This window comes from Drosophila takahashii, chromosome 3L (assembly GCF_030179915.1).
Source record: "Drosophila takahashii strain IR98-3 E-12201 chromosome 3L, DtakHiC1v2, whole genome shotgun sequence".
Lineage (NCBI taxonomy): Eukaryota > Metazoa > Arthropoda > Insecta > Diptera > Drosophilidae > Drosophila > Drosophila takahashii.
The window spans coordinates 7,096,579-7,168,667 of NC_091680.1; the positions used below are offsets into that span (position 1 = coordinate 7,096,579).

Here is a 72,089-nt window from a genome sequence, read left to right on the forward strand (position 1 = left end):
ATTAAAATGATTTTACAAATTGATTCGCAGCCCAAAACACCAAAGTGTATTGCCCTTTCTTGATACTACATACATCACCTTGTCAGTTTTAATGGCGAAACTTTTTCACTTAACCGTAAGCCATGAATTGATTTCGTTTCATTTTTATTCTGTGTGCTTTTAACGACTTTGCACTTGCAGCTGGAGAAACTTCCTCCTACTGAGTAATGACTTCACATGCGTGTCAAACACGAGCGTTTGTATGTATGAATATCCTTCGCATGTCAGGCTAAGCTGGTGTCATAAACTTCTCATAAGTTTGCTGTCTGTCCCGCTGGCTGGCTGACTGGTGTATTTGAAAGTCAAGAGTCTTACTGACAAATTATGTAATATGTTGGCTATATTAAAGTTAAACAAAGTTTGCCCATAAAGGGGAAATTAACTTTACAAGAAGGATAACTTTGCAGGGGATTTTGCATACCGCAATTTAATGGTTTTTGGGTTTAATCGGGTTTATTGCTACACGAATAAAGTTTTATATCTTAAATATGGGTAAGCTATTAAAACTGTTACTAATTTTATTTATAATACATTTTTTAATGGGATCATTTTTTGACAAGGCCTTATTTAACATGAATATTTTTATGCATTCTTTTTTTCAATAAAATTGTATTTTTTTAAGGGTCCTCGGTTCATAGTTCTCCAGTGATTTTGTCGAAGAAAATTGAAATTTTGATTAAATTTTAATCTCCTTTAACACCATTTCAAAATTTAAGTTCATGATTCAGCTTAATATCAATTAAATTCACGCCCATTTAGCCCGTAAATCATCGAAACTCCATTCGAAGCCGTGAATATTACGTTTCAGCAGCGCGATAATCGATATCTTCCATCAGGCAATTAATTACCAGCTCTTTGCCTAATGCAGAATAGGAGAATACCCACCCATACCTTTCAATTAATCTGTGCTTCAGGTGCTCAGGAGGCCTTCAACGTATCGGGAATAATGAAAAATGAAAATTCGAGTTAAGTAAGTAAGTTCTGTTTATGTTGTTCTTCACTCCAGCTTCCTTTTGCATACATCAATAAACAATAACAGCAAGAACATCAATTTACATGTGCATGTCAGTACAGGATACAGGATGCAGGGCAGAAAAGGAGCCAGGTACTTCGGCAATCATTCATTTTGTTAATGAATTGCCTCAACTTCAGCAAAAGAAAAAAAAGGGAGAGAAAAGGTGGAAAAGGGAAGACAAATTAAAATGAGAAAGGCGTAAGGTTGAAGCCATATTTCATTGTAAAATGTAAGCCATAATACTAAAGGGAAGAGGAGATGATCACTTAAGCAGACTATGAGATACCCATTAAAATGCATTATATCTTAAACAATTTTAAAAGCTCTACACCAGAAATTATATTTAAAGATTTTTTTATTGGCTTAAAGTGTGAAGATTGTAAAAACTAAATCAACAAATTAAAAAAATTGCAATACAAACAAAATACTTTTAAAATAAGATTTCTTTAAAAGGAAATAAAAGAAATAGAATAAAGAAATACAAAAAATATTTTTTGTTTTAAAAGAAATAAATTTGAAATATATAGGTACTTTATCAAAATTAATATCCTTTAAAAATGTAAAATACCCTTTATAGTAGCAATTACGACGAGGAGAAAATACAAGGAGGATGCCAGTACAACAAGTATAATTAATATTGCTCATACGCAGCGTCTGACCCACGGAAATTGCCATTTACACACACAATACGCCCCCAAGTCAAGCCTCCTCCTTTTTTTATTGTGTCGAATGGACATCTGGATATTTTCCTGGACACGCGATAAATCTTCTTCTGCGCTGATTTCACATGTGCGAACCTTTGGGCAAATTTAGATTTATTTCAATGCGTATGCAAATACATTTTGGACCGCCAGTGCCGCAAAACTTTTGACATATTTCACTTGGCCGCAAGACAAATGCCTTTTTAATGTCCATAAATTATGCGCTTCCCGTTATCGATGACCGCATCCTATTTGAGCAAACAGAGCCAGCCAAAATTGTACTCCAAAACTCGTGCATAAACATGAAGTTTCAATGGTATTTCTTCTCCTGCAGTATGAAAATATCCTCCTGCATTTTATTTGTGAAAAGAAAGAGGCTAAACCACATATGTTGGGGGTTTTCATCGTTGGAATATCCTCCTCTTTCTGCCCCTATAAATCTCCTTGTTTAGCTCTTGTGGGGCAGACCAAACAATGAAATTAAAAACATATTTTCTGCTCATTCTGGTCGGGCACAGAGGGGATTTAGATTCAATTAAACTGTCAACGGGACAGGGAATCACAAGGACCACAAACTCCTTGGCTCCTTCCTGCTCACCTGTCGCCATTCACCTGGCAGACAGGACACTTGCCATGTTTGTCATGTCGAGCAGAGGCATTAAATTCGAATTAGCAGGCGAAACAGGTCCCCCGTTTCTGCTAAGAACTTTGTGAAAAATTGATTTCTAACACCACTAAAGATTTATAGGTATCAATAAAGGAGGAGAGAGGACCTCTCAACGGGTCCGAAGTCAAACCAAAAACCACAAAGGTCGGAGACTTTCTGTGGCCTCCCATCGAAGGACAACAGAGTGGAAATTAGGCCGCGAGGGTTCCGCAGATGGCGACCGCAATGTCTGTCAAGGGGAAGGACATCCGAGGACAGCGATTTTCAAAGGGATTCGAGGGACGAAGAACTTGGACACCTGTGGCTTTTGGCGCGGCAATAAATCAATTTGCTTTGACGTCTTGACATTGTGTCTAATGGGAGGAGGTTGAGGGGAAAGATGGGATATTTGTACCACCGAACTTCACCTAGTTCGTGATGTTTGTCCTGGGAATTTGGTTTGACTCTTCTCTGTTTGCCCAACATTTGCATTGGGGTTTCCGTAAATATGGATAAAGGTTTCCATTTCACTTTCAGTTTGTCATAGAGAACTGACTGCCAAGGTTCCATCATATGAAGCGCCCCTCTGAAATCCCTCTAGAACTCAAAAAACTGAACCACTGAAAAAGAGAGTCCTCGTTTCGGTCAAAAGCTGTCAATTTCAATGAACTTTCCCCTCTCTTTTCATACCCACACTGTCTGTATCCCATTTCGGTTTCGGGTAAACGGAAAATCTTCAACCAGAGACAGAATCGCTTATACTCACCAAAGTCAGACAAAGTTCGAATGGGGAACTTGGCCTCCGACTGACCTCTTCCACATTAACAAAGGGCTTTAAAGTCATCCCACTTTCTGCGATTTGCGATTTGCATTTGAGTCTCCGGGGGGACAAATCCGACGATCCGATGCCAATGAATGCCAACGGCAGGCAGAATGAAGTACACACTCCGGCATTAGCCGCTCTCGATTTATGAGCCCCACTTGACCATCCTGACCAGTCAGTCTGCATGTGTTCTCCATTCCCCTTACATCATCCGATATCCCCCGATATTCCCCCGAAATGTTTGCACTGGCGAGTCCTTTGTCCGCAGTTCGCCAGCTGAATCATCCTGAATCATCCCGACCATCCTCCTCCTGGTCGGCAGTGCATTTCGGACATGTAATGAGCCGCAGCGGGTCTTGAACTTTGAATAGGCCCCGCTTCATCATCTCCCTTCTCATCTCATCTCAATGCGGATTCAGATTCAGAATGAGCTCCTGCAATTGACATTTATCGCTGCTGGCTGAGCACCAGACAATGCCGGGGGTTAAGGTGGGTCCATGAGGAGTTAAAGGGGTTAATCGGGTGGGTGGACTCTTTCGGGGAACTTAACAACTCATTAACACGCTCCCGGACAACAATTGCTGTCACTGCCATTGGCAATTGGAGCGCTTAAATCGCTGTAATTCACTTGTATCGCACAATTATTCGCTCATTTGTTGGATAACGAAAACCGGATGAAGGTAAAAGTACGACCCGTGTCAGTTGAATTTAATCGGAAGTGCGGATGGTAATGAGTCCAGTGAGTGAGGGGCAGGTAATCCTTATCAAATGCCAGAAGGCATGCCCAATAAGCCCAGAACAAGAGGTAATCGCTCCATTGTCTTGGCCATTCAATTGATTGGGGGAGAAATAATAGAACATTTGAGTCATTAGAGGAACCAAAACCTCTTCTCTAAAACCACAGCCAACTGGAACTAAACAGAGATTAAATCATTAGGGGAAACACAATTGAATTGGAATTCAGTCTTCCTCTATAAGCTCTTAAAGGGATCCCAAACATAACCACCAAATGCTGCAAACTGAAAACAGAAATTTCCCTTAAAGGTCAGGTCATAATTTCTGCCCCTTGTCATTCTGTTCTTCACAAGATCCACATGTGCACTTTGCTCCTGGCCCAGGACAACCCAATCCGCTCTGACACGACTCCAGTTGGGCTCCACCTCGGAAACTCACTCTCCTCTAGCCTCCACAATTTTTGAATAACTAATGAAGGTGCCAGTTAAACGAGGAGCGAGGAAAAGGAACGAAGAGCCTCAGCAGGATGGCAACAATAAAACAATAACTGGCAAAACACGAAAACGCGTCACTGTTGAGGGTCAGAATCAGAATCCTGGCCTGAATATGAAATTCGGATTCGGATTTCATCCGACTGTCGACATTCATCTTGCCAACTGTCTGTCTGGCATTAGGAGTCCTGAGTCCAGTGTCCTTAGTCCTCTGTCCGCCGTCCAGGACTTATGCATCATTGTCAAAATATTAACAGCTGGCACAATCCAAGGATGCGGCCCCTCTCCTTTTCCCTCCGCCCATGCGAGCTCTTAAGCTTCAGATGATGATGAAAAATAGAAATGGAATTTAAGTATTGCGAGATACATTTTACTGGCCAGATGGACAACGGACAAATGGGTCAAATCCTTTCTGATTCGGACTCGCTTTCGTCTTGGAGGCGTCAAGAAGTTTGCCTTCCTCTTAGAACCTCTGCTTGTCCTGCATCTGGAGTACATAAATCTACTGAAAAGGATGTTTACCCATTTGCATGGGCATGTGGAAAGCTGCTTAACTGAGGGCTTAAATAATAACAGATATTTATAAATCAACACTGAAAGGATTTCTGGAAACTCATTAGAAGGAGAGTTTCCTCAGAGAGACAAAAGAGAGAGAGATATCTTCCGACTTCTCCTTCTGATTTGAGTTGAATGCATTGCCGTGTCAGTGGCAGGAATCCCTCTGAATATCGATTTCCATCAGTGGAGTGCAGCAGACAGGAGTAAAATGGGATTTAATGGGTGGCAAAAGGGGAACTGAATGACTGTCGTCTGGATTCTCATGTGAGACGGGCAGTGCTAAGCAAATTTGCTTGCTAGGAAATTAAAAACAAACAACAAAATCAAACATTAATGTTCTGTAACGCGTTTCAACGATATTCAATCGGATCAGTATCAAAATAGAAGGAAAAAGTGCAGAGCAAACAGAGCAATTTAGAAAAATCATTCAGAACTTTGGTTCAGTTGGTTTGTTTTCTGTCTGCGCGTGGAAACAAATGCGAAAAAAGTGTCACTTATTCACTCCGCTTTAGAAAAATACCTCCAAATAGAGTCGTCTACATTTCCATTTCACTTCGCTTTTCCCCAACCTTTTTACTCCTCTTCATTCTTGTTAGTCTGCGACGAGGCTGGAAATAAAAACCTTTCTGGCATTCAAATGTTATTTTTGGCGCAACATTTGTGGAATTCTACCCACTTTTTTCCCTTGGAAACTTCAAGCCGGGGAAAAGCGTGTGAAATGCGGAAGTATTTGTTGCTTGTTGTCACTGAATTTTGGGAAAGGGAAACCGCAGCCACAAAAAACGACTTCAAACTTTTCCCTTTTTTCAGATGAAGATTCCTTGCCCTTAAAATCCGGGTTAAATTGCCCCTCGGCTTTGGAGGCCACTTGAGTGCTTCCTTGATTGATGGAAGTCCTTGGGAGTGGGGTAAGTACCTTTTTCCAGGTTGCAGCTCCTAATTTCATTGTTCATTGATGAGCACCTGCACCTGATGATCAAATATATACACTCTGGGATCGGGCATAATGCGGCGATTTCTGGCGCAGAGACCCCAACAATAATTTCGATTACGGAATTTGTGGCCCTAAATTCGGGCAGCAGATGCAATTAAATGTTAATCGATTGAGTTTGTGTTTTGTGGGAGGAAGGTGACCTATGCCACGCCCCTTCACAACTGCATACTTGAGTGGGTGGGATAATTGAAGAGGGGAGGAGGACATTGACCCTTTGCCTCTCAAAGGGACGAAGGGTGTTTCCATGTCAGAGGCGTAATTAATTGTAAATAATTGTGCATGTGTCAACTGCAATTTATTTATTTGCCAAAGACATCCGCCAACAACAAAAGGATAATGGGAAATAGAAGGAAATAAAGTTTAGATTGATCTTTACTTGGGTCAGTTTAAAGTTGCCCAAATCATTGGTATGCAGAACATTCTCCAGAATGGTCAATATTAGGGACATCTTAGCCTGACCCTCATCTAGAGTTTCCTTTCCCGGCTATAAAAATAACTTATGGGTAGCATATTGCGCATACGCCGCGTTGTCTTAGTGCTCTTAGTAATTGCCATACAGCAGAAGCGGTATCAACTTGTTTCCCGATATTTGCATGTCAAACGCGTGCTAATTTCAAATTACTGCGACACTTCAACTTCGTGTTCTCCCCCGTTTCGCATCTTACCTTTTTATACCCCGTTTCCACCAGCTCGAACGCATTATTTATGACTTGTACGCTTTCTGCGTCATTTTATAAACATTTTCCGAACATGCTCACCGACCTCGGGAACTCGGAAAAGTTCTCGGAGGCTGCAGCAGCATATAAAATGTATAAAAATAAAAAGCGGGCGACTTTATGTTTTATTTATGAGCCTCGCACACACAAAAAGTTCGCACGGACTCCAGACTCCACAATGCGTGTAGCCTTTTAATGTGACCAGATCAGGGGAAGTGGCAGAAGTAAAGACGCTACAAAGTGTTTGGATTAGTATCGATTCTCCGGTATGCAGATGCCTCATTATCCCTCAAGTGCCTGCCATATGTTCGTGATAAAGGGGTCAAGGGTTAAGTCGAGTTCCCCGAGCAACTTTGGCTAACCGCAAACCACAAATCGCCGTTTAAATATTAATACATCAATCCACTTAATATGCGAGTTTGTGCCATCGAATGATGTAATAAATATAAAAGGAGCAGCCCGCCGACACTCGGATAAAGATGATGCCCATATGCGGATGCTGTAAATCCTTCTCCAGCTCCATCTGCAATGTCTGTGGGAATGGGAATGGCCAGAGTCTCTCATCCACTTCACTTTATGATGAGTTTTTCCCCGGCTGGGTGATGGATGCACAAGTACACACACCATAAAGGGACCACAAAGAGATTCTCCATTAAAGTTACAGCCAGACTTCAAGGGATTTTCATATTTTTCGGGCTCTTGGTTTCGGGCCATGGCCTTTTCCTTTATTGCAGCTGGCAAAAGTCAACCGCAATATGCCAGAAAAAGCAAACAAGATAGTAGTAATACGGCGAAGACAAAACAAATTTCTGGCATAAGCGCGCACTTCCTGAAAATCCCCCTCAGCCTCAACAGAAACTGGCCTTCGCTGCGGTGGCATAAAGGAAGTGGGATCCTTGTTTACCCGAAGAACTTATAAAGAAAACATCAACTTGGATTTCCGACACAACTGGCAAAGGGAATGGGAACAACAATACCAGGAAAGCAACGAAAATCAACAACATCCTAACCCTCGAAACAAGCAGATATCAAAGCGAAATTTTGCATTAAAACTTAAGAACAGGATCCGAGATATAGGGGGGAATATGTACAATATTCTTCTTGGCCAGAGATTTCGTAACATTCTGAGTGAGTGCGTATTTGTGGGTGCGCTTGTGCGTTATGATTGCACGAGCAAAACCAAAACCAAATACAAATCTTGTTGTCGTAGGCGGTAGTCGTTGATAAAAAGTCAAAAAACGAAAAGGAAGAAATAATGGTTTAGAAATATTGAAAAGCACATTAAATAAAATTGTTTGAATTGTTATAAAAAATTCACGAAAATATTTCCAAAACACATAATTAACAGTGAATAATGTTTTTTATACGGTGTGTTTGATTTATGTTATTTGTATGTTATTTATGTTATTTATGTCAACATTTTTTATTCAATACTGTAAATATCGGGTCACTTAAAACAAGTAAATTAAAACGTAATTTATTGTTTATTTGAATCAAATATTTAACTTCACTAAATTAAGAAATATATTTTAAATGTAGATATTATTGCTGAAGAAGTACTCAACCGTATAAAATAAATCTATATGGGTTACGCTTTAAATTCCGAATAAATATTTGCTGCGCCTTCCAACCACCGCAGTTACGTTTGCTCACCTTCGGCCGGCTAAAAGCAATCTCAATCCCCACATAAATCCCCATTCAAGTTCAAGTCAACCCTTATGGAGGCCTAAAACCGCAGCGTAAACCAAACGAGGGAACAGCATTTGCCGGTTCGCTCGTTGGAATTAATTTTGGCTTTCACATTCTTGGCCAATGAGATTTATGCGTTGCTTACAAGTTGTTGTTCCAGTTGTTGTACTTTTGGCTTTTTTTACGCTCTTTTCACCCACATTTTTGTCCCAAAGAGCCAAAGTTCGAGGGATATACAAAGGAAAAAAAAGGGCGCAAAATGTTGTTTTGATTTGGGTTCCGTTTTCTACTCGAATTTCTTTCTCAGCGGAAAGCCGAGCACGTGTTTCGTTCGAAAACGAATGACGCCTGCGCTAAAAACCTTTTCGAAACCTAACGAATATACTCATGAACGAAGTCCAAAAACGAGTGAATACGATATAAGGACTTCGGATTTTGGGAACCCGAAGCTTTTTTCCCTCTGCCAATGAAGCGAACCATGTAGCTGCACGATTTGGAATCAGTTCGACTCGAACCTGCTCCGGAAGTGGAAGTCAGTCCGCGAGTTTCCATCGAAAGGGAAAATCCCAAATACCTCACAATAAATAAATCATCACACATCAAGGCATCAAAAAAAAGAGTTAATTACAAATTACTCACAAATAAAAATTACGTTTAGTGCTGGTACTAAAAAATACAAAAAGTAATTAAAATTCAATTAACCGCCAAAGTGTTTAACAATTAAAATAAATCGTGTGTGAGTGCGGTTGGCCATAAAAATAATTCGTGCCGCAACAGCAGGCGACAATAAATTTTGCGGTTGGATCGTTAAAATATATTTCGTTTTACCTGCAGAATGCAGCATTACACGGGGAAAAGGCGAATGAGAACGAGGAGTTCACTTCTTTTTTGTTTCCAGCAATTTGCATTTGGGGGGAAAATTCATTAAAAATACAGCTGAAGCTCAAGACGAGAGGCGAAAGACGAGGCAGCTCACTCAGCCCTGTGCCACATAAATTTCACGGCAATCAGCCGGCGCTGCAAGTCATCCAAACTTCATTTGTTGCTACTCGGGCTCGGTACTCGGTGTTCTGGGCTCTGGATACTCCTGCAGGATCCTGCAGAGCCCGGCTCCTGCAGCTGAAATATTGCTTCCATTATTTATGTTAAGTTTATGCAACATTCTCCCTGCTGCTTCCCAGCTGCAGCAGCACCAGTCCTTCCTCTCTTGTTTTTAATATCCTTCAGCTTGTAAAGGAATTACTCCTGCTCAAGCCGGCAACTAAGAGAAAACTCAAGTCTCACGGCATTCGGCACTCTGGCTCTGGCTTTTCCCCATTTTTATGGTAGTCTCCTTCTATTTTTGGTTCGTCTTTTCCATCATTTGCCTCGTTATTCAAACATCATCATCTTTCTGGTTCATTGCACTAGGCGTGGGGATAGCAGGGATAACAAGGAGCGCGGTGTTATTGCCATCGAGTGCATTAATAAATCAATTGTTTTTTCCTTTGCATCTCAAAGAGGTCGCTTTGCTCCGGGGATTGACAAGTTGGAAATCTGAAATGTAATCGCAGCCAGACGAAGCAATTTGCCAAAGAAATGAACTCTAATTGGGTTCACTTGGAAAGTTATAAAGGCAAAAGGATAAAGGCGGTGGAGAAATTGCAAATTTTCTACTTGAACACTTGAATAAATTAAAAACCCAGAACAAAACGCTTACAAAAGAAGCTTAGCAATTAATTTTAATTATAAATTACACGTAAAAAATTATTAGATGAAATATTTTTTAAATAATAATTTAAAATGACTATTAGTGAAAGTTGAAAAAAAAAACAGAAAAAAAGAGTTACAAAAATCATCTTTAAATATTTCTTTTTTTTTTCAAATTATTAATTAATTTATCATTTTCCATGTTATTATGGGAAATAGTATTTTAAATACCAATTCCCTCTAAGCTCACAGCAACCTACTTCCAATCATTTTTAATGAGGCAAAATATTTTCAAGTGAAAAAGCAACCTTCAAATTCGTGGAAACTAACCATAAGCTGTTCGGTTACCAAAATGGACCACAAGAAAATGTGTGACTGTGTGCTTTTGCCTCAAGCTCATTAACTGCTTGGGGCTCTCCTGCTAGATTGTTATTTTTCCCCCAGCGCGAACAAAGGATAATAGGGGGAAAACAAGAACATTTACTAATTAGCACTACCAGGCTGCACACAATGAATGTAAAATTATCAAATCGTTTTTCTGTGCTCCCTTTATTATTTGCTTGTGGTATTAATAAGGAAATAAAGGAAAGGATTCGTTGGTAGCCGTTGTCGAGGATGGGTATGACGTATTCATGGCAGCGAAAGAAAAACGAATTTCAATGCATTTTCTAGCTGCACTTTATGACATTTGTCTGTTTGCCCTACACTAATAAAATATTTATTTTATATAACAAAATAACAAGTCAATTTTGCAGTTTGAATGAAGAGTGCTCCCCAAATTATCTTGGATACAAACATTTTCCATAAAATAATAAAAAATAATAATAATTTTTGCACTCATATTTTCAAAATTTTGTCTGAACTTGCCCCGAAGTTCTGTTTTTAAAAATGTGTTTATCTTATAAGTCTTAACTCTATAAAATGTTTGTTTAAATTGAATTAAAAATGTTTTTTATATTTATTTAAAACTTTTTTTTTAGTTCAATACTTTTTTACCAAGTTGAAAGTGTAGTGTATTCAGATTCAGACATTTGCAAACAATTCCATTTGCGCTGGCTGTCAGATCTGCTGGAATTGCTCAGCTGCCTGGCCGACAATTCTCCTGTCGCCGAAAGAGAGACAGCCTCAGTGGCGAGAAGGAGACGGCTTCAGCGAGGAGAAGAAAGAGACGGATGGTGACGGGCTGAAGGAGATGACAGCCATGAATGCCATTTCTTCTGCTACCTCCGAGCATAATTTACATTGTATTCCAAGTTGAGTGTGCAGTTGAGGCTGTCTTTTATGGTTTGTCTTGGCTCGCTTCGTTTTGGTTTGGATTTCCTCGCTCTCAGCTTTTATCCTTTTCTTTTTCCCTTTTTTCTCCGGCGAACAGAAAATTCCACTTGTCACAATCCGAGGAATTTTGCGAGTGAAATGCTTTCTTCGAGTTTCGCGAACGGAAGCGATGGTTAGCTTCAATTTATACATGTCGGCTTGTTAAGTTGTGATTGCGAGCGCTGGCCTAAAAGTGGACTTCTGGCGTACTGATTGCATCATAATTACCCAACTGCCTCCGTCCCTGATTTTTCCCCCTAAGTGCTTTTTAACGAGCTCTCTGCGGTTGTTTGGCTGCTGCCGTTTGTTGTTCGTTTGGAAAAAGGGACGAAAATGGGAAAACAAAAAATTTCAAACATTTGTTTTTCCTATCCCACACCCCATCGCCGATTTTCCATCGTAATTTTCCCCCAGTGAACCAGTCATGGCCATTTCGCTTTCAGCCGCTTTCCAAATCCTGTCGTAATAATCTGCTACATGGACCCCATAATTTGTAATTTCAACCTAATTACTTCGAGCCCAGACGAAAGGGGGTTAGGCGGTTAGGATCGGCTAAACAATGTTGTCGGCAATAAAATGTCAAAAACCAAAGCAAGGCAACATAACGCCCATTTCGTCTGAATCATATGCACACCAGCACACACATGAAGACTGAAAGGACACGCCTCCTCACACGCACACAGTGCGTATGATTTTGGATTTGTGTCCTTTGCTGGTGACATATGTTAATGATCTGTCAGCGATTTCTAGGTCATTTCAATTGATTTTTACGCCTGTCGCGTTATTTTCGTTATTTAATTAAAAATAATGGAGAAATATAGGAATGTATAATTATTATAATGATATGGAAATTTATTTTCTAATTATTTACCTCATTTCTATATTTGTTAAAAGCATTAGCAAAATATAACCTGTATATATATACGGAAATGGATGGTTGTACCGTTGTTTCTTATTTGTAATTTAATTGGATTCCCAAAAATAAAAATAAAATTCCTTAAAAACAGCATTAAAAACATAGAGTTCTCAAATTTATAAAATCTATTTAAACACATCATACATAAATATGCGCTTAAAATTACTGTGGCCAAGCCAAATAAAATGTCATCAGACATTGTTGATTTGATTGAATTCCACTCTGTCATAAATCCAATAGTTTCATGCTTCAACGATTTTAATAAAAAATGCCATCTATTGACATTTCAATACATAAACTTTCATACGAATAGATATTACAAGTTTTCAAATAGTTTCACAATAAATAAATGTGTATAAAAAACCGAAATTAATAAATGCATGTGCATTAATATTTAAATCCTTTGTCAGACAGTGAACGATGAAACTAGCAAAAAACTTCGCAGCAGAAACATATTTATACCCGTTACTCGTAGAGTAAAAGGGTATATTAGATTCGTGCAAAAGTATGTAACAGGTAGAAGGAAGCGTTTCCGACCCCATAAAGTATATATATTCTTGATCAGGATCACTAGCCGAGTCGATCTAGCCATGTCCGTCTGTCCGTCTGTCCGTCTGTCCGTCTGTCCGTCTGTCCGTCTGTCCGTCTGTCTGTCCGTCTGTCTGTCTGTATGAACGCTGAGATCTCGGAAACTATAAAAGCTAGAAGATTGACATTTTGCATGAAGATTCTAGGAGTTCCTACGCAGCGCAAGTTTGTTTCAAAAGGGTGCCACGCCCCCTCTAACGCCCACAATCGCATATATACGATTTTAAAAATTTCATTATTTTGGAAAAGTAAAAATGCAGTTTTATTGTGTTTATCAATACCTATCGAAATGTAGAAGAAATTTTTTAAATCGGACCATTCGTTAAAAAGTTACGGCGGATCAAAGTTTTTCTCCATCTCCTTCGCACTCCCTTTAGCTGAGTAACGGGTATCTGATAGTCGGGGCACCCGACTATAGCGTTCTCTCTTGTTTGTTTTATTTTCGGCAGAATCAAATATTTATATATTGGAGCGCCAACTCAGTTGAATTGAGTAAGTGGATCAACTGAATCTCGGTCGCTGGAGAGGAATTGCGCGGATGGGCGGGAGGCGAAGTCAGGATGAGACTGGCAATGCAGGAAGCTGATATGGAATGTTCATTCATATTTCATTTCGCGAAATTGTTCGCGACCAAGTCAGAAGAGTGCAGAGAAATGTCAGCCTAACCAGTCAGTTGAAGGGGATTTCAATGAAAAATACAAGACACGAAAACAGATGGCTTGAGGAAGGACTTTTGGATATCCTAGGAAGTCCGAGAGATTTTGGGAAGTTGTATTCAGAAAAGAAAACATTAAATATGATTTGTTATAAATGTTGCATTGCAAAAGATTATAGTTATGATCAAGGGAAATACTATTTTTTTTATTTTAATAAAATTGCTTGAGCTTAAAGTATATAAATTGAAAGTACCTATATAACAAATCTTGCAAGAAAACACGAAATAAAATAACAATATTTTTCTTACAAAACAATTATATTACTTTAGTCCAATAAATGACAATAAACTTAACAAAAGTTTTCACACCCAAATTTCCTTGTACGAGAAAAGGGTAAAATATGCAACAAAGGCCACTGAAGTGCAATGAAATTGTCGTCATATAACGCTGGTAACAACAGTTACAACCGGAATCAGCGGTCACCATGACGTTAACCGTAAAAGTAACTGTTACAATGACACAGCCGTTACCGCCGGCCATCCATCGTCGAACAACGCATTTCTGGGGCCATAAAATAGTAACATCAATGGAACGCATTCATACGTGGCCATATTCGTGCATGAATGTCGACTGGCCGGAATAAAGTGCTATTAATAATAAATGTTGCATTGGCAGAGGTCGGAGGCAAAAGCGAGTGAGTTGGCCAAATGAACTTGGCAAACCGAGAGCCCGAAAACAACCAACGGCCAAACAACCAACAAACCGGTCATAACCCTTCCTCATAGCAGGGGATTCCCCGCCATGAAAACCGAGCTGCATTGCGTACGCCCATTGTTTTCATACCAGCAAAAGGGGGTACGGTACTATGATTGCAATTTGAAATATGCTACGATTCTTGGGAATGACTAGCAAAATTCCCCAGTGACAGATCATTACGGTTCTCAGGACAAAATAATAACACAGCCTAGAAAAATTACACTTTTAGCTTTCTAAAGAATTAATTGAGCTCACTAAAAATAAGATAGGTTTTCAGTTGCTAAATTTATATTTATTTTATAATTTTAATTAATAAAGATACAAGAATATCCCCATATTGCTTATTCTTGTTGTTCAAGAAAAAGCGCATAAGAAATTACACAAGTTCAAAAAGTTTTGGAACAAACATTTAGTTTATCAAAAGTATTTGTTGTATATTTTATTATGGTTTATAAATATTTTTGTGGTTTACAATTATTGAGAACAGCAAATTTCTTTTTTTAAAGATAGAAACTTGTAATTTATAATAAAAAAACATTTTTAGAAAAAAACATTTTAATTTACAAAAATACATCAAAATTATATTCTCTATGATGCTAGTTATTTTTAGTGTTATTCTTTTAAATACTTAATATATCATGTTAGTAGCTTAAGGGTATCCATAGTTTCAAACCCTTTTCATAGGCTTGTTGCTGGTGTAAATTGTAGTCAACATACAACATTGAAAAGCCCAGGCAACAACAGTAAAGGCAGGAGCACAATTCCGAATAGCAGGACGAGTGCCATAATAATAATAAATGCCATAATCCCCTGAAATCGGCGCTCCTCTGTGGCCATTTCGCCGGCCCTTTCTCCGCTTTCTCCATGTGTGTTGGCTGCATTTTTATTTTCATTTTCATTGTTTCGTCTGCAGAAACAACAACCGCGGCAACAATAACAACAGCAACAATGGGCAAATGCAATTCGACGCGTCAAGTGAATTAAGCGATTTTTAAAGCTTTACGCTAAATGAAATTTGAATTGCCAAAGTGTTCACTTGTGTGTGCAAATTAAATTACGCAAATCAAATAAATGTTTTAACGAAATAAAAACAATAAAGCCAAAAGAAAAAAGAGAAAAAATCAAATAAAAATGCTGTTCGAAAAGTACCAACTATATACAGTGTAAATAATTCAACGAATAACATTTAGCACCGGGCATAGATAAAATTAAACAGAGAAGAAAGCAAACAAACGGAACAACGAAAATAATAAAATGTTTATTTTAACGGTAATTAAATTGCTGCTGATAGCATTGAATATATTTCCCAGTCGCTTCACAAATCGACGGATTATGTTCCTCATCTACATGACAAATCTGGTGACGCATGGTAAGCATTTGAAAATTCATTGTTTTTATTTGTTTAATTTTTTGGTTGAGCCAGGAGAATTCAACTAAACTCATTTAAATTAAAATTCCAATAAATATATATTTTTCTGGGAACTAGCATTTGCTGAAAAAAATTAAGCTTGTTAATGCTGGGATTAGTTCGTGATAAGTCGATGATATCATTTCGCTTTCAAAATATTATCGTGGATTTTTATTGTTTGATGAATATGTGTTAAAATTTTATTTTTGTTTAAATGTCATCTCTATTTTTTAAAGATTTGTCTTGTGTGTTTAAATTCTAATGTTTTATAAACTTTTTTTAATACGCAATATCAAAATGAAATCTATATCACTTAGCAAACTGAGACGTGCTTTTAATATCACTAAGCTCTTCTTCTCCATATAAACTCTTCTCTTGGCCACATTTTCCGTGCGAAATCTTTAATAAGCATTTCCATACGCTCATATTTCCGCCACCGAATACGTGTTGTTTCCCATGTTGAAACTGTCAGATCTGGCCATAATTTAATTAAGAAAATGAGACCTCAAAACGTTGGCAACGCCGCTTGTCCTCGCTGCGAACCCAAAACTCCAACCCGAACGCAGGTGAAAGCCGTGAACCGTGAGACAGGTGCAATGCTGGTGCCTACCGGCCAAAAGGGGCGTACCAGGGAATATGGGACGGGGGGCGTGCCCCGACTGCATGACGCAGATAACACAGCAACACGGGCCCCCATCGCCTTGGCCAGGAGGTAGTCCATGTTTTTTATACCCGACACCCGGTAGTGTTCAAGGGTATATAGCATTTCCAATTGGGATTATTTTTAAAGATTTTAAGGGCATATTTTATTGGTATAGTTGCCTCAATAACCCTCCAATAAAAAATAAAATTATTTTTAGTAATAATAATTATATTATCTGGAAACCGATTCTTTAAAATGACGATTTAAAAAAAAACATTTTATGTATCCATATTTCATACATATCGTTTGTGAGTGTAATAAGTTTTTTGGATTGATCCTTCATTTTTTTCAGGACTAAAAAATTAAAGGACTAAACTAAAAGGATAATATAATTGGAGTAAAATGAATTTTTTTAAATAAAAAAAATATTCCATGTTGCTACAAGAAGTAGCAAATAGTTGCAACACAGAAAGCGTTATCCTGTTACCCATCAAGGGGAAGCCAGGTATCCCGCAGTCGTTGTTGAGAATGGTGTTTATATTATTTTCGCTTTTTGTGCCGCACTTCCGCGGCAAAGACAGCGGCACGAACACGAGCTGAATGCATAGAAAAGGAAAGCAGAGACAAAAGTTGCATCAGGCAGCCTCAACAGGCAGAAAGTACGTGCTGCCATTTCGCCCCACTTTCCACCCCTCATTTTCTGCTTTCCATCCCCCTCCCCTTCGAGATAAAAAATTGCTTTGTTTAATTATTTCATAATGACGCTGCGGTTGCCACTGTAGCTGCTGTTGATTATATTTGGCCAGTGGGTCAGGGATTTCCGGCAACAGCTGCTATTGCTCCTCCATCAACATTTGCACTTCTTTATTTTTATTACCCGGCACACTCCGCTGGGCTTTAATGACTTCGTTATGGTTGCCATGGCTCCAAGTACTGGGGCCCTGGGCTTGTCTTCCTCGCAAATTACACTATGCAGCATCAAAAATGAACCTCGATGGATGCTATATTTTTGGATTCGTTACGAATTCCCAAGTTAAACTGCGTTTTCCAAAAAGTTCCCCGACGCAAGGATTCTTAGCAAAAGGGCCTCAAAGTTCGAAAAATGCTGAAATTGGCCAACTTTGCGGAGCTCTCAGAGGCAAATGGATGCATGGCTTGGTTCGAAGTTAAAGTTTTTTAAAAGATACACCCTTTATCTTTCAAACCCCATACATAAAATAATTTTAGGATTTTTTTTAAGGCAGAAATAAATTCCAAAAAACATAGTCAAAAAACTGAAAAACATACAGCTGCGGTCAAAATAGTAGCAGTGTTGCCCCCTTGTGTTTTTAAAAGTTTGATGTTGTAATTTTTTCTTATCCAATTAGTCTAATAGTAAAATTATAATCAATACAATATTACCAGGAAAAGATCAATTACAACAACAAACTTTTAAATACACAGGGCGGCAACACTACTACCATTTTGACCGCTGCTGTATACTTTTATGTTTTTTGACTATGTTTTCTAGAATTTGTTTCTGCCTTAAAAAAAATCTTAAAAATTTTTAAAGTATAGGGTTTAAAAGATAAAGGGTGTATCTTTTAAAAAACTTTAACATCGAATCAAACCATGCATCCATTTGCCTCTGAGAGCTCCGCAAAGTTGGCCAATTTCAGCATTTTTCGAACTTTGAGGTCCTTTTGCTAAGAATCCTTGCGTCGGGGAACTTTTTGGAAAACGCAGTTTAACTTGGGAATTCGTAACGAATCCAAAAATATAGCATCCATCGAGGTAAATTTAAAAAGCACTAAAAATGCTGCACAGTGTTATTCATACGTACTTAAGAATTTTTCACAAACTATTTTTGGCAGAAAATTTCCTTGCCATTTCATTAAGAATTTAAGGGGAATTTAAGGAGCCAAGAAATGAGGAGTGAAAGCTGATCGAAACTTAAGATTGTCTTTGGTTTATTATTTAATTAATAGTATTTAATTTATTTAAAAATACCTTTTTATTAATTTTATTTAAAAAGATTATTTTTTATAAATAATAAAAAACAATATAAATAGCATGTAACTTTCAGCCGATTTACATAATTTAAATATTTGTAATTCTTTTTAATAACAATTTTTAACTTAATATTTTTTATTTATTAAAAATAACTAAAAGGTATAAAATCCCAAAAAATATAAAAACCCTTAAAACGTCTGTCTTGTAGTTTTTTGTTGGTATAATTTATAGCTTAATACAAGCCAGCTTAAGCAATTTTCCGCGTAATAATCAGAAGCCTTCAATTATTCCCTTTGGAACCCTTGACAATCGTAATTCGAGCCTTATTAAAGCCATGATTTAGCTCAACTAAGCTTCGTCGATGGCCAAAGGGAAATTTCCTTGGTCAGGCGAGGAATTAGGTTTCTCCAGTTGACTCTTTCACTCATTAACTAACCAACTGACTTTCCCCACCACTTTTCATTCGCAGTCATGATGGATGAGCCACGCTTCGCCCAGCCGATACCAAACGTCACCGTCGCCGTGGGTCGAGATGCCAATCTGCCCTGCGTTGTGGAGCATTTGGGTGGCTATAAGGTGAGAAACGGGAAACCCGGGGGAATTCTGAATGGGAAGAACGGGGGGAAAGTGTCATAAATCGTGCGTAAACTGAACGCCACTTGATGAAGGAGTTTGCAACCGAGACGGACACTGTCAAAAATCAATTTCACAAATTGCAAAAGGACCGAAGCGACTGGCTGACTGACAGGCAGGCAGAATGACAGACTTTCTGGCCACTCAATTGGCAGCTAGAGATAAAGGAGGCCTATCAAAATTAAACTCCGAAATTCAAAGGAATTTCTGGACTCACCGTCGATGACTTTTAGCTGTCATTAGCAAGTCGATCTTTTGTTTGCCCGGAGGAGGCAGAATTTATGAGCCCTGGCCTGCATATATGCATTTAATCCACAATAAGCTAAGGATACAGGACCTCTGATGCTCTGCTGCTCTCTCGGCCAAACAAAATGGCTAGAAAATCACTTATCATTTATCTCCCTCAGCTGCTGGCACACAGCGAGCTCATAACAAATCACAAATATTTACTCGCCATATCAACTTCATATAAAACACTGTCCGCAGGACCAGCAGCAGGACCCGGCTAGGACACGAGTCCTTGCTCCTTGCTCTTATTGGACTTTTGTCAACATTGGCCTGGACATGGGGAAAATGGCAGAGTAGAGGACACTAAAGCGAGAAACTCATTGCTGTCAGTGCCGGTGCTGGGGGCAAATTTGAAAAGTTTGCAGCCGACTCAAGGCCGGGAAAATCCTTCCACCAGAAGGAATCCGTCTCCCTAACACAGAGTAAAAAAATTTGGTACAGGGAAATTAGGGGAAAATTACTGTCGCAATTATCAAAGGTTGAACGAATTTATCAAGAACATTTAACATGCATTTTTAGAAAACCTTTAATGATCTCTAATGGAAATCGTCTACCTTAAAGACACACAATATTTATTCAATTAACTTATTTGGTTACGAGCCAATCGCAAACTATTTATAAATTTCTTTTGGAACTTTTGGAATTATACAAAAATAATAACGTTTAACACTACTTTAAAATGCAATTAAATTACAAGAGAGTTTAGACCCCTTTACAAATAAAAATATTAAATGTTAGAAAAATATAAAACAACTTAGCAAATCAAAAAAAATATAATAAAATATTTGTTAAGATATATAATTTCAAAAACCAATTGATTTATAGAAATTTATTAAAAATTTACCTCTTTTGAGTAGATATAATACAGATACCATTAAATAAACGCTATATCTCTCGGTGTACCATGTCTTCGGGGGGCAAAGGCAAAATGAAGTCCAAAGAAAGTGCGAACAGAAGGAGCGAGAAAAAAGTGTATTAAAAATGCGGAAACAGCTGTCAAGCTGGCTTTATCCTCGGGTCCTGCGTCACAACATGACGTTCATTTATAATGGCAGGGACTCCACATGTGTTTTAGCTGGGCATCGAGTTCGTAGTGTGGATAGTTGGGTCTTTAAAGAAGGCCTTAAGGTCTTTCGGCATTAACTAGAAAATTGAGCAAATAATGGGAATCAATTTAGAAAATTAAACACATTTTCCAGGTGGCTTGGATTCACATAGACAGGCAAATGATACTGACCATCCACCGACATGTGATATCAAGGATTCCGCGATACAGCATCACCTACACGGACAACACGTGGCTGCTGCACGTGAATCAGGCTCATCAGGACGATCGAGGCTACTATATGTGCCAGGTCAACACGAATCCGATGATTAGCCAAGTGGGCTATCTACAGGTGGTCGGTGAGTATTTCCCGTTTAATCAACTAGAGATTGCGATTTCAATGTGTGTCCCCTCACAGTGCCTCCAAACATTTTGGACATCGAGAGTACGCCGTCGTCGGTGGCGGTGCGTGAAAATCAAAATATCAACATGACATGTCGGGCCGATGGCTTCCCGGCCCCGAAAATCATTTGGCGGCGTGAGGATGGTGAGGAAATTGCCGTCGAAAAGAAGAAGAAAGGTAGGTGGGATGAGGGGAATGGGAAATTTCCTTGGGTTGATTTAGAAGATTTGTTATTCTCATTTACGAATTTAAATGAAACAGCTATGAAAATTTTTTTTCATACGAACAAAACATTTAAAACTTAAGATTTCTTCAATCTGTTAACTTTATTTTAATTATTTTCCTAAATATTTTTAAAAATTCAGTTCTTATTTTAAATTTTGACGATATTAATTTATTTTAGTTACAGAACCTCCACTGAAATTATTAGTAATTCAAAATCTTAAGAGAAAATAAGTTTAAAATGGTTTAAAATATCAAAAAAAATTCCGAATATGAATATGAATATGCACTTTGAATTTCGTTTATTGTCTTATAAAGTTTTAATAAATAAATATCAAATTATGTTTAGTAAATATATTTACATTAACATATATTTATATTTTAAATTGCAAGTCTTTAATAAGGCCAACTATTATTGGACAACTTGTCAATTGAAAAACTTAAATTAATGAACTCGTAAATCACCCCTCTAAACATCGCACCTTTCAAACTATTTCCATTTAAAATTCGCAATGCTTTTGGACACGTTTATTTCCATGTCCCGGACATCCACCTGCCGAAACCAAAAACCCCGTCGCCAATAACAGTTCTCGTGTACGACGGCGATGTCCTGCCGCTGACCAAAGTGAGCCGGAATGAAATGGGCGCCTATCTGTGCATCGCCACCAATGGAGTACCGCCCTCGGTGTCCAAGCGGATCATTCTCGATGTGGAGTGTGAGTATTCGACCTGATAGTCCCCCAACCAAATGAGGAATGAAAACTGTAGTGTAATCTGTGGGAAAAGGAGGGTGCATATTATATGAGACCCGTTAGTTGGCTGCCTTTGTCAATTTAGTTGAAACACGCGCGCGCACTTACCGGAACGCGAGGAGGCCATTCATCCAGCCAGGCTATCCATCCATCCATCTATCTATCTATCCGGCCATCCCGGCTTACTGGCATCCATCCAGCCATCCCGCCTTTCAGCCATCCAAACTATCTGGTTTTCGTGCCATATTCCTTTATGGAGGAGCTGCGCATCTCCTCCTGTTTGTACCTGCTGCTCATCAATTTAACTGCACGCTCGTTGCTCCGGCAATGAGTGACAAACGCAGCTAAGCTGCCGCCATCTAATGCAGCTGATATATAACAACGGATACATGTATAGAATACACGGGGAGAAATATTTTTAATTAACAACTTTTAAGAGCAAAATTAAATAAAATACGTTTTTTTTTATAAAGTTTCAAAATAAGTTAAACAATTTTTATAGATAAAACTTACAATATCATATTGAAATTATAAGAATTCGTACAAAACTGTTTTAAATCCGATAAATCTCTCGATGTGGGACTCTTAGAAAATGATTTTAAGAATACTATAAGAAACTGTTTCGGTTTAGAAAAAGATTAGTACCCAGATTTTTTGTAATTGTAATTTCCTAATTAAATTATTTTTGACAAAAATCATATTTGATGAAAGCAAATAGAATGGAAACTACAGTGTGGGTTTTTCACAAATATTAGAGTCTTGCACCCATACATTTTTATGATAATTTTGAAAAATATTTCCAAAATATATATTTTGAATAGCAATTTTTTCCCAGTGCTTTTTGGAACAGGAGATATGGTGTCCTGTCGCTGGGCGTAAAAGTTACGCTGCCATCGCACGCCGTGCGCCAGTAAACGCTTGTTAATCCTAACGAGTTTCAGCCAGCCTTCGCTGCTCTCTTTTCCCCACCTAACTGCCCCCCTTTTGCGCCCCCGATCCACCAATTTCGCCCCCCTTGACAATAATTCACGTCACGTACCTGCAATAAAGTCACTTGCCGGCGTTGCACGTATGACTTTGACGGCGTTTTTCTGTTTCGCCGTTTCATCGTGTGTGCGCTGCGCCTGTGTTCGTTTTTCTCTCTATTTTATTATGAACGGTTTTGTGCGTGGATGAACCGAGGGGCGTTAAAAGGGAGGGGGCGTGGCACCTGGAGGGGAGCAGCAATCCTCATATTGCAGGTGTAGGCATTGTCAGGAGCGTTTAAAATTTCCAACTAGCTCGTTGCTCCTTTCAATTTTGTTGTACGGTTAAAAAAGGGGTTTTCGGTTTCGGTTTCGTGTTTGCAGTGGGTTTAGGGGGCTGGAAATGCGCAACCTAATATACAGTCTCGTTGAGGTTGGCCCAAAAAAAGGAGAGAAAAAAATAAAGCACACATATTTCGTGTTAAGTGAAATGGAAGGCTTAATATATTGAGACGGAGACAGAGACTGATGTTGAACGATTAGGGATAAGGATTGGTTTAGGTTTTTATGGGGAAAAGTAGTTTGGGATTAAGGAAAAACAAAGAAAATCTTTCAAGAATATTTAGACTGCCTTCTTGATTTAGGCATTATTTTTATAAAGTTTTAAAACCTTTTCGATTTGTTAAAAAGCATATTGAAATTTAAAATCACATAAAAGAAAGTTTTTTTTAATCCGAAAATCCTTTTAAACCGTATTACAAATAGAGAAATATATCTAGGAACCTCTTTTATAGCTACACTCATAGAAATTTTTACCCTAAATCGCCCTAAAAAACTGACTTTTCGCCCGTGGATTTAGAAAATCGCCCATAAATCGTATCCGCTGGCGATTCGCCCGTGTATTTAGAAAAATTTTCTAAAAAATCCCGATGGAAATTTGGTTTAATTTAGGGTGATTTTTCTTGAATTAAGAAATATTTTCCTGTTTTTAGGGTGATTTGCCCTAATTTTAAGGTGTATTTTTCTAAAATAAAGGGCGAATTTTCTATTTTTAAAGGCAAATGCCCTTAAAAATTAGACAAATTAAAAAAAATCGTGTTTGAGCATGCTTAACTGAATTTGGGAAGCATGTATTTAAATCGTGTATATTCTGGGAACTGGGACTGCTTTAATTAAACAACACCGGCGGAGGACACCGTTTCATATTATTGTATTGGTGTGTAGCTTATATGGGAGCTGCGCTAAGAGGGGGGCCCGATCTATACAGAACAGCCGTTAGAACTGAAAAATCATGTTTGTAAACGAATTAGGGAAATAAATATGAGGAGAAAAAACAACTTACTTTTTTTGGTCATTGCGAGAATCGAACCCACGACCTCTCGGTTTAGAGTCTAACGTCCTACCGCTGCACCACAGACCCATCGCGCAAGACGACGAACAAACTCTGCACACATCTTATTTTCTTGAGGTCTACGTTATAATTTGACAAAAGGCAACTAAACCGTATATTTTTTTCCTGACGACTGTGACAATTAGTCCCGTTTTCTTGCCCGCAAACACAAAGTATGCTTTTAACTCAGATTTCCCATACGTTTTTAAGGTTTAAAGACTACTTTAATTAAAAATTCGGACGAAAAAATGTCCTTAGTGTTTAGTCCTTATAATGTTTACAAAAAAAAAAACATAAAAATCAAGTTGAATCACACAGGGTTCGAACCCACAACCCCACGACCTTAGCATATAGCAAAGTTGAAAGCGCAAGTGATTAGACCGCTGGGCTACCGAATTTCACACTTTTGGAGTGATTTTTAAGGCGAATCGCCCTTGTATTTAGAAAAATTTTAGAAAAAAAATTAGGGCAATTCGCCGTTGGATTTAGAAAAGGTCAAAACGAAGCAATTCGAAAAAAATCGCCCTAAATATTAGAAAAATAGAAAAATTAACCCTAAAAATATTTTTTTATGGTTACCAGCCTTGAGTTTATGGCAAATTTGTCATGAAAATAGAAAATTTTTCTCAGTTCAACGGCGAAAATTTTTTTAGGGCGATTTTCTAAAATGTAGAAAATTATTTTTATGAGTGTACAGACTGAAAAACTTAAGTGACAAACCCATCCGCAGCACGTACTTCCTGCTAAACTTAATTTCATTCCCCAGTTCCCTCGTTTCGCTGACGTGTTGTCTTAGCCATATTGTATATCGCTCCACTTATATGCTGTCTGCGTTTCTCGTCTAAGTTTTTCCAGCTTTGTCATTGCACTTTCATTTTAAGCTGGCGCAAAAAGAGCAGATAGACAGACGGGCAAAATGTTGAACAGGCGTAATTCTGACGCTTATGCGTGCTTTGCAGCAACACTTTTCCCCGAGACTCAGCCTCAGCCAACCACCTGAGTTTTCCCCCCGGGTGCCATTTACATTTGCTAACGTACCATATCAACCTATTTTTCCGTTTCCACCTCTCTTTATCCACAGTCTCGCCCATGATTTGGGTGCCGAATCAACTTGTTGGCGCTCCATCCGGCACAGATGTAACCATCGATTGCCACACGGAGGCGCATCCCAAGTGAGTCTCCTCGGAGTGCCGTTCTTTTGCTTTTAGTTTTCCTTTTACTATACTTTTTTCAGATTATTTTTATGTAGCACACATTTAAGCTGTGTGACTGAGTCAGTTTATTTGGGATTTTATGTTGAACCTATCCTTTTTCTGTAAATCAAAATTGTAGAAAAGATTTAATTAAAAATATTTTAATTCATTTGGCATTTATTTTTAAATTTCAATTGATGCAGGGCAATACCAAAAAGTAAAATTTAAACTATTTCATAAAATGGAAAATGTAATTAAAATACTTTTAGATTTTAAAATCCTTTAATTTCTAAAATTTATTTTATCTCTTCACTTAATTAACTTAAAAGTGTTCAATAAATTAAATCTCAGTCAGCAACAAGTTTTTACGGTCTTTAACTTTGGTTATTGCATTTTGGTCCCAATTTTCTCCCTTTTATTTTCATTGGATTTAACAAATTTTACATTGCATCTGATTGCAGTTAGTTGTGTGTATACGTATGTGCACCCAGAAAACAAAATGGACTAAAAAGAGCCCTAATTACCTAAAATTTTAGGAAACATGGCCAAAAAAACGCGCCAAGGCCATGCATTACCTAAAATGTTGTCAATGTGGACTATATTTTTTACGCAGTCTTGAATATATTTCTGGTAATCGATACCTAAAAAATTGGCTAGTGGACTAGATTTTTAGGTCAAAATTACCTAAATGTTAGGTATTTTCAGAAAAGTTAACATTTTTACTATTGATAGTAACATATTTGTTTATTTTATTTGCCTATATTTTTTTTATTCGGATAAGTAAATATTTTAACTTTCTGAAAAAACAATCATTTTATTTTGTCCTCGGTAGGAATCGATCCCCGGTCTTCTGCGCGAGAGTCCAATAGGCTAGCCTCTGGTCTACGGAACTACTTAAAGGCCCTGCGGTAAAACCAAAGCCTGCTTCTAGAGGCACAGGCGAATTCTATTTTTAGAATAGGGCACCATTACCTTAAAAGTAGGAAAATAGTTCACGCTGGTATTGATTTTATATATTGAAACTTTTCCATCACTAGCTTTAAGATAGGTCTAATAAAATTTTGTAGTTATAAACTTAAAAAACCGAATAATTTGTTTATTAATATTAAGGACCAATAATTGTATTAAATTGCGGGTAATAATCGACTTCAAACTATTCCTAAATTTTAAGTCTTATGGACCAATTTTAAGGTTACGATGGCCTATAAAAATCTCTTTAGCTTTACCTAAAAAGTAGGAACATAGTCCACATGCTAATATTTTGAGGTAACCCATTACCTAAATCTGAAATTTTAGTCTATGAAAATTTTTTAGGTCATACATTACCTAAAAAATAGTCCCACATTTCTCTGGGTGTGGACATTCCAAATGCTCTGTGTGTCTCTGTTGAATTTTGCTCGTTCGATTTGCCTTTGATTTTGTTAAAATATTTACTTTTATTTGAGGATTTGATTAGTTTTCTTTTTTCCGTGCGCTTGTGTGTGAATCACATTTTCGTTTACATTCGATTTGAGTTTAATCGGTAATACTGAAATGTGTGTGTTTTTTATTTTTTCCCCTGCAGAGCCATCATCTATTGGGTATACAACTCGGTGATGGTATTGCCGAGCAAGAAATACAAAACCGACTACACGGAGAATTCGTATCGGTAAGTCACTTTAAAACTAAAACAAAAACAGAATAAGGAATGTATAAAAACAAACTGCAAGCAACATCGAAAATTGTGTTGTTAAATATTTATCATGCATGTGCACTTGCCTTTTGGGGGTCAGGTGCAAGTGCAAATGTTTTAGAACTTGAACACCCCCTCCCAAAAAATAGATAAGCTATTACATGGATATATCCTTAAGCTTAACGTATCCTTTTGCAGTGCCCACATGAAGCTGACGATAAGAAACCTACAGTATGGGGACTTTGGCAACTATCGATGCATCTCGAAGAACTCGCTGGGGGAAACGGAAGGCTCCATACGTGTTTACGGTAAGTGCATTTGTATTGGTAGCTTAAGTGCACTAGTTACGGCAAACATACAGATACACACACACTCTCTCACCCCGAGCAATGCAATATCGTTCGCCCTTTGTGGCACAATTTTGCCAAAAGCTTTTACCTATAGACCCGGAATCCACACGACCCTATATATGTGCACTATACGCTGTCCTCTGGAGCGTAAAACTAAACGAGCGGTGGCTCTCGGCTGGTGTCTGGCCCTATCTATCCACCCACTTTCCAACCCATCTCCAAAAAACCCAGTACCCAGTATCATCATACCCCGTGGCAACATGGAGACACATTCACCATAAACGTAAACGGAAAATAAAGGTGAATTTCGGAATTGTTTGACTTTGTATCGTTTGCTAGCCCAAGGAGTTTGCTAGCCCCCCCAACATATAGGTGTATATCTAGTCTGTATACATATGTAGGTACGTGGCTGCTGGCTGCATTTATTTATTTATTTTTTATGCAGTTTGCCTCTTTTCGGGGTTTTCTCCTGTTTACAAGTTGGCTGTGCAGATGTCAAATGCCAAAGATGTTTAGAATAGTAAAACACACGTTGAACTTGGCTTCTTAGTTTTTGTCTTTGACTTGGGGGTTTTTTTTAAAAGTTAGTAATTAAATATCAATATAAAGTGTAAAAGGAGTAACGAAAAAAGGACATACTGTTTAATAATAATAAAAAACCCATTTCATTTTATAAATTCTGTTTAATAAATTTATTAAACAAGTTATCCTAAAAAGCAGGGACCGTAAATAATCATTATTTGAGATTTTTCTTTTAAAAAGACTACTGTGATATTTTGTTTTAAACGTCAAAAATAACGTTCTTTTTACTCTTGTCCACAAAGTATATGCATTTCAACAAATCTGGAAAGCAAATTAACTGTTATTTGTTCATGTCTATAAAGTGCATAAAAACCAGTTAAATTGTTGATTAAAATATGCAAAAACCTCAGTAGGCCTTTTAAAATAAAAATCTCAAATAATGATTATTTTCGGTCCCTGCTAAAAAGTAGGCAACATTTTCGAACCCATCCATAAAGTCCAATGTTAAATTGCATTTAAAAGTTGATTTTCCAGTAATTACTATGATTTCACCGAGTTAAGCTTAGGAGCTTAATTGGGTTTATGGCCGAAGCCCACAAGGCTTTTAACTAAAAGTAAAATTTCTTTAAGTTATGCACACTTTGTGCCGAGATCGACTTGAAGCGAAGCTCGGAAAGTGTGCGTTTGACCTTAGCAGCCAGAGAGAAACCCCATACTTGACATAGTAAAACCAACCGACATAAACTCTGCCGGCATAATGTAATGAAAAACCATTTTGTATAATTTTGTATATGTATATTTTCCTTTGCGTTGGCCAACGTTGCTCGGGATGCCTTTCTAATTATTAATTATGCAATGTTATTCAATTCCATTTGCAGAAATACCTTTGCCATCCACACCATCCAAGCAGGTCACCCACACCACCGTCGAGTCCAGGGAGAGTAAGTATAGTATCAGTCGGAAAAGTGGGTGGAAAAGCGGGGGAAATGTGCAGAATGCTCCGTATTTGCGCTTAACACATTCAGCGTTGAGCGTGAAAGTCACACCGCACACACATACAAAGGGGAAGGATACAGGATACGGCGAGCCACAAACAAAACTGCGAAAGTAGCAGCTAAGCCAGACAGATCCACAAACAGAGGGGGCGAAGGGGTGGGACTTGGGGGTGTGGCACACGCCCACCGAGAGATAAAGTAAAGCACTTTTGACTATTTCAGCGACGGGGTTTTCCGCTTCCCTTCTTCTCCACTCACAGTCGAAGAAAAAGGCATTTCAATTGTACTTTCAATCTATCCTTTTCTTATAAATATCCTTAAAAATACAAAATAATGAAAAAAGTATTCGTATATTTAACCAATATTATTGCAATAGTTCAGCCTTAAATTAAAAGTATTTAAATATTTATAAACTACTTAAGATTATTTATGCTCAAATAAATCAGTTCAACACAATGTATCGTTATAGCCATAAATAAATATTTGAAACTATCATTAAATTTATCCAGGCACTGCAAAAAATATTGTACAATTATTAGAAGAGTTTTTAAATATTTAATACTAATAAAAGAAGAGTTCTTAAAGTTTTACATTTCAAAATGAGTAACTTACATATAAGGCAAATATTATTATTTAATATTATTTGTTATTATTATTTAAAATAATATTTTTTCTGAGTGCCTTTTCCCAACTCCTGTTGAAATTCAAGTCGAGCAGAAAAGTACACACACTTTCAAGTCTCCGTCCGGACTTGTGGCCGTGTCCTTTTCCCGTTTCCATTCCCGATCCCGAACCCCCTTCCCATTCCCATCCATGTCCAAGTCCTCTGGCTCTGGGCAAAGCAATATGCTGGGGATTATGCTGGGGGGCGAAGGAGGATTTTCGGGGGCATTAGGTTGGAAACACATTTGAAACACTGCCGCAGACTTTGAGCCCGTGAGCTGCAGAGCTGGAGAGCAGAGCAAAAGACCAAACATATTTTATTTAAAGTGACTGGCAAAGCAGCGCGCGAGCAATGCAACGGAACCTAATCCAGGAGTCAGCCAACAAAGGATCTTATTGTTTGTGTGTGTGGGTATGATGCACATGTGTGTATTTCTGCCTTTGTACGACGATATAAATTTTTTGTATCGCAGCCAAGATTTCCACGCAATTTAACTTGAAAACCATGTCGGACTGGGGTTAAGTTTTGTTTAAGAGTCCGCAACTTTTACTAGCCAATAGTAGTGACCCACAAGTGAGCAAACAGTAAACGACAAAGGAGTGAACTTTTTGTCGATTTCCGACAATTTGAAGTTTTTAGAAACTAATTTTGTAAGACGCGGATAAAATTAGAAAAGGTTTTTCAGGAGTTTTTCTGTGAAGTTTACTGGGTAATCAGAGTTTTAACATATGTTAAAATAGAATATTAAAATATAACATCGAGGAATCTATGGGAAATGGGAAAAATAATTTAAAATAATTAAATATTATTATAAATATAATATGATATCCACTAAGCTGATGCTAAATTTACATTTTTCAAAGAGTCCAAAACCTATTATAAAATTTAATAGAGTGGCTACTGTATTTTAGATCATTGAAATGTATCGTTCCACTTTTAATCCGCAGACAATATCATACCCTCGTCACGCAACGACACAACGAAATCCCTGCAAACGGATGTGGGATATGCCATGAAGAACGATTTATATCCTGGTTCGGCCTCATCATCGTCATCGTTGGGGGCCGGTTCCTCGGCGGCCTCGTCCTCGACCTCGATGCAGACCTCCGCCCTGCCAGGCGGTGCGGTGGGCAATAGTCTATCGTCGGTGGGTTCCAAGGGATCCCTGGCGATAGGGAAGAGCACGTTCTACACGGAACGACCTCCAAATGAGTACGCCTCGTCAGTGGGTAAGTCCTGAAAGGTCCTTAGCCTCTGAATGTTCCCATGTAAATCATATTTCCCCTCAGCTGGCCTGCTGCTTCATAGAGCCCTGCTCTTTGGCTCTGGAATCTATCTGACCCTGCTTTGAAATCAATAAATCGTTTGAGTTACTCAATAAGCATTTCGAAAATGCAGCCAAAGGGGGTCTAGCGAAAACAACACGGGGGATAGTTTAGGTACATCAACATATTTCATAGCGGAAAGTATATCAAAAAACCCAATAATAAACATAAACAAACGACAAATGCTTCAAACTTGGCTCACTTCAAAGCTATAGGAATTTGTAAAATTATAAAAACCAAAAACCAAAGGAGAAAAAGTATTTTGCAAAACAATAAAATGCTCATTGTATGTATAGTACTTATTAAATGCTAAGCTTAAGATAAACCACTGCTTCAATCACAGGAAGTGGGATGAAAAATTAATTGTACAATATATAAAATATATCTTAAATTTAAAGTAGGATTGAGTAAAAATTGTTTCTTTATAAGCTTTTAAAAGCAGAGCTTTTATCAAGCGAAAATGGTTTTATTTATTTATTTTATATTACAACTTTTACTTTGAACATATCTCTGAAAAAAATAAGCACTGAAATTTAACTTGCCCATATCATAATTAACAATGTACAATTTGCTTTTGAATTCAACATATCTTTAAATCATAACATTTCAATTTACTCTCGATTTAATTTTCAAAATTACTTTGATTATTTTTATGCTTAAATTAAATTTAATTACACCTCAATACCTCGACCTTAAAATCGGATTTCTTCGACAAACTTTTCTACCCTTTTTCTGAAATACATGCAAGAAATGCAATTTATTTAATGAATAAAAAAGTTGACGGGATGTCAAGTCAGCCGCGCCCCTTTGTTCGCCCATCGATGGCTCTCTGAACTTTGGTTGCTATGTGATATTTAAACGCCTTGAAAATGTCATTTATTTTAACAGTTTCCCTGCCGTCAAGTGGTATGGCAAAAAATTTGCAATAATAATTTGCAATACCCTGATTCCGTTTCCTGGCTTTCGGAAACCGCTCGTCATCGCCATCGCCGTCGTCGTCATCGGCTTTTGTGCACTTCCATCACTTTTTAATAAATGTGCATGCTAATTATATTATTACTCATACGACCCGTTGCCATGTGTCCTGTCTGTCTGCCTGCCTGTTTCGCCCTGCCTCGCCGTGCGAAATACTTGCAATTAATTTCAGCATAAAATTGCGTGGCCTGCGGTCCCTTGGCCCCGCACAATGACACACAGTTAACATGTCCAATTTATTGGCCATAACTCATGCCCGGCATCTCTTCGCCAAGGAGTGAGTGAGAAGGATCCCGGTATCCCGGGATCCCTGGAAACCCGGCCAATCCAGAGACAGACAGCCAACGCTATCGACGGGCCAAAGAAAAATGACATTAAGGCCAGAAGATATATGGCCCATTTGCATATACGGGTTCATGTATATGTATAAACATTCTAAGGGGGTTGCAGCAGGTTAAAGGCCTGCCAATTTACTGTATTTATGCCCCGGCTTCGTCGTTGCACGATTTTAATAATTCAACTTGTGTTGCATAAAGTTTGCATTGACATAAACATAATGAACGATGGAAAACCGCATGCGAAATTGCCTTTCTCCGTTGCCCTTTCGTTTATTAACATTGTTAATACCAAAAGGAGAAAAGCACATTCAGCAAGCGTTGAAAATATTGATAATCAACATTGTGTCGACGTTCCGACAATAACAAAATTAATGCATTTTATTTAATTTCCCCACGCAGACGGGTGAGAATTAAGGTCGCCAATGCAGTTAACTCGAACAATGAAGCTAATTAAGCATTATATATGTATATGCAGCTGAAAAGGCGACGGGCCAAGGATATGTGACAATCTTTAGGGAGTCGTATATTTATCCGTATTTATGCATTTATTATTTATTTAAATTGCTTACGAATAATGAACTAGATTTTCAACCCACCCCAGTTGGCAGTGCTCATTTAGGGCTTCAATAAACTGCTCGTCAAATGTTTACCGAATTTAACCGCACATTTTATTTCTAATTAGTAAATTGCGCTAATTAAAATTTCAGTTAGGTTTGTAAATAATACCATTTAATTGAGGACATAAAATTTTTGATGATGTAACCGAATATAGTTGTAAATAAATGTTGACCCTTTTGAGTTGCGTGTAAATATGACAAATAATAATTAATGCATCAAACACTCACTTTATAAAAGAACAATTGAAACAGCCAGAAAGTAATTACAAATAAATTAGTCAAAAAACTTTGGCAAATAAGTAACTATACCAAAAAAATAATTGTGTAAAGTTCATAAGGCTAGGGACATACATATTTAATTCACACTTGGCGAGTAATACATTTAATAACGTATATATAAAAACTACATATATAGCCTATACAAAGTAATTATATTGTTTGTTGCCTGTACTTCGAAAATTAGCTGAACATCAAATGAATAATATGTAAAGTGTTTAATGCTTTTTGTGCGAATACAAAAATAAATAACGGATGTGTTTTCCTATAAACAAGTTGACATTTTGTAAAATAAATAAAAGTAATATTATAAAAATAAAATTATATTTCTGGGAACTACTATATTGAATTCAATACTTTCTTTACTACGTCTTATATTTTTGAGATTCCAAGAATGTTATTTTATAAAACAAAAGAATTGTTTTCCTAATTTATATGAAGTAAGTTTAAGGTGAAATTCGATATTTATAAATATATTTTTTCAGTTCCAAATTTTTATTTATATATATTTTCATCTTAAATCAAAAATAAATTCCAGCTGAGTTATCAACGCTAAACTATTGTAAAATAAATCTCAAAGGAAAAACAAAATTAAGGTAAATTATACAAATCTACGATTAAGATTGATGAAACTAAATTGTAAGCAGTTATACTTATAATTATGCGATAATAATTAAACAATAAAACTTTAGGTTGATTGATACCAAAAAAAAAGCGAACCGAACAAAACAAACAAACTAAATGAACATAAATAACTGTTGTTTCATTTAACCATTTGCATTTAATTTTGGCTCTCAATTACATGGGGAAATGCCAAATGTTGTTGGCTTTTGGTTTTGGCCTGGCATTTATGCAAATTTCCTCTTTTTCAGAGTTTGACATTCGGCGGTTGGTTCTAGCAATCCTCATAGCCCAAAAAAAGCAACGTTAATGAGGGCGTTTATTTACACCAACAGCGAAATCCCACACATACACACACATGTGCACTGGAAATATTTTCGCTCATTCTAGAATTCGCTCTATAAAGTTTTCCTCTATCTGCAGTCTTTTTAGCTCCTTTTTCGCCAAGTGCCGAGCCAGCAGACCGCCAAACCTCAGTGTGCGTCTACTAATTGTTTGAGTCACGCAAACAAATTTCACACAAAATATGCTAAACACTTTCTGGGACCCGCAAATGAAAAATGTTTAATAATTTAATGTTATTTGCATAGATTTCAGCAGCTTGAGCGTTGACGTTCAGCAATTAGCCTCGACACGCACATTTTAATCTCCCCATTTAAGGCTGAGTAACTTATCAAAAATTAGCAAGATCAAAAGCGATGGGAAAATGTATTAAGAAGTTTTTTAAATTTGTTCTAATAAAAAATTGCAGAACTGATAATATTAGTAAAACATCTTATGATAGCCTCAAGTAAGCAAAAGGTAAGCAAAATTAAAAAATATATCACAAAAAATATTACTAGTAAAACAAATGGAATTCATTATAATTGCCATCACTGAGGATACCAAAAACGTTTTGGTCGGAAAATCCTCTGCGTATACATAATATTTCGTTGGCATTCCCAAAGTTCCTCACACATCTGTGTGGGGTAACCACTTGGGCACACTAACATTATCATAATTACAGGGCTTTCGGAGGGAAAATGGGGATTCAGCGGGGGCGGAGAATTTGGGGACCGGAGACACCTTGCACTCTTATCTGAAATGCCTGCTTTGCGGCACTCGAGAAACTTTTCAAAAGTCATTTAAATTATGCGCACAAAAGCGCGAAAATTATGCCATGGCGAGACGAAGATTCAGACGCCACTTACAGCCGCATATATATGCGTATTATATAGGGTGAAAGGCGCAGATAGAGACAGGGAGATAAAGAGGAAGCGAGACAGAACCGGAAACCACATTTGTCGGCAAAGTTTTGCCTACAGCCAGCCTCTCATCCACATTGCAAAAATAGTTGAGTGCAAAAGCGTGGAGCACACTTAAGATAAGCTTGGAGCGCAAAACTTTCATCTTACAAAATACGCGAAGCCCCCTTCTCATTCTACGCCCCTGGCCCTTTGAGAACGCATTCAACAAATTAATTCTGGCTTTGTCGCTGCAGGAAATATGTTTAATTTCATTTAAATGCAGTAAGTGCAACACTTTGGTTAGCTTTTGCTTGGGCCCTGAATGAAGTCGAGTGGCGGGGTTTAAGGCAGGATGTTTGGTCGGGCTGATAGAAATCTTTTCGTTGAAGTTCTTTTGGTTTACATTTTGTGCGGGCTGGCGGTAAAGAGCTCTGCAAAAAGGTCTATATTTTTGTTGACTGAGATTCCCTACATGTGTATTGTAGAACCTTAAAAGTGAGGGAGTATAAAAAGTAGAGAGGCGTTAATTAGTTTGACTTGGATAAAGTTGTGGCAAACGGTTTAATTAAATCCGAGTAGCTGGATGTAACGAAGGTTATATGAAGATTTCAAGTATAAATACTTTTTGATCTAAATTGAAATCTAAGAAACATTCGTTATGTTTCGAGATTGTTAACATCAAAAGAAAAGTTAATTTTTTATTATTTAAAACTTTACTTCTTACGTTTTTTTATGAAATGTTTTAAAAAAAAGATTGTCAGTTCGTAACACTTTTCCCTTAGTTTTGCGTGTACTCCATCAATAAATCTCATACTAAGCGAACTTACATCGACATATCCATCATTCTGACTGCAAACATGGGACCTTATTCAGTCCCCGGACTATTCAAAGTTGTCAAAGTTCATCAGCAACGAAAATCATTACAAAATCACAACTTCGTCGTCCTCGCCAATTCTAGTTAGAGTTCAACTTTTCAAAGTTAGTTTTGTGTGCTTCCCTTTTTTTGTGTGCAATAAACAGTTTTTGCCGCAAATTACAGCTTAACATTTTTCGGTCTACCAGCGTCACAAACTTGCAGTTGATATATCGGAGATTTACATACAGCTCCCCGGTTCCCGTTTTCTGTATTTTGTTTGTTCTTTCTTTTTTGGGTTGAAATTATGGAGGTACGGGGAGCGAACTCATCTGTCAGTTTTATACATAGTGCACCCCAGAGAAATTTGTGTTTGTTGCATAAAAATTACATCGTACATTGTTCGCGAACGGACTTTGATGGCTGTATGACATGGGTGGAGTGAAAGGGGGGTTTTAAAAAAATACATCGAGTGCGTCTGAGTGTGCGGCTGTGTTTTTGGCATTTCTAAAAATGTTGCATTGTGCGGGGAGCCATTGATGTGGCTGCTGTGACAACAAGGGCGTTGAAACCCTGCTGTCCTTTTTTTTCGTTTTGTTTCAGATCCTTTTCATTTTGGTGCTATGCAGAGGCCAGGGCAATGACATCATTGCAGCTTGTATATGGTGGACATTGTGGTCAGGAAAAATGTCAGCCAACCGCAATTTAAGAGCAAAGTGCGGAGGGCGAGAATGAGCCATGAGTGACAGCTTTATGAATCGAATTTTGGTTTTTATTATTAGCCTTCATTTTGAGGAGGAGAGAAATGGCTTAATTTCATTATTTATTGCCATGCCGGGATGGAAATATATTTGTCAGCTGAATAACGCGAATTCTTGAGGTGCGTAAGAAACGTTTTTTATTCTATCTTTTTATTAAACCGAATTCCACAATTCCATAATTAATACATTAATAAATTGAGATAAATGTCTTAAATATTTTTATTATATTAATTTAAAGTATCACTTAAACGTCTTCTTTATGTATTTAATATAAGCCTCTTCTGAATTATTTAAGGACATTCGGTAACAAGGACATCATCCATTGACTGGACAACGCATTACATTGGCTTTTTCCTCGGCAACAGCTTCTTGTGTCTTGTGCGCATATTTGTTCGACTTTATTTTTTAATTTTCACAACTTTTGACAGCTTTGCAGTTGGTCACGTACGTGGCCAAGTCGGGACTGCCATATATTGGCTGGCATTCGAAGGGGAGTGGATTGGGGATGGGAATGACCACAGTGTGCAACAGCTGCCTTTGACGCACGTGACTGGCCCGGAAAACGACGAACCCCTGGACGTCCCTGGCGACCGAAACCCTGGAAGGACCTTCGTTACCCCGTTGCCCTGGCAAATTTTAATCAAGTTTTCTCGCCACGCCGCTTGGCACTCGCTCCTCAGTCTATTTAATTGTCAATTTGTTGCGGCGTGTGTCTGACGACTACTGACTGCCTGGCTGACTGGCTGGTCTGCCTGCCTGTTGCCTGATAAATTATGTTCAGCTGAACTGAAGCCGCAATTAAGGGGCCAAAATGAAATGCAGTCCAATCGGTCTTAACTTCTTGGACCCAAAGTTCACTCAGCCATTCTTATCTCTGCGCCCGGCCCCCGGAATTTGGGTTTATCTTGTCTTAATGATTCCATTGTCAAAGCCATGGGCTACGGAAATTGTCTACACAAATTTAAATATTCAACAGGATATTGCATGAAATAAACATGAACCAGAGATGCACACACACAAAAGGACGCAGGTTCGAGGGGGAGGTTAAGGTGGGGCCAAGGAAAATGTCCTGGTCAAAAAAGGACTGCAGGCGAGAAAATCTTGTTGTGCGTAAATAACTTTTAGTTTGGTCTTCTTACGAATTATTTTGACAGCATTTCTAGTCTTCTAATCTCAGATTTCACTCCATACTTTTTTTTTTCTTCGAAGAAATTGTTCGGAAAAACAAATTGGGGTTGTACTTTAAAAATAAAATTTATTGCAAGTTTAATGCTCAAAAAACAAACAAAGAAAGAGTAATATGTGGGTAATTAAAGATTAGGGATCTTTATTTTACTCATTTAATTAAGACATCATTTATATTTATTATGTTCAATTATAAGATTATATATTCATTATTTTAATTGAATAAATTTCTCAAATTACTTAACACATGTGTTATTATTATTAATTACAAATTGAAATTAATTTCAATCCATAATATTTGTAAATTTCTCCCTCGATATTTTCTAATAAAAGATCATTTTCAACTGCCTCAGCACATTTATTTTAATCCAGTTTAGTGCTGCTGGCTGTTTCAGCATTGATTAGCCCAGCAAATTATATTTCTTCTTTGGGGAGAAGATGACTATGCCTACGTTTCCCTGGAGGTTGGCCAAAACAAATGCCATTCATTTCCGATTCCTGGCCGGCACCGCACAAATGTCCTGGGAGCCGTCGGCTATCATTCGTCCTGCAGAAGCAGCAGCAGCCGCACACTTATTGTATTATTTAGCCCTCAAACTCCAAACTCACCATTGACTTTGACAAGTTGGCCGCCGTTCGAGCGGCATTCGTTTTGTTTTAATCTCTTTGGTCTCCTGGTCTCGGTTTTTGGCCATGGTCACCGGGGAGCACTGCTCTGAAATCTGAATCCTGGCCGGTGGTTTTCAAGTTCCTTTCCTCTAGCTGCAAGTTGAAAACTTTTTGATGGTTCAAGCACAGCCAAATCACTTGGATGCTCCTTGCTTTCGCTCGCCAGGATCACGATGATGATGCCCGGCTCATAAACTTTTACGCGCTCATTTTCGCCGGCGAAAACCCCCAGCCAGCTCTTTTGACTTTGTCAGGTTGGTTTGTCGCCAAAAAAAAAGGAAAACAGAAAATAGCTTTTCATTGTCTGTCTGCTGTGGAAATGCGAGGAAGGGACGGTGGGCGGAGGGCGATAATGTCAATAAAATAAATACTGTTGACGCAGCGCGGTTATTTCACAAACACAATCTCCATTACGGCATTTACATTCGCCGCTGTGTGGGAGTCGAATGGAGATATTGCCGAATCTGTGTTGCTGTTTGCTAAACACGTCTGTTGACTCTCTGAGTGGCTGTATTTGACTTTAAGCGGCGCAAAGATAAAGACATTTGATGCCAGACAGGGTCCAACCCCCACCTCTTACATACAAACGGCAATTGTCGGTCATTGTCATTAAGTTGCCCGAAATGAAGATGACTTTTTCCGTTGGCCTTTCTTCATTTCAACGCGGCTTTTCTTCATGCTGGACGCTGTTTGATAAGGCCCGAGAATGTCGGAAGTCGGAAGTATTGAGTAAGGGAATCAAATGATTTTATCGGAGTGCCTGCGCTGCTCACCCACATTTCTGCAACACTTCTGCGTAGACCTTCATCCCATTAACAACTCATTGTGAGCTTAGTGAACCCTGAACTGAATTTCCATTTGCTTAGACCTTAAGAGGTTCTCTGGTTCTTACACCAAAAGAAATTACCTTGTAAATTAATTGAGAGCCCTGGCTTCATAAAAGAAAAAAAAAGTGAGAGTTTCAAGACCTTAATGGCTTTAAAATTTATTTAAAGTTCCTATAAAAATAGACTAAAAATGATTTGAATTGCTGAAACACTAAGTAAAAAATGTAGAAATCATATTTATTTAATTTAATTTTTTTAAAAAAGGGCACTTGATAAATTTAGACTCTTCTGTGCTATACATTATCTGATATTTTTGGGTGTAAAAATTTGTAAGTCCTTTAAGTTGTAGGGAAAAACATTTGGATATATTTCAAAATTATAATAAATTGTATTTATCAAACTTATTTTCTTTTCAGTGCAGCACTTGTTCTATGCTGCCGCTTCAGCTTGGTTTGGTTTATCTACTACTTTATTACTGTAAATCCTCAGATAATTTATTTGATTTGTACGCGCGAATCCTCGAAACACCCACAAGCTGTAGAACAACAGCAACAACAATAGCAACCAGAACAACAACAATGGAAGCAACAGCTGCCTTGATGGAGGACCTCGTCCTTTTGTGAGTCTGTGTGCGTGTCTGTGTGTGTATGTGTTTGTGTGTGGGTGCAAAGGATACGCTGGGATGGCAGCTGAGATGTGGGTGCTGATTTGTATCTGCAAACTGTAAAGTGTATCGCATTACAATCAGATTAAGTTAAAGCCGCCATATGCATGCCCCTCTCGTCCTGCGTGTCCTGTATATCCGAGCTGTGTGTGTGCTGCCTAAATTGAATTTAAATGTTGAATTGAAATAAAATTGAAAAAGAATTTACATGCCCAGCAGGGCTCGAGTTCTATTCTATTTTAAGTAAATTAGGAAACGTCTGCTCCCACACAGAAGCCCAGTGCCACAGATCGAAATTTAAAAGCCTATAAATATTTATTTACGCAAGCCAAACATCCTCGGTTTTTGTGGTTTCAGTGGAGCCGGTGGTTGGGTGCATAATTTTATGACATATTCGCAAAAGTAAGGCAGACAAGTCTGAGACAGGCTTATTTATATTCATCGATTATATATTTTATTCCCTTTTCCTTTGGAGATGGGACAACACGAATACTAAATGTGTTATTAATTTAATCGAAAAGGTTTTTTATTTTAAATAGATAGATTTGTGGGCCTGTCATCTCACTTTTATAAAGTAAGATAAATATAGGTTTTAAATATAGGAAAAACCTACATTTATCTTACCATGATCAGCAATTGAGGCGATTATTTCCACTTATATGTTTATAACATGGTTATAAGGTTAGCTGTTAAAAATAAATAAAAATTCAATGAATTCAACGACTCTGTCTCTGTTACACCAAACTGCTAGCAATTATTCTATTAAACGCCTACCGAAAACCGCAGCTATCATTTGGACAAAAAACCTCAAACAAAAACGCAGATATCAGTTGGGAAATCAAATCCAGTAACAAAGGACATTGTGAGTTCTGATTTTGGGATCTCTCTCTCTGGTGGCAACTGCCGTTGGCCAAAGTCTCACAATCGACAACCGCAAAATGTCAGGCTACCTTTTTCTGTACCAATTGTCCGTTAGCGATATAGAATAGATATAGAATCGAATCCAGTCGCCATGTGACAACCAGTCAATTTTATTTTCTTTTTGTGCCGTTAGTGGCAGGCGGCAGAAAACTAATGCCAGTGGCTGACAGCCTGTTGTTCTCTGAGTTCCCTGTGTTTGCGTTTGTGCGACGCAGCGGCTGTTGACCAATTTGTGGGCCATCATCAAGTGTGAAATTTCCAATTTCCGTCCTGGCTAGGATTCCACCGCCCCATTTCCACCTCCTGTTTTTCTATTGCCCCCGTCGACACCATTTTTCCCCCTGCAGCATTTGTCTCGCATTTCGATTGGGTTGCATTTGCATCAACGTTTCGCTGGACATTTGTCCACACTTTTTTTCTCTGCCTGTATTTGTTCTGCTTACATACAGCCATCATCAGCAATAGCGATCTATTTGCTGAGCCACTGAAGTGATTTGCTTGCGAAATTGTTAAACAATCGTGTTTTGTAAATAAATTGTTTCAGCTCTGTTTGCTCATCGCTTATGCGGAATGTTTACATTGGAGATTGAGAACTGATGACATTAGAAGGATGACAAGTATTAATTAAAATTTACAAATTAAGTAGTAAAATTTTAAATACATTTTAAAGATTTTAAAAATCTAATATAAATACAATTTTAAATACACTTACAGTGCGTAAGTGTTAAACTACCATTGACAAGTCCTCCCACAAGCTCATTATTCTCATACCTATTTCTTTTCAAACCAAATATCATACGTTCCAATCTACAGGAACCTCAAACCCGTAAGCTTGCCCTCTCAAAAGCTGATTTGAATTTAATTAAAAGCGTAAAAATTGATTTAGTCAAGTTCGGGAATCTGTGGGCTGAGGTCACCGGGTGAAAGGTCAGCACAAATTTAAAGCCGCTCGCAAGTTAAAGTGGCTTACCACCAGGTAAAACCGAGTTACCTACGCAGCCTCAGCCTTCGCTGTTATTCCAAATTAATTATGCTGAAGCGAAAGTTTAATTGAAGATATTGACGCAGGGCCTGCTGAGTTCGGGCATAATTACACCTGTCCAAGTTGTTTCCACTTTGTTTCGGGCGCTTTCAATTTCACGAATGATAAAACCCAAATTAAGATTACCCAAGGTGGAAAGGGCCGGCTTGATGAGTTATACGCACTTAAGACTCTTTCTGCGGGGCGAACATTCCTTTGAACTTGTATCAGTCAATTATTGGCTCTGGCCACATTATCAATAGCTGATTATACGACCCCGATATTTTCTTTTATTTGGTTAAAGCCGCAAAAAGGTCTCGAGTACCATACAATAAACATGCCGTAAAAAGAGGCACGGTCTAGACCCTCAATATTTTTTGCCAGCTTTTTTATATACATACTCTTCCTGTAGCTATTCCCCTCATCTAAAAACGCCTGACATTTAATTTATTAAGTAAAACTTATTTAATAAAAAAACTGTTTTCTTTTTTAAATAAAAATAGAGTTGATAATAAACTTAAACATAAATGGCTCTTAATAAAACTAATAAAATTCAATGGCATAATATTTACTTCATTTCGAATAATATAAGTTTGTGATAATAATTATAATTTAGTTTTTTAAATTTCTCTAACCTTTAATTTTTGCTTTTTCATATTTAAGAGTATTTCAAGGCCTTCATACCTAGTCATATTTTTCCTGGGATCCTATGGTCTCTTCCGCAGGCATTCGACTAAAATAAAAACCATAAATGGCGGCGGCGGCAGAAAAAGAAGCGAAAAATGGGGGAACCCCCGAATGGGGCACGAGGCAATCAAACAGAAAGGCTGCTGCCTCAGCGGCTGTCTCAGTATGTGGCTATGTATGTATGTGGGGCGACTGCAAATGGCTGCCGGTTAAATTGGCAACACTTTATCAAAAAATATAAAAAGCACTAAAAGTCAAAACGCATGGCAAACTGTTGGCAGTCCAAAATAAAGAAAGGGAAAAAATAGAATAAAAGAGACTGGTATGAAATAAAATGGTAGGGTCAGGGTCCAAAAAGCAGGCCCACAATGAGGATGTTGATGGCAAAAGGCTTGCATATAGATTGGCAATAAGGACAAGTTAAATCATCATCATCATGGCAGCGGAACCATCAAAATACTCGCAGAGCGAAAAAGATGCGAGATGGAAGCATACAAAAAATATGCAAATTTCTCGCATATTTCATATGAAATTGTTCTATTTATGAAATGTGACAAAGAAGCAATTTAAACAGCCTCTTTTCATGGCTCGTTGTCACATTTTAAAGAGTTCTTTACATACAGCGAGTGTATGTATTGTGTATAAAATTGGTATTTAATAAACTCTGGCTTTTGTTCAGCATTTTAAATAATGCGATGAATTCCTTACATTAATTAACTTTGTCTGGAATTCTGTTTTTTTTGTACCTTTGAAATTGTTTTAAAATATAACCCAGTTTAAATCCTTTTTAGAGAATTATTAATTTCCATTTATCTTATTTTAATTACTTACAAAAAATATTTTATTGTAAATATATTTTTCCTGGCAATTTTTTAATGACAATTGCAAATATTTTTAAAGCATTCGTTGATGCTTTTGATTTCTCATTAAATTATTCAGAATTTTTTATTAATTTTTTTTAGTTGGCATTTTAATGTTCAATACAGCTTCACCAAGCAATGCCAATAAATAATTTCATGGGTTTTTTTTCATTTTCACATTTAAATATAGACATAAAGCTCCAGTTCCCGTTTCATTAACAAATAATTCAGCCATACTTCATGCTGATCACGAAACACTATTTATATTTTTTTTGGCGGATGCAATTGTTGTTCTTTGGCCAAGATTGATGGATAGAATTTTTTGCTGCCACCGAAAGAATTCTGTTTGCATTTTTTGCCATGTGTCCCTGATTGAACAGCATTGATGAAGTTATATGAAGCTTTTTTGCCGAGGTGTTATTTATCAAATTGAAAGAGAATATTTAAGGGGAAAATGTTTGCATAAAACTGCATAGCCACATGCAAGGCTCAATGACAGATTTATTGCTTAATAACTATAACAAAGTCATAATTTAATTTAACTTTTATCAGATAAGCTGTGTAAAATCACCAACTTAATAATAATTCTAACAAAATAGCTGAGAAAATTACTTGAAATTTAATCTTTTGACCAATGGAATCAAATCGAAAGCGGAAAGAGCTTGGGTTACCAATTAACTTTTATTATTTGCACTACACCGAACTCTCGACCGCAAAAGGTGGATGGATGGCTAGGAAGATAAATAGATAGAAAGATAGATAGATGGAAAGCTGATGGCACGACAACGAAATCTCCAGACAATGCCCGAGCGAATAAAATGTAAATTATTCAAAAGGTAGCTGTGCTGTGTGCTGCGGAAGAATATGGCGCTATGGATGTCATTTCCTACAGCTCCACAATGGAAATTCCTCTCCGCCACCGAAACGAAAGGCAGAAAGAAGGATGGCCCGACTTGAAAAGTGCCTCGGCAAATGCATTAAATTCAGTTTTCATGCAACTGAGACAACAGTTGAGTAAATTATGGCAACGAGCTGCCGCCAACTATCCAAGAGTAGCAGAAGTTGGATCCTCGAAGGGGGGAAAACGGCGGCAGGAGGATGAAAATGAGTGTCAGCCTGGCTGGCAGACTCTGTTTGGTCTCTTGAAATTTTTATGAAGCGTGTTGAATTTTCCTTAAATTTTATATTGCCTCTTTTTTGAGAGCCATCATCAGATTGGCAACTTTAAAGGAGGAAGAATCGCGTTCTTTTTATAAAAAGAAAGGAAGTTGTAATTTAAAATTTCTGAACCTCATTCTATGATAACTATTTTTAATGAAAAATTTAGCACATCTTTTAACTGATTACGATTCCAATTTTAAAAATGTAGTTTCCAGAAAAGTTGTCCAAAAAATCATTATTTCGATTTTAACAATTTAAAATGTGTAAAAAATTCTGTAAATACTAATTTACTTATTTTTAATTTTAATTCAGATTTTAACTAATGCACCATTTAATGTTATTAAAAATGTAATATATAAAATTCATTTTAAACAAAATAACATTCTGATTCTAGCTTGACACGTAAATTGTGTCCTCTTTTGGAAAGAGTTCAGTTCCACCGATTTGTTAAGTTGATTTTTTGGTATTTTTTCAGCCACGAATACGATCGAATTATCGAATAGTTTATTTTTAAATTTACAATTGTAATTTTTCCTACACTGGGCCAGCCGATACGTTTTTGTTTTTAAGTTTTTAAGAAGACCAATTGAGTTTGGGGGTCGTTAAAAATGATGCCAAAAATTCGGGCAAGTAAAAAATTCATTAAACATTTCAAAACTAACTAAAACAAGTAACAAATTATAATATTGTTTTTTAGAGAAATTTATTTTTTAAACGCTTTTTTTAGTAATAGTAATAACAAACCCGAAAATACGTAAAATGTTCCGACTTGTTGTATTTTTATATTATTTATTATTATGTATTATTCATTTATTTTTAATTTATATTTAAAGGCCAGCAGGCCATACAAATTCAATTCGCAATCAAAACGTAAGCGTGAAATTCAATTCGTAACGGAGAACGTGAAGTGCAATCAAAACGTAAGAGTCAGAGAGCGGAGCAAGAGAGTAAGTAAGAGAGCGGGAGCGGAGAGCCGAACAACTGTCGCTCCGAGGTTTCGTTGAGTTTCCCACTTCGTATAAGAGTTTTCCTGGTGAATCAAAACAATATTGCTCTTGATGATGATTTAGGCCAAAAACACACATCTCTGAGTTCAGAGAAAAAAGCCAAAAGAGAAGGAATGAAAGAAAAAAATCTTAAATTTCATTGGCCAAGCAAATGTCGCAAATTATAGGACAACATAAGAACGAAGAGAGTGAATATAAGGGAACGAGGTCGAAAACAAAAATTATTGAGGTAGGACATTAGAAATCTTATTAACCAGACATCAATATTTTCTCATTTAACTTTTGAAAATATGAAAATCCCTTGAAGTCTGGCTGTAACTTTAATGGAGAATCTCTTTGTGGTCCCTTTATGGTGTGTGTACTTGTGCATCCATCACCCAGCCGGGGAAAAACTCATCATAAAGTGAAGTGGATGAGAGACTCTGGCCATTCCCATTCCCACAGTCATTGCAGATGGAGCTGAAGAAGGATTTACAGCATCCGCATATGGGCATCATCTTTATCCGAGTGTCGGCGGGCTGCTCCTTTTATATTTATTACATCATTCGATGGCACAAACTCGCATATTAAGTGGATTGATGTATTAATATTTAAACGGCGATTTGTGGTTTGCGGTTAGCCAAAGTTGCTCAGGGAACTTGACTTAACCCTTGACCCCTTTATCACGAACATATGGCAGGCACTTGTGGGATAATGAGGCATCTGCATATCGAAGAATCGATACTAATCCCACCACTTTGTAGCGTCTTTACTTCTGCCACTTCCCCTGATCTGGTCACATTAAAAGGCGACACGCATTGTGGAGTCTGGAGTCCGTGCGAACTTTTTGTGTGTGCGTGGCTCATAAATAAAACATAAAGTCGCCCGCTTTTTATTTTTATACATTTTATATGCTGCTGCAGCCTCCGACAACTTTTTCGAGTTCCCGAGGTTGGTAAGCATGTTCGGAAAATGTTTATAAAATGACGCAGAAAGCGTACAAGTCATAAATAATGCGTTCGAGCTGGTGGAAACGGGGTATAAAAAGGTAAGATGCGAAACGGGGGAGAACACGAAGTTGAAGTGTCGCAGTAATTTGAAATTAGCACGCGTTTGACATGCAAATATCGGGAAACAAGTTGATGCCGCTTCTGCTGTATGGCAATTACTAGGAGCACTAAGACAACGCGGCGTATGCGCAATATGCTACCCATAAGTTACTTTTATAGCCGTAAAAGGAAACTCTAGATGAGGGTCAGGCTAAGATGTCCCTAATATTGACCATTTTCAAGAATGTTCTGCATACCAATGAGCTGGGCAACTTTAAACTGACCCAAGTAAAGATCAATCTAAACTTTATTTCCTTCTATTTCCCATTATCCTTTTGTTGTTGGCGGATGTCTTTGGCAAATAAATAAATTGCAGTTGACACATGCACAATTATTTACAATTAATTACGCCTCTGACATGGAAACACCCTTCGTCCCTTTGAGAGGCAAAGGGTCAATGTCCTCCTCCCCTCTTCAATTATCCCACCTACTCAAGTATGCAGTTGTGAGGGGGCGTGGCGTAGGCCTCCTGCCGCCCACAAAACACAAACTCAATCGATTAACATTTAATTGCATCTGCTGCCCGAACTTAGGGCCACAAATTTCGTAATCGAAATTATTGTTGGGTTCTCTGCGCCAGAAATCGTCGCATTATGCCCGATCCCAGAGTGTATATATTTGATCATCAGGTGCAGTTGCTCATCAATGAACAATGAAATTAGGAGCTGCACTCTCAAGGACTTCCATCAATCAAGGCTGCGGTTTTCCTTTCCCGAAATTCAGTGACAACAAGCAGCAAATACTTCCGCATTTCACACGCTTTTCCCCGGCTTGAAGTTTCCGAGGGGAAAAAGTTGGCAGAATTCCACAAATGTTGCGCCAAAAATAACATTTGAATGCCAGAAAGGTTTTTATTTCCAGCCTCGTCGCAGACTAACAAGAATAAAGAGGAGTAAAAAGGTTGGGGAAAAGCGAAGTGAAATGGAAATGTAGACGACTCTATTTGGAGGTATTTTTCTAAAGGGGAGGGAAATGTTTCTTCATTTGCGACCGAGTGAATAAGTGACACTTTTTTCGCATTTGTTTCCACGCGCAGACAAAAAACAAACCAACTGAACCAAAGTTGTGAATGATTTTTCTAAATTGCTCTGTTTGCTCTGCACTTTTTCCTTCTATTTGATACTGATCCGATTGAATATCGTTGAAACGCGTTACAGAACATTAATGTTTGATTTTGTTGTTTGTTTTTAATTTCCTAGAAAGCAAATTTGCTTAGCACTGCCCGTCTCACATGAGAATCCAGACGAAAGTCATTCAGTTCCCCTTTTTGCCACCCATTAAATCCCATTTTACTCCTGTCTGCTGCACTCCACTGATGGAAATCGATATTCAGAGGGATTCCTGCCACTGACACTGCACTGCATTCAACTCAAATCAGAAGGAGAAGTCGGTAGATATCTCCTTGTTTTGTCTTTCTGAGGAAACTCTCCTTCTAATGAGTTTCCTTGGAAAGGCGTCTGATTCTCATTTAGAAATCCTTTCAGTGTTTATTTATAAATATCTGTTATTATTTATGCCCTCAGTTAAGCAGCTTTCCACATGCCCATGCAAATGGGTAAACATCCTTTTTAGTAGATTTATGTACTCCAGATGCAGGACAAGTCAGAGGTTCTGAGAGGAAGGCAAACTTCTTGAGGCTTCCAAGACGAAAGCGAGTCCGAATCAGAAAGGATTTGACCCATTTGTCCGTTGTTCGTCGTCCATCTGGCCAGTAAAATGTATCTCGCAATACTTAAATTCCATTTCTATTTTTCATCATCATCTGAAGCTTAAGAGCTCGCATGGGCGGAGGGAAAAGGAGAGGGGCCGCATCCTTGGATTGTGCCAGCTGTTAATATTTTGACAATGATGCATAAGTCCTGGACGGCGGACAGAGGACTAAGGCCACTGGACTCAGACTCCAAATGCCAGACAGACAGTTGGCAAGATGAATGTCGACAGTCGGATGAAATCCGAATCCGAATTTCATATTCAGGCCAGGATTCTGACTCTGACCCTCAACAGTGACGCATTCCTCGTGTTTTGCCAGTTATTGTTTTATTGTTGCCATCCTGCTGAGGCTCCTCGTCCCTTTTCCTCGCTCCTCGTTTAACTGGCACCTTCATTAGTTATTCAAAAATTGTGGAGGCTAGAGGAGAGTGAGTTTCCGAGGTGGAGCCCAACTGGAGTCGTGTCAGAGCGGATTGGGTTGTCCTGGGCCAGGAGCAAAGTGCACATGTGGATCTTAGTGAATAACAGAATGACAAGGGGCAGAAATTATGACCTGACCTTTTAGGGGAATTTCTGTTTTCAGTTTGCAGCATTTGGTGGTCATGTTTGGGATCCCTTTAAGAGCTTATTGAGGAAGCCTGAATTCCCATTCAATTGTGTTCCACCTAATGATTTAATCTCTGCTTAGTTCCAGTTGGTTGTGATTATAGAGAAGAGGTTCTGGTTCCTCTAATGACTGAAATCTTCTATTATTTCTCCACCAATCAATTGAATGGCCAAGACAATGGAGCGATTACCTCTTGTTCTGGGCTTATTGGGCATGCCTTCTGGCATTTGTTAAGGATTATATGCCCCTCACTCACTGGACTCATTACCATCCGCACTTCCGATTAAATTCAACTGACACGGGTCGTACTTTTACCTTCATCCGGTTTTCGTTATCCAACAAATGAGCGAATAATTATGCGATACAAGTGAATTACAGCGATTTAAGCGCTCCAATTGCCAATGGCAGTGACAGCAATTGTTGTCCGGGAGCGTGTTAATGAGTTGTTAAGTTCCCCGAAAGAGTCCGCCCACCCGATTAACCCCTTAAACCCCTTATGAACCCACCTTAACCCCCGCCATTGTCTAGTGCTCAGCCAGCGATAAATGTCAATTGCAGGAGCTCATTCTGAATCTGAATCCGCATTGAGATGAGATGAGAAGGGAGATGATGAAGCGGGGCCTATTCAAAGTTCAAGACCCGCTGCGGCTCATTACATGTCCGAAATGCACTGCCGACCAGGAGGAGGATGGTTCAGCATGATTCAGGATGATTCAGCTGGCGAACTGCGGACAAAGGACTCGCCAGTGCAAACATTTCGGGGGAATAACGGGGGATATCGGATGATGTAAGGGGAATGGAGAACAGAGAACAGAACACATGCAGACTGACTGGTCAGGATGGTCGAGTGGGGCTCATAAATCGAGAGCGGCTAATGCCGGAGTGTGTACTTCATTCTGCCTGCCGTTGGCATTCATTGGCATCGGATCGTCGGATCTGTCCCCCCGGAGACTAAAATTCAAATCGCAAATCGCAGAAAGTGGGATGACTTTAAAGCCCTTTGTTAATGTGGAAAAGGTCAGTCGGAGGCCAAGTTCCCCAGTCAAACTTGGTCTGACTCTGGTGAGGATAAACGATTCGGTCTCTGCATGAAGATTTTCCGTTTACCCGAAACCGAAATGGGATACAGACAGTGTGGGAATGAAATGCGAGGGGAAAGTTCATTGAAATTGACCGCTTTTGACCGAAACGAGGACTCTCTTTTTCAGTGGTCCAGTTTTTTGAGTTCTAGAGGGACTTCAGAAGGGCGCTTCATATGATGGAACCTTGGCAGTCAGTTCTCTATGACTAACTAAAAGTGAAATGGAAACCGTTCGCCATACTTAGGAAACCCCAATGCAAATGATGGGAATACACAGAAAAGTCAAACCAAATTCCCAGGACAAACATCACAAACTAGGTGAAGTTCGGTGGGACAAATATCCCTTCTTTCCCTTCAACCTCCTCCCATTAGACACAATGTCAAGACGTCAAAGCAAATTGATTTATTGCCGCGCCAAAAGCCACAGGTGTCCAAGTTCTTCGTCCCTCGAATCCCTTTGAAAATTGCTGTCCTCGGATGTCCTTCCCCTTGACAGACATTGCGGTCGCCATCTGCGGAACCCTCGCGGCCTAATTTCCACTCTGTTGTCCTTCGATGGGAGGCCACAGAAAGTCATCGACCTTTGTGGTTTTTGGTTTGACTTCGGACCCGTTGAGAGGTCCTCTTTTCTCCTTTATTGATACCTATAAATCTTAAGTGGCGTTAGAATTCAATTTTTCACAAAGTTCTTAGCAGAAACGGGGGACCTGTTCCGCCTGCTAATTCGAATTTAATGCCTCTGCTCAACATGACAAACATGGCAAGTGTCCTGTCTGCCAGGTGAATGGCGACAGGTGAGCAGGAAGGAGCCAAGGAGTTTGTGGTCCTTGTGATTCCCTGTCCCGTTGACAGTTTAATTGAATATAAATCCCCTCTGTGCCCGACCAGAATGAGCAGAAAATATGTTTTTAATTTCATTGTTTGGTCTGCCCCACAAAAGCTAAACAAGGAGATTTATAGGGGCAGAAAGAGGAGGATATTCCAACGATGAGCCTCATGAAAACCCCCAACAAATGTGGCAGAGTCCAGGCTGCTTCTTTTCGCATACATAAAATGCAAAGGAGTATTATCATACTCCACAAGAAACCTCATAAAAGCTTTAAGTTATGCCGGTTTAATTTTCAAAATATAGCTTTAAGAGCGGGTTGCAACCCCCAACCCCTTGGGCTAAAATGATTTATTATCTGCCTGAACCTAGGACTAAACAAGAGAGAACGCTATAATCGAGTGCCTCGACTATTAGATACCCGTTACTCAGCTAAACAACTTAATAGAAATATGCCTCCTTTTTTGTTTTTCGAAGCTGGAATTAGCTCCCGTTTTTTACCCAGGGAACTCCACGTGGAGGCCTTCTAAAACTTTCAATTCTGCCTAGCACATCTTCCGTCTCTCTCTAGCGCAGGTGAATGCACTTGTGAAAAACGAATACGAGCAAAAAGAGACAAAATGCGCGCCCTTTTCAAATAATTTAAAATTTGCAATAACATATTGTGAATTAGTGTGACCACAGAAAAAAAGGACAAAAAGTTCAAATTAACCATCTGAATAGATGGCGCTATTGTATATTGAATTGAGCCATCTACCCCAAGATATTGGTACTACTGGCCATGAAAGGCGGAAATGTAGGCGCTAGACAGGTTTAAGCGTTAAATGGGTTTTGCGGGCGTTAGAGTGGGCGTGGCAAACTTTTACTTGGCCAATCGATATGTATTGACGAAACAAATACATATCAGTTACTATTTTCATAATAGCTTCAAAACTGTGGGCGATAGAGAGGGCTAGTGGGCGTTAGAGGGGGCGTGGCACCTTTTTGAAATAAACTTGCGCTGCGTAGGAACTCCCAGAATCTGCATGCAAAATGCCAATCTTCTAGCTTTTATAGTTTCCGAGATCTCAGCGTTCATACGGACAGACGGACAGACAGACAGACAGACAGACAGACGGACAGACGGACAGACGGACATGGCTAGATCGACTCGGCTAGTGATCCTGATCAAGAATATATATACTTTATGGGGTCGGAAACGCTTCCTTCTACCTGTTACATACTTTTGCACGAATACAATATACCCTTTTACTCTACGAGTAACGGGTATAACAATTTCAACATTTCTGGGCTGCAGCAGAAACTTCGATAACAACAACTAAAGTGACATTTACATGCAGCTCTATATCTCACATTTGTTGCGCAGTTCGGAGAGATAACTGCAAAAAAATAAATAAAATATAGTTATACCCGTTACTCGTAGAGTAAAAGGGTATATTGTATTCGTGCGAAAGTATGTAATACGGAGAAGGAAGCGTTTCCGACCTTATAAAGTATATATATTCTTGATCAGGATCACCAGCCGAGTCGATCTAGCCATGTCCGTCTGCCCGTCTGTCAGTCTGTCCGTCCGGATGAACGCTGAGATCTCGGAAACTATAAAAGCTAGAAGATTGGCATTTTGCATGCAGATTCTAGGAGCTCCTACGCAGCGCAAGTTTGTTTCAAAAAGGTGCCACGCCCCCTCTAACGCCGACAATCGCCCACTAACAATTTTAAAATGTGTCTAGCGCCCACACCTTTAAAGATTTCCGAGAGGTATAAATGCAATTTTATATATATATATATTTTTCAAATCGAACCATTCATTTAAAAGTTATGCGCAATCAAAATTTACTACGATTTACTACAATTTACTACGATTTACTAAGATTTACTACGGTTTACTACGATTTACTACGATTTACTACGGTTTACTACGATTTACTACGATTTACTACGGTTTACTACGGTTTACTACGGTTTACTACGGCTTACTACGGTTTACTACGAGTTACTACGGTTTACTACGATTTACTATGGTTTACTACGATTTACTACGGTTTACTACGGCTTACTACGGTTTACTACGATTTACTACGAGTTACTACGGTTTACTACGATTTACTACGATTTACTACGGTTTACTATGGTTTACTACGGTGTGTAGAATAGAACTTTTACTTTTAGAATAGAACTTTTTGTTAGGAAATAAAATGCCAATTATTTGCCGTCTGTCCGTCCGTCTGTATGAACGCTGAGATCTCGGAAACTACAAAAGCTATTATTAAAATGTAGAAGTTTTTTAAATCGGACCATTCATTTAAAAGTTATGCGCAATCAAATTTTTATATATCCATCTCCCTCGCACTCCCTTTAGCTGAGTGACGGGTATTAGATAGTCGGGACACCAACCCGACTATAGCTTTCTCTCTTGTTTTTTATGAAATTGTTTCCGACTAAACATGGGCCACCTTTGCGTTTTGTATTACAAATATAGGAAAAATAAATATTTTTTCGCAGAATTCGGTCCAACAAATTTATTGACATTAAAATCGCATTTGTCTTGCGGCCTGTGTGAAATATGTCAAAAGTTTTGCTGCGGCTCAACTGTTTCTCCGAGCGAAATAAATCTAAATTTGGGGCCCCGAAAAAGAAGCGCATATGTGAAATCCGGGTGTCGAAGATTTATCGCTAACCCAGTAGCATAAAGCAGCTGAAACAATCGAAAATTAAACTGCTTTCTCATCATCAAATTGGCTAAGAAAAATAACAAGAATAAAAAAATGATTTGGTAACAACGTCTTCAATCGTCTCATCAATCAATGTTTTCCTATAAGATAATTTTAGCTTCGTTTCGCGTAGAATTTGATCCATCACAATTTTATCTATTTTTGCCATGAGTCTCATTATACATGCAAAATAATGAGCCTTCATACAATGTCAAAACTATCGATTTCCTGACACACGAGCCCCACACAGCCTTTATCAGGAATTAAGCACTTGGAGAAAATACTGCGATATACTTCACAAATATTTTTGTAATGAAAAACAGAAGAATATTCGGCAGAGGCCGAAAAGGATTTTTCTTTAATAAAATGAGGCCAAATAATTTAATATTGCCTTTGGATTTATTTTTATTTCTTTTTAAATAAATATATACCAATTGGGTTTTGAATATCTAAAATTTATATTTATTTCCCAAATTTTAGCTTTAAATGTGTATTAATTTTTTCCAGTGTCGCAAAACTGCCAACGTCAGTCGGATGCTCTCGAGGCAGCAGAACAGAACCGAACAGAACAGGATGGAAGAGCAGCATCTCCCCAGACAAGAGCCAAAAGGCCGATTGCACAATATACTCTGTTGGGCATCGAGAATGACACCACCACGGCAGACACGTTGCACATCATTCCGCAAAGGATCCTTACACCCATCCCCCCCAGAACTTCACCACACTATTTATGAAGCCGCCAAGAGCGAAACTTTTGAGCCATAAATATGAGTGCGCCATGGAAAAGTCAAGGAACTTGTTGGATAGTTTCGTTTCGTTTCGTTCCTCTTGCCAGCGGCAATTATTATGAATTTATTGATTGCCCAATAATGGTCCGATGGTCTGATGGCCTGATGGGGTGTGGTTCCCGCTGACAAGAGATCCGGATATCCCGCCACTCCGCTCAAAAGCCGCAGCTCAGGGCCCCCGAAAATGCTTTTAATCTGATTGCAGGCGCTGGTCACGAAGTTCGTCGAGGGGCGGGGAAGAGATTACTATTGAATAAAAAATATTTATGCACTTGAATGGCGTTAGATAGATAGATGGTGGGTTGGTGGGTCGGGGACTCGAGACTCGAGGCCGAGAACCTGCAAGCAAGTGAAAAACTTTACGGATTATAAATCAAAACTTTCAATTTTCTTTAGCCTCTCGCTTCAGGGTTGTCGCTTGCTGCTTTGCTGACGGCAAACTTTTCTCCAGACACGGAAAAAGTTCCCTGCAAAATATACAAAAAATAGAAAAAAAGAAAGGCTAAAAGAAATTGAAGGAAAGTCTAAACGAGTAAGTGAGAACAATTGATTGATTGACTGACAGCTTTTTGTTGGGGACAAGGAATGGCATTGAAAGTGCAAATATGTTGCAACAAATGTAATTACAGTTTGGTCTAAAGTTGAATATTTTATCAACAATTTTCGGCCACTCCCACAAAGCAAGGTTGAAAAATGATTAATATCTTCATGATAGGTGGATATTTTTGGACAAGGTAAATGCTAATAAATTCGTTAGTTAATGAATTAAAATGAATTAAAAATAAATTGCTGAGGATTGTAATATATGAGAATTATGATTTAAAAAATAATTTCATTTAATCTGTAGGTATAGATTCGAGATAAAGAATACCAATGGTCAAATTTAATGAAGTAAACATTATTATTAAAAAATTATTATTTTATTATTTTTAATTTATTCTGAAGTAACATAAAGCCCATTTAATTACCTAGGCAACATCTTCGACCTTATTCCCTGGCCAGCTTTTGGTCTTCTCAGTTTTCAACCTCAAGGCATTGCTGCTCATTTAAACGTATCCTTAGAATTTAACCACAACCTTTTGCACACAAGAATACATAAACAGAGAGACAATGAAAATGTTTCATAAAATTACTTGTGAGCCTTTGAAGGTCCTGTTTTTGTGTTCCGTTGTTTGGTGTGGTATTTCGCCCGAGATATCCTGCCCTGCCCTTGGCTTGCTGGCGTAAAATGTAATCAAGAAAACATTTAAATGAATGGCAAATTCAAAATTGCATGCATATTTCATATGTGCAGCCACAAAATGCTCATGTAATTGCGCACAAGTTTCCCCCAAAGAGGATGACAAGGAGTTCAACCCACAAAAGGAGAAAGGAGAAGGCGGCTTAGGGGCTGCATAAATTCTGCACTTGCCGCATCAAAACTTTGGATGATGATGACAAAACGAGGAAAAGCTGCTCTCGAATGCCAAGGCATGCTCCGAAAATTTGCACATTGATTACAAGCCGGAGGAAGTCATAATTAAACAACAACAACATCAAAGCAGGCAAACTTTCCATAAGCGAAATTAACACATAATTTGTTTACCAAACACGTCGGCCCTTTGCGGGGGAAGGGGGGAAACTTGACCACACCCCAGGACCTTTGACTTGACTAATTGAAAATTCCAAGTGTCACCTGATAATGTGACAAGGCGCACAGCCCAAGTTCCTGAATCTGCCTTCTGACTTCCACACATTAGTGCACAAGTTTGGATTCTGAAGACTTCGGCGATGTCACACAATCATCCGAATCAGTGATGCTAATTCGTCCTCTCTTACAAATAAACTGCATTGGATAAGTACATTTTCTGATCCTCATTATAAGCTAAAGGTAGTTTCTAAGATCTTCGTGGCCTTTATGAAACTTTTTATTATGTCATAAGGCTCTTTCAGCTTTGTGCTTTTTCTAAAAATCTTTAATCCTAATTTTAAGCCCAAAAAATTCAGTATTTTGTCCAAAACAAAGCACAAAAATTGTCCAAATGTGAAGTGTCATACCTCGTTGAGTTTGTAATAAAATTCCCAGTCAAATGGCATTCAAAAATATAAGCTTTTATTTCTTACGATTTTTTGCAAAAAAAAATTTTGATAAAACCCCTTATAAAAAAATCAAAAATTAAAAAAAATCGTAGTTTTTGAAAATTAATTTAAAGTTATCTGAATCGTTAGCTTAGGTTATAAGCTGAACAAAACAGTCGACCTTTTTGTTGGGGCACGTATTTTAACAGAATAACGACGAAAAACACGCAAAAAAAATCCACATATTTGCCATAAATCCTTAGCATATTATAACTCAATGTTTTTTGACTAGCATATCCTGGTTTCAAAAATGTTTCCTCGCCAGCACTGATCTCCAGTCACCCAACCACATGGAGATGACGAGGACCTCAACCAGTGGAAGTCGTTAAAAAGTAAAAATCAATTTATGAGTAAACGTTAAGTGAAAAAGTTTTGCCATTAAAAGGCAACGTAGTGGCAAAGAGGTGGGCAAAACTTGACAGACCCTGGGCTCCGAAGGCTCCGAAGGTGTTGAGGAGATAAATCAATTTGCTTGTTGCACAGTTGCCAGTTGCCAGACCAACAAAAAGGTTTAATTAACGAACAAATGTCAACTGGAGCGGCGGCGGCAACACTTAAGCCCAAGGAGAAGCAACTTTTGTCCGCAATTAGGGCTTGAATGAATGACAGTCTGTATGAATTACTAACTGACTGAATGACTAACTGAATGGTTGGAGGGCAATGTGAGTGTGCAAGTGCCAGCTGAACAAGCATTCGTGTGGCCAAGTGCTCGATTGTGTGTTAAGAGATTTCTCGAGCTCAATTTAAGCCAAAATCTAACTTTAATGCATAGAGGACTTTTGGCCAAGAAGGGACCAATTAAACACAATGGCTGTTATTTTTGGGCGACCATTTTGAATTGCGTGTGTAAGCAAATCAGGTCACGCTGTCATGGTCAAGAAAACGGATTAGGGTGAAGTAACACGAATTTAAAGGGTTTAACTTGGATGTAATTTTATGTTGAGCTAGCATTAAATAATTATAAAAACTGAGATTTTACTGCCTAACCCAAAACCAATAAAAGAAAATTGCTTGTTACAATCAAAGTTTTTCCATAGAAATTACAGCAATTTTGGCACAAATTGAAAGCCTTTCATTGTCATTGTAAAAGCAAAAGCTCAATTCTAAAAATATATAGCATCAGGAAAAGAGCAAATGGCATTTAGTTTACCCACTTAAGTGTCAGAAAATTCCAACGAAATTGAAACCAAAAGCCAACAACTAACAAACCGAAAGCGAATAAATTGTCACTTGCCAGTTGCTTGAATTGAAAGTGCAAATATTAACATTCAAAGCAAGCCAACACTTGTGGAATATATATATTTGGACAGGAGTCTTCAGAGCTCGTCGTTTTGGCCGGCTTACAACAATGTCCCAGTGTCAGGAGTATCCTTGAGTCCCGTCCCCGGCAGCCAGGCAGCCTGACTTCAGCTTGAATTCCCAGCGATGTTCGCACTCAATCTCTGCGTGCCTGCCGACTGCAGGCAGTCCTCTTCAGAAATCAAAAGTTGAATGCGAAAGCAGGGCAAACAATGAGTGAGTCTTACCATTGCCAGTGCTACCGCCACACGGAGAAAAACTTAGACGATTTTCTAATAATTTTAAAACAGATATTTTTACAAAAAGGTATATTTTAAGTGTCTAAAAGTATGCAATAAAACTTAGAGAATCGACTTATGGAAGGAATTCATACTTCTTTCGGTTCAACATATTTTATTGCACACTTTTAGACACCTTTTAAAGAGATTTCTCTATAAAAGAGTGCAGCTACGTTTTTAATAGTTTCCACCCATAAAAAAACCATATAAATTTATTTATTTCACCTGTGAATAACTAATTGATATGGAGCTGATTTTTTTGTCTGCACAAGCACCGCAGGATATCAAATAATATTTGAACTGGGATCTCAACCCGAGAGCCGGGTGAACATTTTGCATTCGTGTTGACACAGGCCTGGGATTTCGCAGAGTCGAGTGTTAATCAAATTAGTAGCAGGTCAATGCAAATGGCAAACAGCAGACGGCAAATAGCAAATGCATGTGAGCTATTTATACAAAGTCGCCTGGCAACGCTAAAACATCCTGGCCTAATCTCCAGGAGGGAAACTCATTAGGCCCGAGCTAAAGTGCTTAAAACTTGGCCCTGCGGGAAGTATTTAGGGTTAACTCTCTTACCATGTCGCATTATAAATAATTAATGGCTGTTTAAACTTATAATGTGATAACCTTTTACACAGGCATTTATTTTTTGGTGGTTATTAAATTAAAAGGGCAAACTCGTTTCCTTAAATTAACATCCACACACATGTGCCCCCGCAAAATGAAAATTCAGCAGAAATCTTTAAGAGCCAATTAGCCAAATGTATCCAGTGCTCAAAGTTCAAATTTCGCATTGGAAATTAATTCAATTAACTCGATAATGAGTGTGACACAGGATGCGGCATCGAGAGCCATTTTCAATTAACCCACGGCCGTCAGTGCACATTTTGTGCAACTAAAGCAAAACTGAGAACTGAGATCTGAGAGATAGGAGGAGATTATCACATTTCTGGGGGGATTACTATGTTGTGCGTAAAACTGAGATGAGAATTTCATTTCCATTAAGCAAAATGCTTTTGGTCGCTGAGTCACTGGGTAAATTTGCACTAACGCTTGTGCACACCGAATTTATCCACATATATTTGGGCAAAAAATTATTATTAAATTCAATGAATTATTTATTTAGCAGGTGGCGCTGACTGAATAAACCCGCATATTCCAATTAACACGAAACGGCCAAAACAAATACAGGCAAATGCGAGAGTGGCATAAATTTAAATTGAGAAAATAAAAACAGAAAATATATTTATGTCAACTTTAAGCCGATTAATGACCAACGGAAAGCGAAAACGCAATGGCTACCTATTAAAATCAATTAAAATGCCAATGCAAGGCAAAAGAGTCCCCGGGGGTTGGGGAGTTAAAATTTAAATGCCTTCATCCCGGTGGGGCAATAAATTTCGTAAAATCAAAATGACAATTCGCCCCGAAATGGCTGTCTGTCATTAAAAAGTTCAATTATCATCTGTGACAGCCAACCTTCCACAAAAACAAGGGCCGTAAATTCCTCAAATTACAAACTTTAAATTGAGCCATAAAATTGCACACAAAAATCCACGTAATATTATTTAATTGAAGGCTCACGTATCCATCTTTCGTCGGCATTAATCCCGCCAAATGAAATGCGATTAAAATTCAATGCTGCCAAATACATATTTAATTAAAATTTCCTTTTTATTTGCGTATAAATTAAACAACATATGTAAGCGAGGTGTGCAACTGCGCAATTGGTGCCGCATCTTGTTTACATCTGCATTCAGATTTTAATTGACTTGGCAAATAATAAAGAAAATGCATTCGCTTTTTCCATCCGCGAGTCATTATAAATAATAGCAAAAATGGATTGTTTGAGCTTATAAAATAAATAAATATGTGATTAAATGGGAATTGGATTTGGAAATAAGTTTAAATTTAAGCAGACCGGAAAATTGCTACAACAAAAAAATATTTTAAATGGCTTTTCAATTTTTTGGGGTCTGTTTTTTATTATTTAAAAAATAAACTTAAAGATTAACCACAAGCACTTCCTTTTTAGCCAGCTTTAATCAACGCAAAACCTCTTTTCCTCTTTTACAGCACATAAACCCCGAAAGATGGAGAACAGAATAATCAAAACCATAAACATTTGCCTAAATGGTCAGAGAGCATAGCAAATCGCATCCATGGGCATGAAGTAAAAACTAAAAACCATGAAGTGGTTGCAAATAAAATATCAAGCATTAATATTCACACCCTTGAAAGGTTCTCTTCGCCGGGGTCACGACCTGGCAATCGCCACCCGCAGCTCGATACCAATCCCAGCTGACTGGGCTCGACCTTTTTGGCAAAGTGAGCAGCAATAAAAGTTTAAATAGAAGTGCCAACAAACCACAACAGCACTCATCACGCTCCAACGCCATCGTCAGCACCCTCGGTGGAAAATGGGGCAGGTGGAAGTGGGCCCCGGAAAAGCGGAAAACACTCCCAAAAAATAAAAAAAAAATACAAAAAAATACAGGAAACCTCAAAGCAGACAAGCTAACAAGGATTAGGGCAAAATTCGCTAGAGGCAGTATTATCCAAAATATATTTTCGGTTTGCTTTAACTTTCTTTAATTGATAAAAACAAAAGCTTTAAACTGATTGAGTACTGCAAAACTGCATTTTAATTATTTCAATTTAGCCCTGTGCAAAAATAATGTTGTAATATGCAAATTATTTTCTAATCTGACACTCGCTAATTTGCTTATGAATGCAATGGCACGAAAGTGTTAAACATTTTCAATAATCTGATTATAAATGGAAATTGTTTTTATGCATAATGCAATAATGAAATGGCCAGAGGCTTTAAGTCTTGATAAGCCGGCGATTTTCAGACCGATTTTGGGCAATAAAATTAAATCTAAAAAGGATTCAGTTTAAATTAGAGTTATTAGCTGCTATATTTGTTTAACTGTTTATTTTTCTGTCAATTTACAGTTTACAAAGTAAGCGAATCCTTTTATTTTCAATACTCGCTACATTAGCTTGGAAAAACTCAAAAAACTTGGTAAAAAAAAAAAACAAATTAATCCCACTCGCCTTTGTGGCGCTTTTTCTGCAATTTTCCAGCATTGTGCGGGGTTAAAGAGTAGAAGTAATAATACTCAAATAAAACATTTACAGGCACAGACGACGAAAAACTGTAAATGACATGCCAAAGGGGGAAAATTCGAGGAAGGGGGGAAAAGCGGAAAACTGCGGTTGGACCACAAAAACAGAGCAGACTGGCTGCCATCGTCTCTTGTCGTTTGTCGTTTGCTCGAGTCAAGTGGAGTTGAAGGAGCTGCAAGTGCACTTCATTTCGTAGCCCCCCTCGGCACTTCAAAGTTCCCTCTTTTGGAACCCCCTGCAATAGACCCCTTTGAACCCCTCTTTCGACAGCAGCAGTTGCCTCATAAATTGAAACCGAAAAAATTCGCTTGTGCCAGGCACTTGGAAAGAAGACTGCCTACAGCAAATAGATAAAGACAGAACCTAAGAGGGGGAAGGTAAAGGAAGAGGGGAGAAGCAGCAGAAGAGGTTACACTAAAAAAAAACGAAAAATAAACACTAGAGACTTCTTAGAGAAAATTACGATTTAAAGTACAACTTTGAAAAACGAAGATTATGTTTTTTCAACATATTTTTTAAGTTAAGTATATTAATCATTCTCGAAACAAAAATGAAATATTTTTCATCATGAATAATCCTCTTTCAGTGTTATTATTTTTATTAATTTCTGGGATATTCGGCATTCTTTACATTATAATTATTATTACATTACATTATTATAAGCCAGCATTACAGAATATAAATTCAAATAATTACTTAATTTTAAATAACTACATTTTTTTCCAGTGCATGGGTATGTTGAAAATCGGGTTTCAGGTGGCAGCAACATTTAGTTCACTTTACCTATTTCCTTCCCCATTTTCCGGCGATCCGCTCCACTTCACTCCATCCGACAAAACAACAAAACCGCAAATGCGACAAAAGCAGAATGCAATTCGCACTTGAAACTCTGTGGCACTCACAACAGCAACAACAACAACAATTCCAGGATGCAAAAGGAAAGATCCTTGCAAGAGCGAGATGGAGACAAAGAGCATACTTTTGTGGTAGAAACAAAAAAAACTTTCGCAGGCAGAAGTCCGCGTTTGCTTTTCCACTTTTCTTTTTCTCAGCAGCAAACGGCTGCCAGCATTTTTTTTTGTTGCTCCCCAATTTGATGCAGAAAATGAAAATTTAAATTTTTAACCAACGCCGAGCAGGCTGGCCAGAAAGTTTTGCAGCTACAGTTTTTGCCGCTGCCGCCGCTGCAGCTGGGAAATTTCACACATTTCCCACAGCGCATTTTCGCAACCTGTTTTTTGTTTTCCCATTTTTTTTTGCTTTTTTTTGTTTTTGTCAACGAACGAAGGAAACCGTCAAGCTGTTCGAGAGAGTGATGAATGAATGGGGAGACCCCTCGCAGTCACTTTAATTTAACATAATGAAAAGGGAAACCGGAAAACCGAATGAAGTGTGATTGAAGCTCGAAAGAGGTCCTAGTCGCAACATGGGCTGAGCATGTGGCGTTTCCTGGGGCAGGACTTTTGTTGGGTTTTGTTTCGCTTTGCTTACGAGCTAACAACAATCATCAGCAAGCACACTGTGCCCCGGGCCAAGGAATGCACATCCGACACCGTGTATCCTGGCCACTTTCCCCGCTCACCCCGCTTTCCCCACCCATTTCCACGGCTTTCCCATTCTGTCAGCATGCAACAAATGCCTCGAGTGCATAACTGCCTGCCAGGCCAGGTACACAATGAGAAAATAATATTAAAAAAATTGAAAACCACAAATAGACAGATATTTTGCATTACAAAATGGATGTTTTCTAATTTACCAGACAAAATACAAATCACCCATTTAAATTTAAATTATATTAATGTGGAAAGAAATTATTTAGATATTCTCTTATTTAAAAATGTGCTGCGGTTTAATTTGTGAATTAAGTTTTAGTTTCTAATTTGGTTTCTTTCGTTTTAAATTTGTATTCCCAAATCATAAATGTTTGAACAATTGTTTTAATCGTTAAAATTTTTTTTTGAAATTTTAAATACATTTTTAAATATTTTTCAGTGCAGGCTCTAAGCTCTGACTTTCACCCTGACTCCGGCATAAATCATGGCTGGCATTTGCATGTTCCACAACCTCCTCTCCCGCATGCAGCTAATCTTCGTCCTGGCCGAGTGGGAAGTGCATCCTTTGTATGCCTTTTGTTTGCTTTTCATGTACTTGCTCAATTAAAAAATTGCTCCAGTAGGGGGCAATTCGGGTTCGCCTTGTCGGGCAATTAATATGTTTGGTCTCCGTTAGAGAAAGCATTTTTAATTGCATTCTCACACGAAATGCCGCAATTTCGTTTGCCCTGGCTTTTCACACCTATAAAAATGTAAATTTCTCCTTTCACTGCAGGAAAGCGTGGCTTATGTCTCCCTAGATAATATTAATTGCCGCTGCATTTGTGGTACTATCTAAGCTGACCCTCATTCAAAGTTCAATTTACGTCTTTTAAAGTATAGAAAAATGCAAGGAAAAATGTGAGGAGCCGAGCTTCAGGCTTTTGCCTTCGGCCATAGCTGAACAGCAACTGATTCTTTATTTGGCCAAATAAAATAGAGTTCGCTTCGTTTCAGCCGCTTAAAAAGCCGAAGTTGAAATTCTCCCATCGAATAGAAACGCAGGCGCTAACTTCAATTTCGAAAGCCGAGAGAATCTCTCCACAGAAAAGAGAAAAGCTGAGAAATAAAAACTCAGAGTGAGATTTATGTCATTTGAGTCTCTAAAAATGCACCATATTGCGGCGTTGTTTGATGATCTATTAGAAAATCATTACAAGTTAATTACTTTTTAAGACTATGGATGCTTTTGAGTTTCAAAAAAAAAAACTGAAATTATTTCGTGTACCATAATAACTAAATTTAAAATTTTTAATTAATTCTGAAGGAAATTTATAAATAAATAGTAGATACAACATTTTTTTATAAGCCCTTGCCTTTCGATTTCCAAATGAAAAATATTCATTTTAATTCTGCTTACATGTTTTGTAAATCAATAAATTCCTAACTTGTTCCTATTGCATACAAATATTTACACACCACACAGCTTTTACTTGATTCATTATACCCGTTACTCGTAGAGTAAAAGGGTATATTGTATTCGTGCAAAAGTATGTAACAGGTAGAAGGAAGCGTTTCCGACCCCATAAAGTATATATATTCTTGATCAGGATCACTAGCCGAGTCGATCTAGCCATGTCCGTCTGTCCGTCTGTCCGTCTGTCTGTCTGTCTGTCTGTCTGTCCGTCTGTCCGTATGAACGCTGAGATCTCGGAAACTATAAAAGCTAGAAGATTGGCATTTTGCATGCAGATTCTGGGAGTTCCTACGCAGCGCAAGTTTATTTCAAAAAGGTGCCACGCCCCCTCTAACGCCCACTAGCCCTCTCTATCGCCCACAGTTTTGAAGCTATTATGAAAATAGTAACTGATATGTATTTGTTTCGTCAATACATATCGATTGGCCAAGTAAAAGTTTGCCACGCCCACTCTAACGCCCGCAAAACCCATTTAACGCTTAAACCTGTCTAGCGCCTACATTTCCGCCTTTCATGGCCAGTAGTACCAATATCTTGGGGTAGATGGCTCAATTCAATATACAATAGCGCCATCTATTCAGATGGTTAATTTGAACTTTTTGTCCTTTTTTTCTGTGGTCACACTAATTCACAATATGTTATTGCAAATTTTAAATTATTTGAAAAGGGCGCGCATTTTGTCTCTTTTTGCTCGTATTCGTTTTTCACAAGTGCATTCACCTGCGCTAGAGAGAGACGGAAGATGTGCTAGGCAGAATTGAAAGTTTTAGAAGGCCTCCACGTGGAGTTCCCTGGGTAAAAAACGGGAGCTAATTCCAGCTTCGAAAAACAAAAAAGGAGGCATATTTCTATTAAGTTGTTTAGCTGAGTAACGGGTATCTAATAGTCGAGGCACTCGATTATAGCGTTCTCTCTTGTTTTTATATTTTGATTAAACTTTTTAGGTCACGGAACTCAACAATTTATGAATTTCTTTACATTTTTATACTGCCCTCTTCCTATCTCAATTTGCATTCCATTTCAACCATGTTAAAATATTTTCATTAGAAAAATAAATCCCAACTTTTATTCACAGCCAGCACTGAAATAAAAATTCCGCAATCTGGTAGGGGAAAAAATATTTGTAATTTTGCTGATTGTAGTTGCCTATAACAACAACTACAACTACAAAGGTGAACGAGAAAAATTCTTATCAACAAGCGTTGCAAAAATGTGTGCAATTAAAAACTCTCAGCACACAACAAAAAAAGAAACTTACACAAGACTTTAGGGAAGACCAGAAAAAAATGTAAATTCAGCAAAACAAACGTAAGAGAAATTAAAAGAAGACCAGAAAGCAGGTTCTAGGAATCATTGGATTTTAATTAAGAGCAAAAAGCAGGGAAAGGGGCAGAAACCGTAAACAAAGCCAAAGGACCTTTGGCATTGGTAAAAAACAGGATTCACATGCATATTAAGTTCACTTTGTGATTTGTTGTTTGTTTGTATTTTAGGTTGCCCTGTGACTTTGCTTTTTGCTCGGTAGTTTGGTTTGCTTTTAGCTGGCAGTCAATGATCACAGCATGGTTGCATTCTTGTGAAATTTCATTTACTCGATATTAAACTCAGCGGTAATCAAACAATCCATTTGTCAGGTTTTCTTTGGAAGTTTAAGCAAAGGATATTCATTTCATACACAAATTTAAAGTGTAATACAACAAATTTATTGAGAAAAGAAAAAGCTTGAGTGAATATAAATGGAATTACTATTATTTAAGAAAATAATAACTGAAATCGGTCTTTAAAGGCGAAACAAGAATTTGAAAAAATGCATATTAAACAGTTTAATACTTGGTTAATTGGCTAATATTTTAAAAACATTTTTGTGCACAAAGCACATTTATATTTCATATTAAACTAAATGCATTTTAAAATGTTTATAAATTTATTCATTTAATATTTAATTATTTTGAGTAACACTATTTATTTTTTGCATTTAAATTAAATTTGAGGACTAGCTAAATTTTGTTGGTATCAATCTCTTTAGAAAATACTCTTTAAATTTTGTTTTTTCAGCGATTTTTTAGGAGTTTCACAGAGGCTTAGTTGAAATCTCTGGACGCTGGAAAAACACACGAGTGCCGCTAGACTCGTCGATGAATCAAGGCCCCCAGGATGCATTGCGGCACAGGCACACACAATGCTCAATCCCCCATCAGCCCGTCGAGAATCCTTTCCAGTCGCTGGCGACACACGCACCGGGTCAATTTCATGCAACACAAACACAAAGTGGAAAGGGGGAAAGGAGCAGCTTTCTTGCATGGAGGACACGTTTTCCCTCCGCTTTTCCCCCCTCCGATTTTCTTTGAGGGGCAGCCAGGCGGGCAGAAAGGCGAGCAGGTGCTCAGCTGTAACTAAACGTCCGTTTTAACATTGCCACCTGGTGGTCCTTGCTCCTTATTTTCTGGATTTTGGCTGGGGGATGGGAATGTGGGTGGGGATGCGGCATGTGGCACATGTCAGTTGCAGGTCACGTCGGTTGCCGGGGCATAATTGATAGTTCAATCTGTTGCAGATCAAACGCTTGACAGCAGCCAACAGATCAAGCTGAAAAATTGTCCAAGACCAAGTTTGGCCAAAAAGGGGGGATGAACATTTGATTATGGGTATCTGTTTTTGGGTAATGGGTAATTTTGGTTACTTTTATTTAAATGAAATGCGGCTAAGGCAATTTATTCTACTTTTGTTTTGCAAATATATTTATTATTTACTCAAATATTAATTAACTAAAATTCTTTTCCTGGTCCTTGTTTTATTTACCAAACAAACTTTTCTATGGAACTCTTTAAAATTCTTTACTCCTTCTTTATGCAACTTTATATTTATTTTAATGGCTTTGGCCTTTCAAGCTGCACTCTATATATTTTCCAAGTTCGTGAGCGTTTGTCAACCCAAAGACGCCTGAGGGAAAAAAGAAAGCTCAGCCAGACGCTGGCATAAAAACATCTTTCAGCCAAATAGATTTTTATGCTTTTAAGTAATTTGCTGCATAAATTGAAAATCCCCCAGCAGCTGCATGGATTCTCTGTGCATTTTCTAATCCAATGCCAAAATATATTCTTTTGTTCACTTCCGTTTTTATACAGCCGTTTTGTTTTGCTACTCATGTTTTGTCGCTTAATTTTAATGGCTTGCTGCGCATTAAACTTCTAGCTTCATTTATGTTTATGTACGCATTTTTATTTGTGTAATTTACGCGTCGAGTGGTGATCATAAATTGCGACACGAACTCCGGTGTCGGCGGGGTCACGTTGCCTCATTAAAGTCGCAACAACAGCAGGAACTCGAACAAGGGCAATAAGTGTAATAACAGGAGCAATAAGAGTCACAAAAGGCGGCAAAAAGCACATGCGAACAGGATAAAATGATTTACCTTATAAATGAAAGAATATAAAACGACAATCATTTTCAGAGAGAGAGAGACGTGTCTGGAAATATTATAGTATGTACCTACAATAAACATTCTAAAGAAAGAAAACCCCCAGAAACCTTCCAGCAATATTTCTTGAAGATTAACCTTTGTAAACAAACCTAACTATGACGTCAAGATAAAACTTCCCATACGTAATTGCTTTATCAATGGAATAGAATATTGTGGAAGCTCATCAATTCATCAAAGTCTCGAACTGCGCGTGTTGATATGGTACTTAAACTAAATAATTTTAGAAGATAAAGATAGCAAAAATTCACATTCTAAACACATGCGGTGATTAATAGTTATAAACCAACAACAACAAAGATTTCCAATGAATTTCAAAGAATTTCTAATTAAATCTAATCAAAATGTCATTATTATAAGCTATCAGAAAAAGACCTCTAGCTATTGACAAGACAGTTGGCCCAGTTGGGAAGTCAGTATAGAATTAATCGCGGAAGAGAAAAGACTTATTTAAAGACCTTTAATAAAAATTAAAAAGGAACATTGGAACATTGGAACATAGACATAAACATTTGCTTTAAAACTTTTTTTTCCAACAAATAAGTAAAAAATAAAATATAATATTTCACAATTAAGTTTAAAGCAGTTTAGGTGGCGTTTAGCTATCTTAAAAATAATAACTCTTAAAATTAAGTAAATATTTCTAATCTTTGGATTGCTTATTTATTTCAGTGACGATTTCCAACCTCTTGCCATGGCTTCTGGTTGTTATAGCCGTTTTCTGGAGCTGGCAGCTAAATGTTTTGGCCCTGCCAAAGGTCGAACCCCATCATGAAACCTGCAACAATGAGCAGCGATACGAAAACCAGGTGATGTGCGAAGGCAAGGCTTTCGGGGCTTTGGTTCCGTATCCTGATAATTGTAGCCTGTTCCTGGTCTGCGATTGTCTATATCCAACGGTGAAGTTGTGCCCAGCTGATCTTTGGTGGGATAACAAGACGCAGCTTTGTAATTATCCCCAAGCTGTGGAGTGTATTTTCTATTCGATTGACACCCCAGAGCCCACAGATGGAACTACACGAATAACTCAGCCACCAACTTCCAGTACTGCAAAGATAACAACCGAGCCAATAGAAGGAACTACCACTACTGAAAAGATAACCACTGAAAGTACAGAAACTTCGTCAACGCCTTCAAGTTATTCGCCCACTTCCAGTTGGGATCCTCCACCTCTACCACCTGGAATTCCAGAGGATTACTGTCGCAACTACAAGGATGGCTGGCTCCTTTCGTATCCCTACGATTGTCAGGCCTATATCAACTGTACTCATGGCTGGCCAGTGCTAGAATATTGTATTAAAGACAAGCTCTTTAATGAGCTCCTGGGTATTTGCGATACTCCCGATGAAGTGGATTGCGATGAGAGGCCCCTGCCCACGACCACAACTCAAATTCCGCTCACTTCGACCACCGAGTGGGATGGGGTTTGCGGTCCAACTCCCGAGGGTGTAGACGAGGACTATTGCACGCCCAAAGGAAATGGTTTCTATGAATATCCGTACAATTGCAGTGGCTACTTGGCCTGCAATAATGGTTGCACCGACTTGTATTACTGTCAGCCCGATAAGCTATTCAATAATTGGCTGCACATTTGCGATACTCCCGATTCCGTTTGGTGTGATCCCTCGCCATATCCTACCAGTCCGGGAACTACAGGGAAACCAACCACTTCTTCAATAACAACACCGCCTTCAACAACTCCTTCACCTTCAACTCTTCCTTCCACAACTGAAAGTTCCACCACAGCAGAGATTCCAACCACTACACCTGGACTTCCCTCAGATGTCGATCCAAATATCTGCGATGGTAAACAAGATGGCACTATTTTCGCTTACATTGGAAATTGTTCCGAGTACCTCCTTTGTAAGGACAACAAAGTGGAAATGGGTCAATGTCCCCCTTCTACGCTCTTCAATCCGGATTGGCTGGTTTGCGATGATCCTAAGGATGTTGTTTGCCTTGGAGATCGCACCACCACTCCCATTCCAACTACTAAACCCACAACAACCACTGAGAAAACCACTACAACAACGACGACAACCACACCAGCCACCACTTTGGGACCCGATCAGTTTTGCGAGGGTCAAGAGGTGGGAGCTTCGTTTCCGTATACAGAAGATTGCAGCCAATATTATCTCTGCTTGGGAAATGGAAAGTGGGCTCTGGCACCCTGCATATATGGTAGTTACTTTGATCCTACGACAGGTCAGTGTGGACCTAATGTGTCAGAGGATGCTTGTAAGGCTTCACAAGTCACCTCCACAACCTTAACCACTACAGAAACCACAACAACCGAAAGAATTACCACCCCCAAGCCCACAACTCAGGAACCCTCAACCACACCAAAGACATCAACTGTTTCTCCAACCACTGGAATTTGCGGTGGTCGAAATGAGAACGAGAATATCGCTTATCCCAACAAGTGCAACAAGTATATTGTGTGCGTTTCACCAATTCCCATAGCCTTCTTCTGTCCCGAAGATACGTTCTTCAGCTCAAAGTTACAGAAGTGCATCGAGAGTTGGGAGGAGAGTGATTGCGAGGGAGAACAGAGCACTACGACTTTGGAACCAGGATATACCAAACCGCCTCCGGAACCCACAATGTGCACAAATAGCAGTAGGGATACTTTCCCATATCCGGATAATTGTCAGTGGTTCATACGTTGTGTGGATGATTATATTTACATGACTGATGTCTGTAATTGTGGGGACTACTACGATCCAATAACTGAAAAGTGTGGAGCGGATGTTCCATCAGATGCGTGCCGATGGGATTACTCCTCAACCACATCTACCACAACTGAACCGACCACAACCACAGCGGTTACACGACCACCACCACAGAAGGGACCCTGTGACGATGTTGATGATGGTGCCCTAGTCGCATATCCTAACGATTGTTCAAAATACATAAAGTGCGATAGACCCATTGCGGTGGCCTACGAATGCGATGAGGGTGATGAATTCAGCGTGGAGCTAGAAAAGTGTGTGGATGCTTCGTTGGCTAACTGTTCGATTAAAACCACTGTTAAGCCATCGGATTCAACGACGACTTCAAATGGAGGGGAAACATCATCATCCACAACTGAACCTACAACGGAATCTTCTACTATTTCAACGACAGAGTCATCAACAGAATCAACAACAACAACGACTGAATTAACAACAACATCAACAGAATCAACAACAGAGTCATCCACAGAATCTACTACTACATCGAAATTAACATCAGGATCAACAGAATCAACTACAGAATCATCAACAGAATCAACAACAACATCAACAGAATCAACCACAGAATCAACAACAGAGTCATCAACAGAATCAACAACGGCACCAACATCTTCTACTACAGCCAAACCTTCTGCGGGAATCTGTGAGGGCAAGACGGACGACTCTTTGGTACCCTATCCGAAAAACTGCAGCAAGTTCATAAAGTGTCAATACCCGATACCCGTTGGCTATGATTGTGCCAATGGTTTGGAGTTCAGTCCGACGGAACTGATTTGCATGGATCCAGAACTAGCCGGTTGTAGTCCGAAAATAACCACTCCTGGGCTGACAACTGTGACCACAGAAACTTCGACTATTACAACTGAATCAACAACACCAACGACAACAACACTTTCAACAACGCCAATGACAACCACCACAGAATCGACAACAGTTTCAACAACACCAAAGACAACCACCACAGAATCAACAACGACTTCAACAACACCTATAACAACCACTACAGAATCAACAACATCTTCAACAACACCAATGACAACCACCACAGAATCAACAACAGCTTCAACAACACCACTTACAACCACTACAGAATCAACAACGGCTTCAACAACACCAATGACAACTACCACAGAATCCACAACGATTTCAACAACAACTACAGAATCAACAACAGATTCAACAACAACTCCTATTCCACCCCCCACAACTCTGGATCCGTACACCCCGAACATTTGCTGTGGGCGACCTCTTGGAACTATTCTTGCCTATCCCAATGACTGTAGTCGTTATGTCGTTTGTGATTATCCCATTCCATATGCGGTGCTTTGCGAAGAGGGAACGGTCTTCGATGACAGGCTTCTTGGGTGCTCAGCTGTGCCCAATGAGAGGTGTCTATATGTGGATTATTAAATAATTTAAATTAATAAAGTAAAACGAACAGCAATACTAAAAAATCTCTCAATCTTCTCATTTCTGTTTCTTTTCTACCCCACAAAATCAATTGTGTAAATGCACAAATGCTCAGTAATCGAGAATCACTTAACATATTTTTGTTCATCCGTCACTTCTAGGGCTTTTTAAATCCTTTTTTCAAGTGTTCAACATTTTAGACATATACTTTGCTCCAGTTATCGTATCAATTACATGCAAACCCTTTTCCGTAATTTGTCGCAACCAAACGAAAGTGGAAGCGAAACCGAAGCAGAAAAAAAGATAATTTACCACTTAACACAGTCAATTCCCCCGACAGGTAACAAGGCGATTGGAATTGT

The 72,089-nt window shown here is 38.3% G+C and overlaps 2 protein-coding genes across 4 annotated transcripts; both read left to right on the forward strand.

Moving 5' to 3' along the window:
* The first annotated feature begins 8,927 nt into the window (after positions 1-8,927).
* DIP-delta (Dpr-interacting protein delta) lies at positions 8,928-30,986 on the forward strand. 3 transcript variants are annotated; one of them, XM_017139423.3, is made up of 12 exons: positions 8,928-8,939; positions 15,240-15,695; positions 18,839-18,945; positions 20,490-20,694; positions 20,754-20,915; positions 21,548-21,676; positions 25,149-25,239; positions 26,825-26,908; positions 27,131-27,240; positions 28,683-28,745; positions 30,411-30,692; positions 30,753-30,986. In XM_017139423.3, the coding sequence occupies exons 2-12, from the start codon at positions 15,581-15,583 to the stop codon at positions 30,812-30,814; spliced, it is 1,410 nt and encodes a 469-aa protein (XP_016994912.1). In that variant the 5' UTR covers positions 8,928-8,939; positions 15,240-15,580; the 3' UTR covers positions 30,815-30,986. The 3 variants fall into 3 exon arrangements, with proteins under 3 accessions (XP_016994912.1, XP_070071821.1, XP_016994910.1); XM_070215720.1 differs by having other exon boundaries at positions 8,934-9,089; XM_017139421.3 differs by lacking the exon at positions 8,928-8,939 and adding an exon at positions 9,095-9,143.
* A 35,780-nt stretch (positions 30,987-66,766) lies between these two features.
* Positions 66,767-71,727, forward strand: LOC108067205 (mucin-2). Its single transcript, XM_044394474.1, has 2 exons — positions 66,767-66,770; positions 68,255-71,727. Exons 1-2 carry the CDS (start codon positions 66,767-66,769, stop codon positions 71,725-71,727), a joined length of 3,477 nt encoding a protein of 1,158 aa, XP_044250409.1.
* Positions 71,728-72,089: the final 362 nt, after the last annotated feature.

Bases quoted from the DNA above. Each gene is read 5' to 3' on its own strand.
- DIP-delta (XM_017139423.3), top strand. From the start codon at position 15,581: ATGTTTATTTTAACGGTAATTAAATTGCTGCTGATAGCATTGAATATA. The intron at 26,909-27,130 runs GTAAGTCACTTT...ATCCTTTTGCAG, and splicing joins TACACGGAGAATTCGTATCG to TGCCCACATGAAGCTGACGA. The intron at 28,746-30,410 runs GTAAGTATAGTA...TTTAATCCGCAG, and splicing joins CACCGTCGAGTCCAGGGAGA to ACAATATCATACCCTCGTCA.